General features: G+C 36.2%; 5 protein-coding genes across 6 annotated transcripts; 2 read left to right on the forward strand and 3 right to left on the reverse strand.

Moving 5' to 3' along the window:
• Positions 1-1,035: 1,035 nt before the first annotated feature.
• LOC147406583 (putative 4-hydroxy-4-methyl-2-oxoglutarate aldolase 2) lies at positions 1,036-6,925 on the reverse strand. Of its 2 annotated transcripts, none has more exons than XM_086434681.1 (2): positions 6,774-6,925; positions 1,036-1,894 (listed from the first exon to the last, which is right to left on the reverse strand). In XM_086434681.1, the coding sequence occupies exon 2, from the start codon at positions 1,878-1,880 to the stop codon at positions 1,380-1,382; it is 501 nt and encodes a 166-aa protein (XP_086290807.1). In that variant the 5' UTR covers positions 1,881-1,894; positions 6,774-6,925; the 3' UTR covers positions 1,036-1,379. The 2 variants fall into 2 exon arrangements, with proteins under 2 accessions (XP_086290807.1, XP_086290808.1); XM_086434682.1 differs by having other exon boundaries at positions 1,036-1,917; positions 6,774-6,888.
• A 10,128-nt stretch (positions 6,926-17,053) lies between these two features.
• Positions 17,054-23,976, forward strand: LOC147406584 (pathogen-related protein-like). The gene is made up of 3 exons (XM_086434685.1): positions 17,054-17,197; positions 23,113-23,236; positions 23,669-23,976. The coding sequence occupies exons 1-3, from the start codon at positions 17,054-17,056 to the stop codon at positions 23,974-23,976; spliced, it is 576 nt and encodes a 191-aa protein (XP_086290811.1).
• Positions 23,977-24,845: 869 nt separating this feature from the next.
• TRM11 (tRNA modification 11 protein) lies at positions 24,846-32,531 on the reverse strand. The gene is made up of 6 exons (XM_086434684.1): positions 32,212-32,531; positions 29,765-29,976; positions 28,006-28,323; positions 27,695-27,769; positions 26,549-26,623; positions 24,846-25,646 (listed from the first exon to the last, which is right to left on the reverse strand). Exons 1-6 carry the CDS (start codon positions 32,402-32,404, stop codon positions 25,092-25,094), a joined length of 1,428 nt encoding a protein of 475 aa, XP_086290810.1. The 5' UTR covers positions 32,405-32,531; the 3' UTR covers positions 24,846-25,091.
• A 3,125-nt stretch (positions 32,532-35,656) lies between these two features.
• LOC147406586 (uncharacterized protein C57A10.07) lies at positions 35,657-41,314 on the reverse strand. The gene is made up of 3 exons (XM_086434690.1): positions 40,292-41,314; positions 36,947-37,071; positions 35,657-36,089 (listed from the first exon to the last, which is right to left on the reverse strand). Exons 1-3 carry the CDS (start codon positions 40,890-40,892, stop codon positions 35,760-35,762), a joined length of 1,056 nt encoding a protein of 351 aa, XP_086290816.1. The 5' UTR covers positions 40,893-41,314; the 3' UTR covers positions 35,657-35,759.
• Positions 41,315-43,094: 1,780 nt separating this feature from the next.
• Positions 43,095-60,269, forward strand: LOC147406587 (O-fucosyltransferase family protein). The gene is made up of 11 exons (XM_086434689.1): positions 43,095-43,360; positions 48,055-48,133; positions 48,436-48,503; positions 56,261-56,349; positions 56,446-56,623; positions 57,151-57,279; positions 57,451-57,587; positions 58,120-58,333; positions 58,450-58,628; positions 59,356-59,451; positions 59,602-60,269. Exons 1-11 carry the CDS (start codon positions 43,157-43,159, stop codon positions 59,738-59,740), a joined length of 1,512 nt encoding a protein of 503 aa, XP_086290815.1. The 5' UTR covers positions 43,095-43,156; the 3' UTR covers positions 59,741-60,269.
• Positions 60,270-60,948: the final 679 nt, after the last annotated feature.

A 60,948-nucleotide genomic window follows, 5' to 3' on the forward strand; every position in this document is an offset into this window, starting at 1 on the left:
AAATCTGATTTCTCACAACTGAAATGTTGAAATTGCTCTAATCATTCAAACTCAATATTTTTCATCCCAAAAAATTGAATTTCCAACATCCTAGTCAAGTTTTAGAGACTCCATTCCGATGACAAAGATTTAAGAAGAAAAAACCATTTTCAAAGGTTTTTTCAAGTATTTTGAAGTTGTATGTAAAAAACCCACTAAGAACTAGAGTTTTTTACATACATTTACTTCGTTTTTTGATCAAAATCGACCAAAAATAGTTCTTTTGATTTGAAATCATCTAACAAGTCGTTATGTTAAGTTTTAAGTCTATTTTTCCATGTATTAAGTTGAAAAAACTCGACAAAACAAAATCGGGTAAATTTTATGGCACTAAGGTTAATAATTTTTTTTTAAGTTCAATATTTTTATTGTTGAAAAAATCTGATTTTATTTCTTCAAGTTTTTCCAACTAAAACACATGAAAAGATCTACTTAAAACTTGACATAACGACTTATGTAGATGATTTCAAACCAAAAGAAATCATCCTTGATCGATTTTGATACAAAAAAAAAGTAAAAGAATTGAAAACCCTTAATTTCGTTATACATTTTTGAAAAAAAATACGTTTAAAAGTTGAAAATAAGAAGTATATGATTTCCATTCGTCATTCACAATAAAAAATTGTCGAAAATTATTGGAATTCCGATGGAAAACCTAGGTATGTGAAGAAGAAAAAAGGGTAGTTTTGATATTTCAAAAATATTATAAGGTCAGATGAGGGTGAGGGATTGATAAAAAAAGAGGGATTTACTAAATGGATTATTTATCTCACCCCTCAAGATTAAAGACTACTAAAAAAAGAGGAAAAAAAAAGTTAGCAGGATCATTAAGTAATTTTCCCCCCAAAAAAATTCTCAATTTGAAAGTCCTAAAACAGTAAGAGGAAGACCTAAACTTACTTTCAATAACAAAAAAACTTGAAACTTGAAACTTGATTTCATACACGGTGGAATGTCAATCAAGTTAACCACATTAAACTGTACATCCACGTGACATGATATTAAAAGGATTGCTTACGAGTAAATAGGGAATAACATTCATAGTTGGAAGTCCTCAACACCAGACAGGTTCACTGCTTTATACTTCAAGTGCAGTCCTGAATACTGGTATTTTTCCTTTTTTATGTTTAGGGTTACAGTGATCATCTCCAAATCAGAATAGATGTGCATCAACATCAGTCAATTACTTAATAGCAAAAGCAAATAACTTCATTCAGGATACAGGCCAGAATGACAAGTAGGGCAAAGTGGCACAGAAGACGGGATTTTAAAGAAGCATCAAACCATGAGATTACTTTGTATTAAAAGCCATGCAAATGATCCTACCAAGGGATGCTCTCTCAGACTGCTAGTTCTGTTCGAGAAATGAGGATTCCATCTGTGTCTGCATAAAGCCATTCGCCATCAGAAATTCGTGTTCCAGATATTGTAATGGGCACGTGTTTTTCTCCAATGCCCTTTTTATTAGCTTTCATTGGATGGGAAGCCAAAGCTCTCACACCAATATCACACCCATTGATCTCTTCAACGTCACGTATACAGCCATTGACCACTATACCGGCCCATCCGTTGTGCTGAGCTTGCTGGACTGGATTACCACCCAAAATCGCACACCGTAAGCTCCCACCCCCATCAACAACCAGAACTCTGCCATCACCTTTCTCCTCAAGAAATTCACGAACCAGGACATTGTCCTCAAAGACCTTAAGAGTTACTACTGGTCCAGAGAAAACTTGGCGCCTACCATAAATCTGGAAAACTGGTTGGAGTGCCCGGAGTTCACCACTAGCAATCAGTTGTGGGTGCCCATCACAAACTTCAGCAGTTGTGGCCATCGACATTTTATTTCAAGCACCTTTGAGGGATGAACAACAAAAACTGCATTTAGATTAGTGCACATGGCATGGTTACTTCTATTCAAAAAGAAAAGTGAAAACTGCCTGATGGAAAAAATGTCAAGAATTCAACTATAAGCATATTTGAACAGTCTACTTATACCATATAGTTTGACCCAGAACATGTCAGTTTTATGTTTATATATTTCCGTACTTAAATATATTCATAGGAATCCCTTTCAGACTTGGTTATTTATGAAAAGGAGGTCGTGGATTCAAAACTTACTAAGAGAACTTTTTACATGCCATCTTGCATGTACAATAATGTGCCTGTTATGGTCCTACAAATCCTCGTTGAGATGATGACAATCATACGATAGTAGCCTTCGATTGAGCTAATGTATTATTTTTGTTAAGTATAAACAATTCATACATACAATTGGGGAAAAAAACATAGGGGTAGTAAATGAGATTGAGAAGACCTACCAAAGCAAGAAAAGGAAAATAGAAATAAAAACTATGAGTCAGAACAAGAAATATGCTTCCCAATGGATTAAAGACCATCTGAAAACTGATCTCCTTAAACGTAAGGGTCTTGTCTTGATGGACTTTTGTTGTTTATGTAAAGCTTGTGAGGAGTCTGTGGACCACATCCTTATGCATTGTGTGGTGGCTCATAGTGTGTGGTCCTATTTTCTTGCTTTCTTCAAGGTTTCTTGGTGTCATCCCCACTCAAGTACAACATCTTTTCTGGCAGGTTGAAGATTTTGTGGAATTTCTTGCCTTTTGCAATTTGTTGGTGCTTGTGGAAAGAAAGGAATGGGCACATGTTTGATGGGAAGGAAAATTCTTTGCAGGAATTAATTTTTAATATCTTTGGTTTGTTGTTTTTTTTTTTTTTTTGGTGTAAATGGTTCAAGGATTTTAGAGGGTTGTTTTTTGAAGATTTTCTTTTTAAGTGGGGTAATGTTTGTAGCGGGAGATTGTAGTTCTGTTTCTTTGCTTTGAGGACACCTTGTCCTCTTATTAATAAAATTTCATCTTGGGGAAGAACTTTCACTTGGTCGAATAATCAGGAGGTTCCATCACTCTCCAGGTTGAACAAATTCTTGATATCTAGTTCCTAGGAGGAATATTTGAACTTTATGGTGTAACCATCAATTTCTAAACCAGTTTCAGACCACAATCCTATCTTTCTTGAAGCTAGATTGGTTGTCAGTCATCCTATTCCATTCAAATTCAAGAATATGTGGCTCCTTCATACTAATTTTAGTGTTAATTAACTATCAAAAAAATTTAAAAGTTAATCCATGAGTGGACTGTGTTTTCCTTCTCTGGAAAGCCCGGCATCAATTTAGATGCAAGTTGAAGTCTCTAAAGTAGAAGCTGAATGTATGGAATAAGAAAAAATTTTGGGAGGGCTGATTTTTATCGGATGAAATTGCCTCCTTGGATAAAAGAAAGCTAGAAGAGCTAACATAAAAGTAGACTTTTCCAAAAACTGGTAGTTATTGAAGACATCATTTGGAAACAAAAATCAACGGTCAAGTTGTTAAAGGAAGGGAACACAAAATTCTTGCATTGGAAAACATAAAGTCATAAGAGAAATAATTGTATCTAAAATTAAGGATCAATGTTTCAAAATTGGAAGGGGTGATATAAGGAGTTTAGAGGTGTCTTCTTTGAAGCTTTTATGGGTAGATGGGACAAGGTTTGTAACATTTAAGTCAAGGTTGGGTTGCTAGTAGTTTGTATTTTTTTTTTTTTTCAACCTTCCATCTATCTTATTTCTGTATTTGGTTGGTCTCCTCGACTTCTTTCAAATGAATTGCTTTTATCCATAAAAAAATCCTCTGGGATTTTATCTCTTTTGCTAATGCTACATGTTTGGGGCATCTGGAATGAGAAAAAAACAAGAGGGTTTTCGACATTAAAGAGCGGAATGCATCATTTCTATTATGAGCATTTTGTTTTACTCGTGTCGGCTGTTTCAATTTTGGAGGTTCTTTTTGACATTCAAACTTGATCAAGTTCCTTTTGAGTCACCCTAGAATGATAAAAGGGAGTGGACCAGTAACAAGGAAACATGGTTTTTAGTTAGCTTGTTCCGTTTAGCTCTAGCACCCCAAGGCTTGTCTTCTTTCCCAGTTGGCCCTCAAAAGTGACATTTTTTCATTTGGTTGGTTGCCTCCAGTAAAATCCTAACTCTTGATTAGAAAAGGGGTTGTTATGCCAAACTTTTGCTTTCTGTGTAGAGTGAGTGGTGAATTGGTTGATCATATTTTGTTACATAGTCCTTTTGTCGCAAAGATTTGGGATCATTTTCTGTGTTTGTTCCAAATCAATTGGGTGTCCCCAAATTTTGTCTGGTCTCTGTTCCAAGTTTGGAGTCATAATATGTTCTTGGGTATCCTCTTTGGGCCCTCATGCTATCTACTTGACCACTAGGAGAGAGAAATCAAAGAGTTTTCCAAGGGGTGGACAGTAATTTTCATGAGTTGATCTTGCGAATCTTAGGGTTGTTGTTCTACTGGAGTAAGCTAGATCCAGATTTTAAAGGGGTATTTTTTGAGGAGTTTGTTTTTAGATGGGAGTCAATGTAACATTGTAAAGTCTTCTTCTCTTCTGTTCTTTGGCTGGTTATCTCAACCGCCCTTCTCTTTATCAATAAAAAATTTTACCTATAATTTTTCTTTTTTAAATCTTCGTTTCTACTTTCTATAAATTTTCCCATCTTTGATTGTTTTTGTTGAAGAAATATTGCAAATGTCTTTAGGATATATTATTATGAACAAACTATCACAAATATGCAATAGATTATCAACTTATGATAATATAGCTTCGGATATACTTGCAAGATGAACAGATTATGATTGAATTTACCACTATTCATACCCATGGCCATATCCCAGAAAATTTAAAAGGAAAAATAGATCCCAGATTTCATTTCTAGACATATTTGTAACTAGAAATCAAAGCATATCTATTATTTATAAAGGGTATATATCAAATTAATATTAGAAAATTAACATCCTAGGCTGAACCTACAATTGTGGAAAAAGAAGAAGCAAACTCTTGATTCACCACTAAAAGGACCCAGTTTTACAAAAATAGAAAAGCTAGGCCTTTCACCAAACACAATCCCTTGCATTCAATGCTGCTAAATATACTATTTCTATGCATTCAAATATGTAGTGCAAAAATGTTGATTACCTATGCCAGACATTCAGATAATTAAGAAAAGGAAAATTACTGAAATCATTTTCATAAACTGTATCAGGTTTCATTTTGGAGGAACCAAATATAGTGGAAACAGAGGTAAAGTGCCCTTTAATTGGTCAAGGAAAGGGTTAAGGTTGGCAGTAAGGGTGAGCAAAGTCCACTTCAACCGATCAAAACCCTAACTCTAGGCTCCAATGATAGTGATGAGAAAGTGAGAGTGAGAGAAAGAAAATCCCCATTTCAGTCTCCATTAGAAGGGTGTGGGGATAGATTGTAGAGTCTTAAACCTTTAAAAGGATAAAAGCAATGAGAATAAAAAATGACTGAGAGAGTCCACGTTACTTTCCATTAGCTTCACAAGATCAATCATAAATGATATACAAGTTACCATCATGATCGCAAAGTTAATCAAACCTCTGAAAGGATGAAAGCAACTACAAAAACAATTGAGAGAGTTCATGCCACTTTCCATTAGCTTCACAAGATTAACGACAAATGATATATAAGCTACCATCATGAAATTCAACGGGGATAGAGGATTAAATAAATTAATTAATTAAATAGGCCAATACAACCAAAAGTATTAGTTGCACAAGAGTTGTAACGTCTATGGTTCAACAAATCAGAACTAAAATAAACTTAGTATCTATGTTTGCTTGGATTTTAATGAACACAAAGCCTAAACAACATTGAATGATCCAAACATACACATTATATACAGGGTACATGAGCCTGAAGCAGAACTATGTACTACATCCTAGACTCCTTAAGCCAATGAAGTAGTAGACAACTAATGGACCCATCAAGGTTTGAGATGTCGTTTCGAAGGAAAAATTTTGCTTAAGAAAAAAAACTGATACTGTATCAGTTGAAACACTCAATGTTTCGTATTGGTCTTGACTGACAGCGATAACGTATTGGCCGACACATTCCTATATTTTTGAACCATGAATGGACCCCAAGCTTGCCTGCAAAATGGTAAAGTTATCAAGGGTAGTGCTCTCTAAATCATCAATTGAATGAAGACCCTAATGTTATCGCCATTAACTAAAAGATTTTTAATTTCCTGTTGAGCTTTCTCATTCTACTTCTCTTATCCACCATTACAGATCTCTATGATCATAAGCCTGCAAGTTTTCATTCCTCCTATGATCTTTTGATAGATCTGAGCTTCTAAAGCTTTTTGGTGAGGAAGTCAAACTATACTTCCTTTGTTTTTTTTTTTTTGTTTTTTGTTTTTGTTTTCTTTTGGAGGGGGGTCTTAAATGTGGGATTGTTTGGGTGCTGTTGGGATGTCTAATTTGAAGAGTTATTTCTGAAGTTTTTTTTGTTGGATCTATGACCTTTTGTGTTCTTTAATCTGTGAATTGGTGAGAAAAAACTCATTTTTTTTAAAAAGTAATTGAGTTCCTTTTTTTTTTTTCAGTAAGAGATTTTATTGGGCAAAAACCCATTTCCTGAATCTAGTAATTTCTCAGCAAATCCATCCTTACAAGCTTCATAATCCCCTCAGTATTACTTGAATATGGATCATAAAAATCAGTCTTTTGAAGTTGAACCACTCACACTACAATCTCAATTAAAAAAAAAAACTAGAAAAGCTAGAGAGATCTAATTAAATCCAAAAAAAGAGAAACATTTGAGACAAAGAGATCTGAGAGAGAGAGAATATTGTACCTGTGAGTACCGTTGTCCGGCCTCTCCTGCCCAGGTCGCCTCTCGTCTGCTGTGTTTGAAGGTCGTCGGGATCGCACTCTCTCATCTTTATGATTCTGTCTGCCACTACTCTTTAGTATTCTAGAGATGCCCCTCAATATTTTTCTCAAACAATACATCCCTTGACCTAGATCTTTTATAATAGACTAACCGAAAATGACCTAAAGGCCTTCATCTCATCCATCTCTGCACACTGCCAAGTGCCAACTGATTGTTTCTCTCATAGATCCATTGTTTAAAAAAACAAAAAAACAAAAAAACAAAAAAACATTGATCTATTTCCACTTGCCGAGAACTAAACGTAGCAATGGGTCGGGTATTGTTAGTGTTAGTGTCTTGTTGAGATAAGGGTATTCTAAAAATTTATCCAACCCAAACCCGATCCATTTAATAATCGTGTCAAAAATTTAAAATCAAACTTGACACTTTTATTAAATAGTCAGGATTCCTTGACTCATAAGAATGATTCATGAAAAAAACACATGATCCCAATGCTTTAAAAGTAAAATCAAATGGTTGAGATTTATCCTTGAGATAAGTATTTCTGAGATTTGTATTATCAAGATACTCATAAAGCTTAACCATTGGATTTTGTATTTAAAGGGTTAAGATCATGTGTTTTTTCATGAGTTGTTCTTAGGAATCAACGAATCCCAATATTTAATCAAATAGATAATCTAACTATCCATGTAAGGCATTCACTTAAAATTCTAATTTTAAGTGAAAAAATAAGTTTAATTTTCACCATAAAAAATAAATACCATTACTAAAATTAGAGTGACAAAATCATAAACTATTGTCTTCCCACATAAATTAAGTATTGCAACACATAAGCTAAGTTGCATCGTCAAACATGTGCCACAGCAAATTAAAGGGATTGGAATGAAGAAAAAGAGAAGGAAAAATTACTTAATAGACCTTGGTGGAGGAATTTTTTTTTTTTTTAAAATAGTCCCTAAGTTTTGGTTGATCTCTTAATAATCTATTTAGTAAATTTTTCTTTTCTTGATAGTCTCTGGATCTCATCTCCCGTGTATATAGTCTTTGAAATATCCAAATTATCATTTTCTCATCTTTTTCGTTTAGTTAAGTTTTCAAATGATGATTACAATCATTTCCGACGATCTTTGATCATGAATGAAGAATTCTCTTAATTTTGAACATTTATACTTTTCTTTTCGATGATTTATAAAAAAAATGAAGAACGAAATTGAGATTTTAAAATTTTTGATGATTATGTTGTAATTTTTTAATTTGTAGCTATGATTTATGAATTTTGGGTATTTCGAGGAGATTTACCCAGTATCAAACTCAAACAAAAGAAAAAGAAAAATCTCGATCACATTTACAATATCGAGTTCATCACTTTTTATTGTCTATTTCAACATTTTTATTGTCGAACTCACGTCTTAGTGTTGAATTCGCCATTTTTTATTGTCTAGTTCAACATTTAATTATTGTTAAGTTCGACGGATTTTTTTTAATGAAAATATTGTCAAATTAGACAATAATTAAATGTTGAATTAGAGAATAAAAAGTGGTGAACTCGACACTGTAATGTGAACCAGATTTTTTTCGTTTTTTTAACTTTGATACTTGGTAAATATCCTCAAAATACCTAAAATGCATATATCATAATTGCAAATCAAAAGTTACGATGTAATTATTAAAATATTAAGATATTCAACTTTGTTCTTTATTTTTTTAATGAAATATTGAACCAAACAAAAAAAAAAATGTTTAAATGTTCAAAATTAAGAGAATATCATTCTTCATTCGTCATTCACAATCAAAGATCGTCGGAAATGAGCAAAATTATCATTGGAAAACCTAACTAAGAGAAGATGAGAAAATGGTAGTTTGGGTATTTCATAGATATTATAAACGTGAGATGAGGTCGAGAGACCATTAAGAAAATAAAACATTTACTAAATGAACTATTAGGAGACTGCCCAAAACTTAGGGACTATTTAGAAAAAAATCCCTCCACCGAGTCCATCAAGTAATTTTTTCAAGAGAAAACGCGTGCATAGCCTGTACACAAACTAGGTATCTTCACATGTAAGAAAATAATAATAATATTAAAAGCATCTTTCTATACAAAAATTAGAAGACCAAAGTTCTTAGATTTATGCCACAAGTTAACAAAGTCGGAAACTTTCCTTATTCACATAGTTAGAAAGATGTTTCTTTTTCCCAAACTAAAACCTTAACGCTTAATTATTTTAAAATATCTTTTCTATTTATAATATTTGGAAAAATATATTATGAAAAAATTCTATAAAATTCAAGCAAAATCGATAATTTTAAAAATCCTTAAATCTTTGTTCATATTTGAGATATCTTCTATGTTTTATGATTTAAAACGATACGTTAATTACACAATAATTAATCATATCAAAATGGATTAAGTGAGTCAACTCCTCTAACCTAGGCATGACTTATTTAATAATCATATTAGATGGATTGACACTATTATGACCTAAACCCAATTAGACTTGATCCAAACTATAGGTAACAATCTTAACACAGTCCTGTGAACACGACTTGAAAACAACACAAAATTAGTGGATTTAAGTTAAGCCTACTTGGATTTGAGTCATAACAATGTCGACTTGTCTGACACGATTATCAGATGGGTTGTGTCTAGGTTAGAGATGTCAACCTGCTTAACCTGTTTTGACATGCTTAATTATTGTGCATTTCGTTTAAAATCATGAAACATAGGAGGTATCTCAAATATCAACAATTATTTAAGGATTTTTAAAATTACCCACTTTTTTATTATAATTTCATAGAACATTTTTATAATACAATTTTATTTTTCAAATTTTATAAAATATAAATGGTATTTTAAGATATTTTTCAAATGATTAAGGGTTAAACTTTTAGTTTGGGAAAAAAAAATACTTTTATTATTATTAAGTTAGTAAGAACCATTTCCTGATTGTATTATCTTTTGGCATCTAAAAGCGTGATCCAATGCAATAAAGATGTAGAGGACAAGATTCTAAGAACAATGAATTTTTTTTTTTTTTTTATAGTGGAGATGAAACTTATTTTTTTCACTTAAGATTAGAATTTTACTGGACGGGTTATATGGTTTGTGATAGGTTACCCATTTAATAAATGTGTTGGGTTTAAGTTTTTTACACAATTATTAAATGGGTTGGGTTTAGGTTAGGTAAATTTTCAGAATGCAATTACCTCAACACAACACGAACCCAACTCGACCCATTATCCAAACCTAGTAATTCCACTTCGTGTTCACTATTCATGTCTGAGAAACCTTTATTTTTTTACCCAAAAATCCTACACATTGTTTTGTTGTTTGAATTTTTAAGCAATAGATTTGAATCATTGTAGGCATGATACAATTATTAATTCAATTTAGAATTTGCCTTAGAATCATTTTGTGTGTTGGAGTTTAGCCTGATTTAGCCCCAAACGAAAAGTTATGCTAAGTTGATAAAGATCAATGTAAAAAAAAAAAAATGGTAAAATCCAAAAAATTAAGCTCTTAATTATCTTCTACCATAATTTTCTCTCCACTTAATCCTTCCATTGATTTTTTTTTAACATACATGCGGCATCATGTCATTAATTCATCAGCTTAATCATTTTCAATTCCTTGGGAGTACAGTCATGTATTGTCCAAACCTATGTTATCCAATTCATTGCTATTTGTCCCAACCACGAATCAATACGGAGCTAACCAATTCACGGTATGAATCGTACTAGATTTGTAAAATCAAGTGAACCACAAACCTATCGAATTTTGCTTGGGTTCGACAAACCAAAACATTTGATTCAGCAAACCAAAGCGTTAAGTTCGGCAAACCCAACAGTTTGGTTTGGTGAACCAAATAATATTTTAGTTGTTATATTTTTTTCATGTTCATATTTATAATTTTGATTATTTTATTGATTTATTTTTATTTAACTTAGAATTTTTTAATATTATAATTATACTTATAATTTGTATACTTGAATTATATATGCACAAGCGAACCAAGTTAACGAACTGATCTAGGAAATCAAAGCAAATCAAGAAACGAATTATCTTTACCTACCTCTACGAATCGGGTTCATTCTAGAGTGGCAAACCCTGAACATGAATTCTAACCAACAAACTAGGTAATATAGGTCCAAACTATTGACATTAAACATGTTTTGTTAACGTGCCTGATGAGGAGATCATCCTCACCAAAAATCAGTCTATTATGAAACTTCTAACCCCATCAAAAATGGTTTACAAAAATCGGACGATCCACAATTCTTCAACTTGTAAAATAAGGTTAGAAGTTTTGGAATGAGCTAAATTTTTGTGAGGATGATCTCTTCATCATAAAGATCATCCTCACAAAAAATCAGCCCATTCCAAAACTTCTAACTCCTATTTTGAACAATGTTTGGCTCTCTTTAGGGCCTCCAAACGCCACCTTATATATACACACACACACACGCACACTTCCTTCTTTAAAATACTATTATCAGGTTTAATTAAAGAAGTCTAACTTACAAACTAACAAAAATATGACATCTAGATCTAAATTTTCAAGTTCATAAAGAAAGTATTATTTCAAAACATGTTTTAGATTATAATTATTCAAATAGTAAAGTATTAAAATAAAAAAAGAAATGTGAAAATCAATCAATCCAAGCATGGCCTTTTTCCATGTGCAATCCCGTGAAGCCTTTATTCTAGAGTTGAAATGCAAGATCTGGCAACCTAACCTCCATGTGATGAAGCAGATGTTGCAATGAGGGTCATATAGAAGTACTCTAAGCGTGTAAAATAGTTGAGTAATTAGAAATCCTTTGAATGAATTCTCCGAAGAAAAATGTAACCTTAGGAAAAGTGTTCTAATCTCTTGAAGATTAACACCAATATCTAAGAATTTTGTTTTTTCTAATTTCTTATTATGTTTTATTTTTAATCTCACAATGTAATTTCAATTGATCTATACATAAATCTTGATTTCAATGGTCTTGATTCGTGGTTTCACAAAAACCAATTCGAAGATTTTAAGTATAGAGATCATGGATTTAAAATTTTGAAAACGAGATTTATGTTAATTTTTTGGAGTGCGGTTTCTAAGAAGTGAGAGCGCCGGTTTCATCATATGAAAACGTCCAAAATCATGAATTCACCCTAAATCCGTCAAACCTCAGTTTGAGAGTGGGAATGTTGGCCTAATTACAAGGTTTGGGTTACTAAGTAACTACCTCAATCCCATAATCATAGTTTATGAAAAATGACACAATTAATTTTCTAAAAATTACAAAAATAACCTTCTATATACTATCTTCAAAATTACCTTATTTTAAATTTTAAATTACAATCTCATAACCCTTTAATCATGTTAGTTACTTTTTTTTTTTTTTTTGATAAAAAGGGTATCCGGACCAGTTTGAGCACACCAGACTAATCCCTACGCCCCGCACCCAAGCTTTACCTCACGTGAAATAGTGCGTGACCACCAAGATTTTTTATGGGTAGTGGGATTCGAACTTGAGACCAAAGAAGGAGCAGACTCCTTGACCCCAAGTCGGTGCCATTCAGCCACCCCCTTGGTTACTTTCCTAATATTACCAAAATACTTTTTATTATTCTATCTTCAAAAATACCTTACTTAATATTCTAAATTATAACAAAGCTCTTACAATATATTAAGTTAAAAATAAAAATCCTATAATCATGTTAGTTTTCTAAAATTAAAAAAATAAATTCATTATGCTATTGTGAAAATCACTTTAGTTTATATTCTAAATTACAGTCCCACGTTTTGTTTGAGTGTGAATTTATTTATTTATTTATTTTTTTTTTTGCTGTTGTTGAAATTTTTACTGTTGCTATATATGTGAATATGTTAAACAGACTTTATGGTCTTTTGGATTAGGGTTGTCAATGGGCAAGGCTCTGGTCAAGGTCGACCCGTCAAGGACCAAGTATGGGAAGTATTGCTAGGCCGGTTTAACTAAGTTAGGTTGGGTTAGACCCGTTAACATTAGGTTGAAGGAGCGATCCCCATTAGACAATCTTAAATTAGCCCCTCTGTTGTTTAGTTCAAATACAAAATGTTTGGGCTCCCTAAACAAGAAATCGAAAAGTACAAGTAAGTGAATCCCCTAAAACTATATTTAATATGATGAGGTCGGAGGAGTCAACTCAGTTAAATGTTTTTAGCAAATTGATCCACAATATCCATTATACCATTTAGGCACTATGGAAATTTTATAGATTTTTCATGAAATGGATGCCATAAAACTATTATTTTATCATTGAATTATATTTTAAATTTAGGAGTTCTAGGGCCATACATTTTCAAAATCTTGGTTCAAGACCAATTTATTTGAAAATTAAATTATAATTTTTTTTTTCAATCTAATTTCTTCTATAAAATCGAGAGGACTGTGGTGTTGGATTTCCAAGCACTCCATCAATCATACGGCTGAGACTAGATCAAGCCCAAAAAACATGATCGGATGCCCAGGTTTGTAGCGGAATAAATTCTAAGAAAAAAAAAAAAAAAATTCAGCATAATGGACAATTTAAACTTTACTTGGAGTAATAATATCTTGGATAAATGCTCACTAAGCTGCAATGTTATGGATTCTGTTGGCCAAATTAACACCATAGCAGCCCTCCACATTTCATGCCATTGATCATCTTTAAAAAATAAAAATAAAATTGGCATTACCAACAGTTTTTGATCGTGGAGGTGAAAATGTTCATATATTTTGGGGAGTGCAAGCCACAAAAATGCGATGGGGATCTTTCCTTTTAACTAGATCTGCATGATTGGGCTGGAGACAATTATCATTATGGCTTTTTCTCAAGTGCAATCAAGCACCAGCAAATATCACTTAAGAAAATTCATTTTAATATCATTTGTCAAATTGATTTTCTGAATAAAATATTTTCTCTAAAATCACTTGCCCCAAGATCAATTTTTAACTATTTATTTAAATTTTCAACAAGGAATATTGAACAGGTAAGGAACAAATGCAAAATGACACGTGGCGTAGGCACGGGCATCCATTAGTATATATATATATATATAGCTGACCAACTTAGGATGACACAATGTTGTCAAACTTTTTGTTCTATGTGGCTTCAAAGTTTCATATTAAGCTGATTTTTTGTGAGGATGATCTCTTTGGTGAGGAGATCATCCTCACAAAAAATCAGCCCATTCCGAATTTTTTTCTCATATAAGACAAAACACATTGTCTAGTTAGTTGTATATATATATCGGAGACGGTTCAGCAGCCCTAAAGTTTGCCAAGTTTGGTGCCAAACATTTTTCAAAATATAGGTTAGAAGCTTTGGAATGAGCTGATTTTTTGTGGGGATGATCTCTATGACGAGGAGATCATCCTCACCAAAAATCAGCCTATTCCAAAACTTCTAACCCTATCAAAAGTGATTTACAAAAATTGGACGGTCCACGATTCTTCAACTTATAAACTAGGGTTAGAAGTTTCAAAATGAGCTGATTTTTTGTGAGGATAATCTCTTCACCATAGAGATCATCCTCACAAAAAATCAGCCTATTTCAAAACTTCTGACCCCATCAAAGTGATTTACAAAAAATGTTTGGCACCAAACTTGGCAAACTTTAGGACTGCCGAACCGCTCCCACATATATATAGGGTCTCGTTCAGCAACAAACATTTTGACAAACATTTTGGCAAAACATTTTTCAAAACATGGGTTAGAGGTTTTGGAATGAGTTGATTTTTGGTGAGGACGATCTCTACGGTGAGGAGATCATCCTCACCAAAAATCAGCCCATTCCAAAACTTCTAGCCCCAGTTTACAAGTTGAAAAATCGTGGACCGTCCATTTTTTGTAAACCATTTTTGATGGGGTTAGAAGTCTTGGAATGAGCTGATTTTTAGTGATGATGATCTCCTCACCGTAGAGATCATCCTCACCAAAAATCAGCCCATTCCAAAACCTCTAACTCATGTTTTGAAAAATGTTTTGCCAAAATGTTTGTCAAAATGTCTGTTGCTGAACATTTCCCATATATATATATACATATGGGGAGCATTCGGCTCACAATCTTAGGTTCACAAAATGCTCAAGTATTTTTTGTCCTATGTGGTTTAAAAGTTTTGGATTTGATTGATTTTTTATGAGGATAATCTCTATGGTGAGGACATCATCCTCACCAAAAATCAGTTGAATCTGAAACTTCTAAGTCCATCAAAAGTGATTTTAAAATTGTGAATTGTTCGAATTTACAAAAAAATTGTAAACCATTTTTAATAGACTTAAAAGTTTCAGATTCGGCTGATTTTTTTTTTGTGAAGATGATCTCCTCACTTTAGAGACCATCCTCAGAAAAAATCAGTCTAATCCAAAAATTCTAAGCCACATAAGACAGAAGTTTTGACAGCGTTTTGTGAATCTAAAATTGTGAGCCGAACGCCACCCTACATAGAACTACAGCCTTAGATTGCCAAAGTATTTTTTGCTTGGCAATCCATACGAAGAAAAGAGAGAGTGGAGTGAAATGAATTAGGACAATTTCAGAATTTGAAAGGAAAAAAAAAAAAAAACCGGGAATTATTTTTAGGTGGGGGTGGCGACAATCTGCGTTGATCTGTTAGTTTTCGGCCTCTAGGTAAAAATCTGTCTTGAGTTCATAATTAGATGAAGTGAGTTGATTGAAACGAGTTTTATTACTGAGTCAACTTGGAGATTAATCGACTGGAAGTGGAATCGACTTGGGAGTGTTTATAGTAAATTCCATAGTTAAATATATGAGTCATGCTGGGGTGACACAAAGGAGACACAAAAGTGACAAAAACTCGAGGTGTCGTGCACATTATCATAGATGATTCTTCGCGAGATACAAATACAATGCATCTACAATTATGTGTACGTCACCACATCATTTTTGTCATCTTGAGTCTCTGTTTGTGTCATTCCAGCATTTTCTTTTATATATATATATAATTTTATTATGCATAGTCATTTAAGGCTGCTCGTCGATGACTCGTCAATTCACACCTAATAGAGTTCTAACTTTGACTAATACATGTTGGCTATGTTCATTGTTAGATGTTACCCCACTTTTGATTATTTAGACATACACCCTTTGGTCGATATTAGAGATACCTGTCTTTTCAAAAGGCTAACATAAATGACCTTAATGTTCTCTTCTTCTAAATTTAGCTTATTTTTTCTTCCCAAGCCATTCATAGCTAATCTAGATTTTCCCGTCAAAAGGCTGAAGAAATTATGGACAGAAAAATCAATTTTCTACATGACATTGAAGAGACAATTGAATACGTTAGAAAATAGAAATAACTTACCTTAGAGTTTAACTTGAAGATTGTAGGTTGAAGGATATAGAATCTTAAGTGCTGATAATTTTTTGGGTCTCCCACTTCTAGAGATTTGTGTTGTAGTTAATGTTGAACCCCAATTATTTTCTCTGATGATCTTCTTAGTTTTATAGTCGTCTATGGTGCATCACTACTTGGGTAACTTAATATATTTTCATATGTCACTCTATGCGTGACTAACTACTAGAAATTCCATGGGAGTATAATAGTGAGTTGTCACCTTTACCTTACCTTAGTGGTAGTAGAAGAAGGATGTTGAGATAAACTGTCTCAAAAGAGAGAAGATTGTGAAACCCAACGGTGTCAAGTCTTGTACCTTGGAGAAAGGGAACCATCTATCATGGTGATTGACTGGTTCGGCTGCCACCTTGGGTCGGCTTCTCTTTAGTACAGATCGGGAAGTAATTGCTCAATCTCTAGGATTACTTTGTTAATCCCAAGGAATGTTAAATTTGGTTTCTACGGGCGAATGTAGATAGTTCTTCTTGAGAAAGGTGGATTTTTGGGTAGAAAAATCAATAATTTTCTACAACACATTAATGATGTTGGATTGAAGATGAGGTTGAATAAGTAAAAAAAAAAAAAGTTTACCCCAAAAGTTAACAACTTGAAAATAGCAGATTTTCGAGGCAAAAAATTAGCTGGTTTCGACTTGAAGTTGAAGACAAGAGCTTTAGATCATTTTTTGCTAGTCTCTCAGACAAAACCTAAGGCAATGGGGGCACATCCGCATATCATCAATTTGAAAATACGATGGGCTATCTCTAATATTGACCAAAACATAGAGGGCCATCTCTAAATCACCCCAACTTTGATTTGTATATCTATATAAATGTATATGTAAAGCGTGCAAAATTGAGTACTACATTGGAAAGATGAGTTCCCTTAATGTTGAGGGAGATAAGTACCGATCTTACATTTATGGGGAGGGAGAGAAGAACACCAAATGGAGATATGCTGCTCTTCCCAATTATGATGCAGTAAACAAGCTCTTTGAAGAAAGCAGAACTAAGGTACTAATTTTGTGTGCGTGCGTGCGTGTGTGTGTGTGTTACTTCATATTTATTCAAATTAGAATTAAGAATGAGAATTTGTGTCCTTAGTAAATATGGCTCATGTGTAACGGCCATGTACTCTGACACCTAGAGTTTAGGTGTAGCTCCCCTCGGAGTCACCCGGGAGCACCCATGTAATACTATGTAAAGCTTATTATGAAGTCATGTCAGCCCCCGTACCAAGGCATATCTGTTAGTTTAGGGTACGTGTCAGTCCTGTGCCAGGGCACACTTGTTAGCTTAGTGGCATTTTCGTAATAAGGGAGTATGACCGGCCTCCACTTTTGATGTTTCCTTCTAGAAACCTAGGAAAGGAAAAGTATCTACCTTGTAGGAAAGGTGTCAGTGCTATCCCAATCCCTGGCCTACACCCACGTTGTTGAAGCCCTTGAAGCCCAGTTCCGTGGAAGTCTCGCATGTCATAGGATCATCATTTGCTTGTAACGCATCTATTACTTTTGTAATGCGTTGCACTGTGAAATTCAATATTATATCAACAAAGTTGCCTCCGGGTTTTGCCTCGTGTTGCCTCATTTACTTGTTTGCTAGCTACGTGTGTGTGGTGTACGATCATTTTACAGGCTTGCAAGTGGATTTAACCCCCTTGCGCCACACGACCTCACTTCGAAAGAATAGGACCGTGACAGTTGGTATCAGAGCTACAGTTGTTTGAACACAGTTGGTTACCCCCCTAGCTCTTTCCCCGAGATTCCATTAGTTCACGCGAACAATGACACGAGGAGCTGCTAGTACCGCTGATCAACCCGCTCCCAACACACCAGCACCACGTACAAACAAGGAACGTATTGAAGTATTAGAGGAGAAGATAGCCATGTTCTCCGGTATAGTTGATGGTATTGCGTAAATAGATGATCGACATAATACACTGGAGGAAAGAACCGAGACATTTAGAGCCAGAATGACTGACCTCGAGGAAGATACCCGAGGATCCATAGCCACGTTACAGGAACAGATTACGGAGCTCACTACTAAAGTAAGCCTCCTGGTAAGAGTCGTTGGTAACGAGCGGCCTACCGATAATGATGCTTCTCCCTCGCGTTTGCGAGTCCCTGAGCCACACGCCTTCAGTGGTGCCCGCGATGCGAAAGAGCTCGAGAATTTTCTGTTTGATATGGAACAGTACTTCCATGCAGCTCGTCCGGATTCAGAAGAGGTAAAAGTAACAACTGCTTCTATGTATCTTGCAAGTGATGCTAAGCTATGGTGGTGAACAAAGTACACCGAGATGGAGAGTGGCCAATGCTCCATCGATACATGGGAAGACCTCAAGAAGGAACTGAAGAATCAGTTCTTACCCGAGAATGTGGAGTTCATTGCCCGTAGAAAGTTGAGGCAACTCCAACAGACAGGTACCGTACATGACTATGTCAAGCAATTTTTCGCCTTGATGCTTGAAATCCTTGACATGTCAGAGAAAGACAAGCTGTTCTCGTTTATAGAAGGGCTTAAGCCTTGGGTTCAGACAGAACTACAGAGGCAACGTGTGCAAGATCTCACGACTGCAATCACCGCAGCTGAGTGGTTGACAGACTATTCTCCCGTGGATGGGAATAGAAAGAAGGTATCCAATCAGTCGAAAGGGTATTCTTCGCAGAGTGAATGCACCAATGGGTCTTCTAAAGGTAAAAATGGAGGATCTAGACACAGTCCAAGCAGGAGATCCCACCGGGATTCCTCCCCTTCGAAGAACACAGGTACCTAGTCCAACAATCACCCCAACAAGATTCAGTGTTACTTGTGTGGTGGTCCTCATAAGACGTTCAATTGCCCGCAAAGAAGCAAGTTGAACGCATTGTTAGTTTCCCAGAGTGACCCTAGTTACGAGAGTTCAAGTGAGAAGGATGAGGATGAATCTTCTCACATGGGAGCTATGCATCTATTGAATGCAATGAAACAGACCTTTGAGACTCAAAAGTTCCGTCAGCGTAAGGGTCTCATGTATGTTGATATGGAGATTAGTGGTAAGACCACCCAGGCAATGGTTGATACGGGAGCTACACATAGCTTCATTGCCCCTACAGAGGCAAAACGCCTCAATATCCAGCTCGAAAAGGATTCAAGCCGTATGAAAGCTGTTAACTCCGAGGCCACTCCTATACAAGGGTCGGCCAAGTCCGTGGCTGTCAAGATAGGTCCATGGAAGGGTAAGCTAGATCTTCTCGCAGTTCCACTCGATGAGTTCCGAGCTATCATTGGGATGGACTTCCTGCGACAGAACATGGCTGTTCCGATGCCATTTGCCAACACTTTGGGCTTGCTAGGTGAAAGTCCAAGCTTCATTCCTCTCTCTACAGGTAAAGAAGATGGAAAGATGATCTCAGCCCTTCAGCCAAAGAAAGGGTTGAAGAAAGGTGAGCAAACGTTTCTTACTACCTTACGAGTTGAACCTGATGATCAGGACCATAGTTCAACTCCCCCATTGGTAAAACAGGTTTTGACAGAATTTGATGATGTTATGCTGGAAGAGCTTCCGAAGACCCTACAGCCACATAGGCCGATTGATCATCAAATTGAACTAATACCTGGTGTCAAGCCTCCTGCAAAGGGGCCATACAGGATGAGTCCTCCGGAACTAGCTGAGCTACGCAAGCAACTTGATGGACTTCTGGAGTCTGGATTTATCAAACCTTCGAAGGTACCTTATGGGGCGCCTGTTTTATTCCAGAAGAAGCATGATAGGTTATTGCGACTTTGTGTAGACTACTGAGCGCTGAACAAGGTTACCGTCAAGAATAAGTATCCGATTCCACTGATTGCCGATTTGTTTGATCAACTTGGGGCAACCAAGTACTTTTTCAAGTTGGATTTGAGATTAGGGTAGAGATGAGCCGAAAACTACCTGTTCAACCAGGTATGGTGCTTATGAGTTCTTAGTCATGCCCTTTGGCCTTACGAACGCACCTGCGACATTCTGCACCTTGATGAACGACCTTTTCAGACCATACCTCGACAAGTTTGTTGTGGTATATCTTAATGATATCGTAGTATACAGTTTTACCCTTGAAGAGCACGTTCAATATTTACGCAAGGTATTCCAAGTGCTTCGCGACAATCAGTTATACGTTAAGGTAGAGAAGTGTTCATTCACTCAAGAGCAGATTATGTTTATTGGCCACGTAGTGGGTAATGGACAGATCCGGATGGACATGGAGAAAGTGCGAACTATTGATGAATGGAAAACCCCTTCTACTGTCACAGAACTCAGGTTATTCATCAGTCTTGTGAACTATTATCGACGTTTCGTCCAAGGTTATCCCAAAAAAGCCGCACCTCTCACCGACCTGTTGAAGAAAGATTACACTTGGTCCTGGTCGGACAAGTGTCATGAGGCGTTTGAAGACCTCAAGCTTGCTGTTATGCAAGACCCAGTCTTAGCTCTACCCGACATCACAAAGTCGTTTGAAGTTCAGACAGATGCATCTGACTTTGCTATTGGAGGAGTGTTGTTACAAGATGGGCATCCGCTTGCTTATGAAAGTCGGAAGCTCAATGATGCTAAGAGACGCTATACTGCACAGGAGAAAGAGTTGTTAGCTGTCTTCCACTGTTTGAAAGTTTGAAGACATTATTTGTTGGGATCACAAGTTCATGTGAAGATCAATAATGTGGCAGTGAGCCATTTTCTAACTTAGAAGAAGTTGACACCGAAACAGGCTCGTTGGCAAGAATTCCTCACAGAGTTTGACTTGGCCTTGGATTACAAGCCAGGAAAGAACAACAGCGTGGCCGATGCCTTGAGTTGCAAAGCAGAGCTAGCAGCACTTCAGCGACAAGTTTCTCAAGTCACCAGCACTTTACAGTAGAGAATTTATGATGGTTTGAACAGTAATCCCCAAACAAAGGCCATATTGGATATGGTACAAAAAGGGAAATCACGTCGTTTTTGGATTCGTGATGAGTTGTTATATACCACTAAGAGCCGCATGTTTGTTCCACGTGCGGACGGGCTAAGACGAGAACTAATGAAGGAGTGTCATGACACTCCATAGGCTGGCCATCCGGGCTGGCGCTGCACATTAGCTCTCTTGGAGCGAGGATACTATTGGCCGAACATCCCTGATGATGTGTTAGATTATGTGAGGACCTGCCTCATTTGCTAATAAGACAAGATCGAACACGACAAACCAATCGGGCTACTGGAACCGCTTCCAGTCCCCCAAAGACCTTGAGAAAATGTTTCTATGGACTTTGTCTCAGGTTTGCTAAAGGTTACAGAGTATGGGTCCATCCTTGTGGTTGTGGACCGTTTCTCCAAATATGCTACATTTATACCGACCTCAACATATTGCTTAGCAGAAGAAACAACGCACTTATCCTCAAACATGTCATCAAGTATTGGGGTGTGCCCAAGAATATCGTCAGCGATAGAGATTCAAGATTTATAGGGAGATTCTGGACCGAATTGTTCAGATTACTTGGGTCTCAGTTTGACTTTTCGACCAGCGGACATCCTCAAACAGATGGGCAGACTGAAAAATTTAATGCCATGTTGGAGGAATATCTCAGGCATTTTGTCACTGCCAACCAAAAGGATTGGGCGAATCTACTTGATGTCGCACAGTTATGTTTCAATCTTCAGAATAACTCTTCCTCCAACAAGAGTCCTTTTGAACTTATTACTGGCCAACAACCTTTAACTCCTCTTACTATTGTTTCAGGATATCAGGGACAGTGTCCAAGGGCGTACAAGTTTGCTAAGTTTTGGCAGGACAACAATGAAATTGTCAGATCTTACCTTGAAAAAGCGTCAAAGCGGATGAAGAAATGGGCTGATGAACATCGTCGACCAGATCGTTTCAAAGTTGGTGACTTAGTTCTACTCAAGACAGATCAGTTGAGAAGGTTCAATCGAGTACAGCAAGCACACAGGGGACTACTACAGCGTTATGAAGGTCCAATGCTCATCCTCTCTCGAGTCGACAAGGTCTCCTACAAGCTGAAGTTACTGCACTGGTTACGCAACATCCACCCTATCTTCCATGCCAGCTGTCTCAAGCCATTTCATGCAGATCCAGCATGCAGTATTCCAACACGTTCACCTTCTCGTTCAACAATCCAGTCGGAACGTGTTGTCGACAAAGTTCTCACCTAGCGTCAAGTCAGCAGTAGTTCAAGCAAGCTGCAGCACATAGAGTACTTCGTCACATGGAAAAACTTGCCAGAATGCGAAGCCACCTGGGAAAGAGCAGAGAATCTACAACCATTCAAGCAGAAGATTGAAGAGTTTGTCAAGGACAATACGACGAAGACGTCTGCAGAATAGGTGGGGGAGACTGTAACGACCATGTACTTTGACACCTAGAGTTTAGGTGTAGCTCACCCCAGAGCCACCCGGGAGCACCCATGTAATACTATGTAAAGCTCGTTATGAAGTCATGTCAGCCCCCGTACCAGGGCATATCTGTTAGCTTAGGGTACGCGTCAGCCCCGTGCCAGGGCACACTTGTTAGCTTAGTGGCATTTTCGTAATAAGGGAGTATGACCGGCCTCCACTTTTGATGTTTCCTTCTAAAAACCTAGGAAAGGAAAAGTATCTACCTTGTAGGAAGGGTGTCAGTACTATCCCAATCCCCGGCCTACACCCACGTTGTTGAAGCCCTTGAAGCCCAGCTCCGTGGAAGTCCCGCGTGTCATAGGATCATCATTTGCTTGTAACGCATCTATTGCTTTTGTAACGCGTTGTACTGTATAATTCAATATTATATCAACAAAGTTGCCTCCGGGCTTTGTCTCGTGTTGCCTCATTTACTTGTTTGCTTGCTACGTGTGTGTAGTGTACGATCATTTTACAAACTTGCAAGTGGATTTGACCCCCTTGCGCCGCACAACCTCGCTTCGAAAGAATAGGGCTGTGACACCCTGGCTCCCTTGAAGAACAGGTACAAAACCTTGTGAAGACTTGGGAGATGGAGATGTTCCACAAGACATGCTTCGATGACTACAAAACAGTGGATCCAAACAAGTATAGGTTCTGCCTCAACAGTAAATTACTAAACTCTTCAATTAGTAAAAGTAGATACGAACACACTTTAAATGATAGAAGATGTGGCTATTAATAGCCGACTACAAATCCTTGGGATTAGGCTTTGATGATGATCAATTTATATTATCTAAAGAAAAAAAATGATTGATCATTGAGATGGTTCTCTTATGGAGATATGGTTTTCAACTCTGGTTTCTCCAGTTGGCATCCACTCGGACTGAGATGACTTGGGCGAGTCAACCTGTCTCGGATCCTTGAAATTTGAATGGAGAAAAACCCATTAAAGTAGCTATGCGGAGAAAATTCAAAAATCCTAATAAGACCCTTAAATGGATGTTAAGAGTGAACTCATCAACATCAGTGTTCAAAACAAGCAAAATATGTTTGAACCATGCTTTATAAATAGTAAACTAAAGAAGTATATTTCACAGGAAGGGAAGGAATATCTCTAGAGGAGAAGAGAAAGCTTGGAGGAGGCTATAACTCACTACTGCAAACCTCATTGCCCGAGACGTATCAATGCTACAATCCAGCAGTTGAAACAGCAGACTCATCTCACAGGGCCTTTACCACAACGTTCCCTCGTGGTTTTGCTGTGGAGATTCTCCATGTTTATTCTGGACCACCACAGATTGTATACAAATTCAGACATTGGGGCTTCAAGGAGGGTCCTTTCAAAGGCCATGCTCCAACTGGAGAGATGGTTGAATTCTTTGGAATCGGCATCTTTGAGGTATAACTCTTTCCTGATCATGGTATTATTAAAACTCAGCCGAGTCAACTTGAATTGAGTTGTCTCTAAAACTTATTTCTCTTCATTATTGAATTTGTTCTTCTTTGAAAAATTTGAATGAAGGAATGACTCCACAGATTAAACTGGTTCAAGCTGCCCATTCTTGAAGAATACCGGGTAGTTAAATGTTGAGAAGCAGTGAACATTCCGATCTTGACTGAAGGATACATTATCTGTTTCGAAACTATATATATTGTCTCAAAATGTTTGGGCTCTTGACCAAAAACATTATTTCAAAATGAGATCTTAAATTAATCTAAATGTATGTTACCTGGTTCTTCATTTCGAATTAGGGTTCGTGGTTTGCTATTCTAAAACAAATCCAGTTCGTAGATGTAGACTAAGATAATTTGTTTCTCGGTTTGCTTGTTGTGCATATACATAATTCAAGCATGCAAGCTACAAGTAAAACTAGAACATTAAAAAGATTCCAAGAGAAAAAACAGCGAAGAAAGTTATAGATTTGTTTCTCTTATAGATACACGAAGAACAAGGAAGCTGAAGAGGTGCCATATAATTTGCCGAACCTAATGTCAAAATTCAGAAAGCCAGAATTGCCGATCCTAACCATTGGTATCCTAACCCTATAATTACCAAGATTTTCAAAATAAGTTTATACAAATTCACACCAATTAATGTGGACATCTTTATTTCCACAGAAGGTTTTAATGATATTCAATCAAAATGTTAATTCTAATCACCTACAAAGCAGATTCTGCTCAAGTCTCTTTAACATTTCTATCAGAATTATGTTTCTTCATTAAACCAACAAAAGTTGTATTAATAAGTAAAGTAAAGGAGTCACAAAGATAGGATTACCAGTATCCCCTATCCACTCTTAAATATATTTTGATTCCATCAGCTAACAACCTCGTCACCTTCAAAAACTGTTAAAAATCTCCATAATGGTGTAAGTTGTGCCTAGACATACAATTACAACACTAACAAAAAAAATACCCTTCAATTACGGCGTGCATTACTATAAATTATATTGGCTAAAATCCAAAATTCCTGAGCTTAGCACCTAAAACAACTAAAATTTGTAGCCTTTAAGTATCAAATCACACATACTTCCCTCTATACTTAGGCTTTGACTCTTTACAAAACATAGCTTCGCTTGATGCACCATTCAGAGAATCGGCTGGGCTGAAAACAGCAGAATGAAGGTTGCCCTCTTCCAACCACTTGAGATGGTTTTTTTTGAACTCTAAATTCATCTTCTTAGCCGACTCTGCAATCTCCTCGGTGTACGATCCCGTCTTCACCATGGTTAGTAGATACCGGCTGTACCTAAAACTAAGGATTTGCTCACAAGTAGCAACCAAAGTGAAACATGGGTGCTCAGGAAATTGGGCAGCAGTGGACCCATATTCTCTTAATACGGGATAAAAAAACACAAGTCTCCCTCCCATTGCAAGCATCCTAGCAGCAAGTTCAAGCAAATCATGCATGCACTCAGCTAAGCTATAAGGAGCGGTTGATGGTATGTGATCTGCCCTCTTGTCCTCAGGAACAGTGTAAGGGCCAACAGTACCCTTCAGTAATTTGCGTCCCCCAGATTTGCGGCCCCCGGCACGAACTCCATAAGGAGGATCACAGATAATAGCGTCAAACACCTAAAAAAACAGTATCACAAACACCAGACAAAGCAAGAGTAACATTAATAATAACCAAAAATAAAAAAGTATCACACTAACAACAATAATACACTTACCATGCACTTGTAATGTTTATGAATCAAGAGTCAAGACATCAACGTGTAACATTGAATTCCACCTAGGGATCCTACCACTCTTAATTCACAAATTATCTCTGGTATCTACTGCTTGGCCAATTCATAACCCTATCCAGCCAGATTTTGGATCTCACAGAAAGAATCTGGCAATCTTTTTATTTTATTTTATGGATAAGCTGGACTTGAACCCACGACCTAAAAGTTGCTTTGCACTGTGTCAAACCAATTGAGCTATGGGTCAAAGCTCATTTTTTTACGAGTAAGCTGGACAACCTCAAAGTTGTATCAAAGTGTCAAACCAACTCGGCTATGGGTCAAGCCCAGAATCTGCCAATCTTATCATGAGAACTTTAGGATCCAACCTGATTGTTTTGTACTCTTATTTCTAGTTCATCATTGTTTAATTTCAGAGTACCAAAGTCTCGGCTTGAAAGGATCCAGGAACTTATGGGGATATCTAACACATGGCTTGGTTTGGCAAATGCGTTAACACATACCTCTGTGGAAAGAAAATTATAGCGCATTATAGCACTCTAAAACAGGGATGTTATGACAAGAAGAATGTATGTTCAATTGCATCTATAGCATTTCACAATTGAAAACTGACGACATTACCATACATTAGCAGGTGTTCAGACACCATTTAGGTAATTGAATCTATAGAGTTCCAACAATGAGAACTGATGGCATTACCATACATACAGATGTTCCAGACACCATTTAAGTCAGAACAAATAGAAACCAACAAACTGTCAAATAAACAATCAGAGGAAAACAGGCTACCTCTTTTAGCCCAGGACGCCAGGAAGGAAGGTTATTATCCGCCCTCAACAGAGAAATTGGCATTGGCAACCCATACTGCAAAACAAACCAAGAATGAATAAGCCGACTAATAATTTTAGAGCAGACTGAAATTTGATGGGAAAATATTTACTTAGTTTTTTTGGATAGGCAAAAGATTTATTAAAAAAGAAGAAGAAAGAATTTACAAGGTGTTCGAGTAGGAACACCTAAAAACAGCAAAGAAAAGAAAACTAATCCGAGGTAAGGCTACAAACCCGATCCCATCTAACCAACAAATCTTCGAAAAAGATCCCTCTAAAATCCTTGAATACTTTTCCCCAAAAGAAAATGATAGAAAGATAGGAGAAAATTAAATCTTGGAAGTCTAGTTCATCTTCGAAGATGCGACTATTCCATTCCTTCCATAGGCCCCAACAAACAGCAAAGGGAGTTGATAGATACTTGGTTCAAGTACCCATAGTTAACTGATAGTTTCAAGAGTTAAATCTAATGAATCAAATCAACAAATATAATCCAGCTAAACTTTGATCGATTGCATACATAAACCCAGCCAATTAATATACAAAATTTAAATAGCTAATAAGGATTGTGCATGCTCAACAAACTAAGACAGAGACCGATAGTATGGTTTGTGAGACTTCCCCTCTTTCACTAATTCGAACCCATCAATAAATTTGAACTATCGGGATTACAACTCCTCCAGTAACCATGGTAAAACGATCCCTAGCTCTGTTTCCTTGATGCCCAAGGTTTCCTTATTAACATCAAATATTAATGGAATTTAATGCTTGTTTCCTTGTTCAGCATGAATTGAAAACTAATCTTGGTTTTAAAAATAGGTCTAATTCGGCACTGAGACCACAAATCTAGCAAGCATAATCACAATTGTGGAAAGCCAAAAATAAATTTTCAAAGTTTATTCAAACAGAAACATACACCAATTCTTCAATGATTCATCTCATTCTAAGCAACTTTATCATAAATTTCACAGTAATTTCAAGATACATTTATGATTTAACTGTAATCTCAAGAAACACTTCTCTATACCATATAAGGTGAACAAACTACAAAGAATGTTTATATCGCATAGTCCAACATCTTTCTTGGTCAAAGGCAAAGATTTACCTGCTTAAAATTGCTCCAAACATTACAGTCAGGGCCGCGACCATCTCGTACTACTCTTATGTCAATGTCTGCACCCTGAACAATTTATATCAGCCTACTCAAAGTAAAATATCTGAAGAAATAGTTCATTCCTAAGAGAGAAAGGTCATTTATGGGCTTAGACCCATAGCTCAGTTGGTTTGACGCATTGCAAACCAACTTTGAGGTCATGGGTTCAAGTCCAGCTTACCCATCAAAAAAGAAAAAGAAAAGTCAAGTCATTTATCCCGGAAAGAAACCACAGATTGACAAAGTACCAAAGATTAACGAACCATTGTCATTGCCCCGAAGTGTGCAGCAGCAACAAGAATGCTCCCCGTGCCAACAAATGGATCGTATACAAGTTTTCCTGGCTTAGCCAAGGCTAGATTAGCCATAAGAAAAGCCATTTCAGCATCCATAGCTGTGGGGCCTAAGTACTTGCGGCTTTTTAATTGATAGGTTGGCAAGAGCTTCCTATCTGCAGCCCCAACTTCTCGACCAAAAAAGATTCTCTTTTGGACAACTGGTGGAAGCCCATTGTTTGATCCATAGTCATCAGTTTCCATAAGCCAGAATTTGTGATCTGGATTCTTTAAATTAACTCGACCCTGAAATTACACTGGCTTTTAGAAGCTGCACAAGGAAAACGCATTGTACAGAACTGCAAAAGAATCAAAATCTGCATGCAGACAATGCCAGAAAAATATATCAAAATAGTTCCATTTCCCCAAGACTCGACACAAAATTTAACTAACAATTTCCTTTGTATATATTTTGGTGAAAATTCACTGTTCATTTTGCAAAATAAATGGTTGAATTGTAAATTGCAGCTGAAATAATCAAATTCCAGGCACAAAATTGCAAGATTTTGGTGGAAATATTCTCATGAACAGTAAAATTCAATCGAAACACTCACTTTTAGAAAATTACTGATAAAATTTATGAAAATAAATATAAAAAATAAAATTACTTATTGAACAAACTTGTAAATTACTCATAATATTTATTCATTAGAAGAAACAAAATATTATTAGCTAGATATATGTACATCATCACAGTTAAATTAATTAATAATTCCAAAAAATTCAAAATTTTGAGTTTATCCATTCTTAAATACTTATTAATCATGCGAATATTATAAATTATAATTAAATTGGCAATGAAGGATTATAGAAATATGGTTTCAAGATTTATTGTAATAATTACACAATTTTATATATTTTTTCATTTTTTTAAACTTCTATGCTAAAAACATCTTGTGTTATGCGACCACATATGCTATTGTGCAATCACATATTCTGAGAGCACAACATAGCATATGTTATTTGACAACACAGCTCTCACGAGGCTGCATCACCATTCTTCTATTAAAAGTGTTCCACTAGAAAGGCTTTCTTCATATCAATATAACCATGATGCAATCATATAATCATCAAGCGAAAGAAGATCAAATCTAGCATTACAAACTATAACCCATTTGCTAAAGCCAGTTATTAGAAAATTAAAGAAAAATCTTAGAATTTCTTGTTCACGTTCAGATATCTTCATCACGTTCACGAGAAGTCAACGAGGCTTAAAATATCGTCTCAAGGATATGTTTCAGTCAAGAGAAAACAGAGGCAGTTTCAACCAAACATTTCAAGACAATCAGAAACATTCAATGTTTTGAAGTCAAAAGTTCTGTTCTGGTCTTGGTTGAAACAGGAATGGTCAGCCAAAATATTCTGAAACATAAAAAAGCTTTCAACCACAATTCATAATGCCTTTCCTAACTCTTTTGGGTTGGCAACACAAATCCTCTTCTCCTTTCCAGTTGATCTGGGGTTTTAGCTTCATGCCAGCCATATATTAAAAAAATTAAACCAAATACAACAACTTCTAGGTCATGTTAAGATATCCTCATCATTTACAATGCCTTTCCCAACTATTGGGGGCTGGCAACATGAATGCTATTGTTCCATTCAAAACGATCTAAAGTTGTAGATTGTGGTAAGGCATACACATTCAGATATACATTACATCCTTCCAATTTTAACACTAGAGACAAACCTTGAATGGTACATAAGTGAGACTTTGAATCAGTTCATTTTGTTCTTGAAAGCTGATCACTTTGCCAAAGCTATCTACAATGATCCTGAACGTACTTTCTGATGTCAAAAATGGCGACTTCTGCTCATCTGGATAACCTTTGATAGCCTCTTCCAATTCTTCATAGGTACCACCTTCTCCCCAAAGTTCATAGATTCCCTTCACAAGTATACCTGCAAATTTGCAAGTAAATAAAGGTGTCTAGATTATTACCATTGTAATTTATTCAAACAATATTATGTTTTCCTTGTGTAGAGAGGTGAAAATAGAGATATTGTATATGCAGAGGATTTACTCTTTTAATCATTTGCATATTTCATTTTTCTTCCCAATTTTAAGTTTTCTCTCAAAAGATTTTTATATGCCTTTGTATGTGTGAAGCAGCAAGTAATCTTCATGTAAATTGTAATAAGTTTTCTTGTCCATGAAGATCTTATAATTGCAATATTCTCAATAACTTAAGATAGGGAAGTAGCAGGGACTCTACGACTCTACTACCCATTTGAGCAAATGTAAATGTTTTGATGACCAACTTACAAATAAGTTCTAGGCCATTTTTAAAATACCCATTTCCATCTGTGAAGAGGTTTTGAAGTGAAGCTCTATATATCCTTCCAATGTGTTGAATAAATAAGTAATCAATTCCTTCCACTTCCATGGATCACACACATATTGAGGATGAAATTAAACCACATGGAACATGATCGTTCGGATTTTGGAAAATGACATACTCCACGTCAAAGCCTAGATCCTTGTATTCCCTGAATCCTATGATGATGAAATCTATGATTGAGTGGAGTGAACGTATCTGACAGACGTTATGACGGCCTCAGGGCCATGAGCATTGAAGCAAAGATTTTTTAGAGATTTGTTAGGTTGCACTGAGGCAATCCCGGGCCTAAGCTGGAGATTTTTAGAGATTTGTTTGGACTCGTGGATGTGGAGAACATGTAATGGGGACTATTACCTTCATGTACCTTGGCCTTCCCCTTGGAGTTAGTTCTGCTCTAAGGATAACGGGATTTAGTAATTCAGAGATATCTGGCCTCTTGAAATCTCAATATTCATCCAAAAGAGGGAATGTGGTATTGATTGAAGGCACCTTCTCCTATCTAGTTACCATCTATACCGACGTGCATCGTGAAGAGATAAGAAGTGTTAGACTAGAAATTTCTTGCAAAACAATAAGTAAGATGTTCATAAATATAATTCAGTAGAGTTGAAGAAATGGAGAATATTGGGGATCAGGAACCTCAAATTAATGAATTCCCCTCTTTGGGGGAAAAAGTTTTGGAGGTTTGACACAGTAGACTTCAATATATGGAAGAGAATTATTTTATCAAGTATGGGAGTAGGAATCTTGATTGGTATATTAATGATTACACTTTTATGGCTAAGAGACATCCTTAATGTATACTTTGAAATTGTTAAGATTATATGTAGGAAAGGTGGTAGAGTTCGTTTTTCGAAGGATTGTGGTGTGGTGGTGTTTCAATCAAGTAGAAAATCATAGTCCACTAATTTGCACATAAAAAAGAAAACTCATAGAAATATTTTATGATTTAGAATGGGAAGCATTTATCTTGGAATTTTGGATTTACGAGAAACTTGAATAATTGGAAGGCTGATCCCATTGGCAGTCTTTTGACTTGCACTAGTGGTCACCCCTCCCCACCCCCTCAAATGGAAGACAAGTGAATGGGGTATCAGAATTGTGATGGCTTATAGGTTCTTTCTATTTTTCTTCAAATTCTTCTACTAGCCCTGCTTTTCCAACTACTTTGGTTGAGAATCTAAAATCCCATATTCTTTAGATAAAAGTATCATTGTCGACAGGGGCGGAACTAGCAAGGAGCCAGTGGGGGCAATTGCCCCTACTCAATTATTTTTTTTGCCCTTATATTTATACCTTAATTTGAGATACCCCTGTATTTTCAACTAATGACATGCCCATTTGCCCCCACTCCCTCACCTCCCTCCAATTTTTGCCTCCCACCCCTCAATTTTTTAAAGATGAAATCGCCCCTTGACTTGGGCCTTCTCTCATAGACTAATTGGAAATGGCCTAAATACCCTTTTCTTCACCTCTGACCAAAAAAATCTTTAAATTTTCTCCCTCAAACCATTCAATTTCAAGTTCTTCAACCTTACTATTAACTATAGTTCGCCCCCAGTACAAGAAAATCCTGGTTCCGTCCCTGATTCGACGATCATTTGATTAGTCGTGGAAGGATAATTGTTGATTTGTGTAATATCGATTACAACCCAATCAGAGGATACTAAAACCCTAGTATCTAGCTTTTTATAGATCAAAAATTAAAATATCTCCGAACAATTTTTTTTCAAATAAAAATGCCATAGAGAAGCAAAAAAATTAAAGAAAAAATTGAAGAACGAAGCAGTTTTACTTCGATTAGCGATGTTTCTAGCGATTTCCTCTGAAGGGAGATTGACGAAATGGAAAGGAGAATCAGGATGGTGGTGTTCTGGAAGCTTCCATTCCAAAGAACCTTTATCGTATCCGAAGAGCTCCGCAAGAGCTTCAACTTCGGGTTTCCTGTAATCCAACAATCTGTGGAAGAAAACACACAGATACCACATCCTCTCAGCAGCTCAGAAGAAGAAGACAAGGCAGAGAGGAAAGCTGGAAGAAGCCTATGCTACTTTCAACTACAAGGGTTCCAAAAATACAAAAAACCCCAAAACCCTGATGAAGTAACTGAATCAAGGAACATGAAATGGGAGTCCACATTCCTTTTTTAGGGCTGTCAATGGGCCGGGCTGGGACGGGCCGGGCCATAACTTGGAGATCCAAAAGGTGTCAATGGGAACCCACTTACCCAATGTACCTGAGACTGATTAATCGATTTTGGGTCTACCATGATAGACATCGTGACATGAGTCAAATGATAAAAAATAAAATCGATTTTAATATGGTTCATTTGCAAATTAATTAAAAATAATTCCAAGAACAAAGGATGATGAAAATAAATGATAAAAACTCACGCGCATCTATCAAAATGCGTAATTATATTAAACAATGGTGAAAAAAATCAGATTTTAAAGAATAATATCCCCACAAATGGATTAAAACACGACCGTTTGATGAATCTCTGAAGAAAAATTGGTTGATTATGTGAATTCGATTGAACTTTGATAGATTTTTTTTATATGGATGTTTCGATAGGGTTTGATATACTTCGAATTAGTAGGAGGAAAAAGTTTCGTTTGTTCGATGGGTGTATGTAGTAAAACATGATAAAACCCATGAGGGTATTTACGTACTTACACATTATTTACAAAGAAAAATCGATTGGTTATGTGGATTCTATTGAACTTTGATAGGGTTTTTTGATATGGATGTTTCGGTAGGGTTTGATATACTTTGAATCAATAGGAGGGAAAAGTTTTGTTTGTTCGATGGGTGTATGCAGTAAAATATGATAAAACCCATAAGGGTATTTACGTACTTACACACTATTTACATTTAACATTTAAGTGGGTGTGGCAAGCAAAAAATTGAGTGTAAATAGCAAGCCCCATTTTTACTAACAAATAAAAAAAAATGTACTTTTCAAATAATTTTCTTTCCATATATTTGAAAATCATCCACTTGAATTTGAAATTAATGTTTTAGTTAGACTACAATGATTATGGATGAGTAAAATCATAATTATAAAATATATTTTACTCTCATTTAAGTTTTACAATTTCCATATATATATATATATATATAGGGTCAGTCTATTTGCACCTACCATTTGACGTAAGTGCACCACTTCAATTAAAAAATTAAATACCAAATGTGTCTCCCGATTTCTAATAATTGCACTAACCACATTTTAAAAGAAACCTTAACCTTCTTGTGTGTGCCTCGCAAGCCACTCGCATTTTGATTTTTCTTGAACAAGTCCTCATCTTACAACTTCTAAGATTAAGATTTTTGAAGATTAGGAAGGTTTTTACCATTTGATTTGTTTTTATATTTTAAAAATTGATTTTTTTTTCTTTTTTACATTAACATGCACTTGTTGACACAGCCCAAAAATCAATTAGTTTTTTTTTTATAACAATTTTATCTACGTCGATGGGCCAATCTTGAGTGGATAGTCCAATGTCAAAATGGCTAAAGTTATGTCAACATGGCTAAAGCTATGTCAACATTGGATTATCAACATAGACAAAAATCCCTTTTGCACTTGGTTGGGATGATTACGCATGATCTACCTCGAGATACATGAAATAAAATTACAAATGATTTTATATGGATTTTGATAAAAAGGGAGATACAAATCTTAGTAATATCCTTTGATTAACATTTAAGTACAAAAATAATGGTGACGTGTGTGTAGTTTTATTCTCTTTGGACTTCACGTTTGATCTACTGAGAAGATTGCTTTGATAGTGACTTTGGTGTATTTGATATTTTGCCTGATTTTTGTGTAGATTTTTTTTCTCTGAATTTCGCGCTCTTGATCGGTTGAGAATGATTTATTGACTTCCGAAGAAGAACTTTAGGATTGACCTTCTCTTTAATCAGATTCCGAGTCTCTTGTGAGAAATTTTATTTTGTCTCTGGAATAGAGTTTGAAAGCTTATTCTTTTTTAGAGAGAGAACTTTTGTCTTCTGAGAAAAAATGATTATAATCCCTCTTCAAATGAGGTAGGGTATAATATTTATAAAATAATTTAACTTTCTAACTATCCCTGACTTAAAGAATTATGATCGATTCGCCTAAAAGCTAAATTCATCCAAATCTAATTTTAAAGATTTTATGAATTGTTAGTAGATCAAACTCATTTACTTGGGTATAGGGCCCAATACTTAATATGTGGATCATTTGACTTTGTTTAGATCATAGGCTTAATCTATGAGATCCTAAACTCAAATCAAATGAGACCTATCTCAATCAATGGGCACTAATTTAGATGTGTACGCCCAAGTTTAATTTTAAGGATTTTCTGATAATTTAAAGAGTTGCAAGATCTCTTCAAAGTTTTGATGCGTACAACTCCCCCAAAAACACAAGAGGGAGAGGACTTATGTGGAGAATTTGGAAAAGTAATAAAAATGGTAATTATTAAAATTGAAGCTCAATAAGTCCCTAACGAAAAATTAGTGAATAAATGAAAAATCCATTTTGTTTTTTTTTCTTTGACAATCCGGATTTTTGGCTGAATGATGCTAAAATCTCTTTTCAAGAGCGTAGATCTTCTAATTTTCTCCAGCTGGAAAGATGTATCATACTTGTTAATAATCAACTAATTATTATAATTTGTTAAATTACAGAAAATTAGAAGATCAATCCGTCCTCTTAAAAAGAGAACTTATCCAACTAAAATTTTGATTATCATCAAAGCCAAACCAAAAAACTTGGTCTCTGGTTCTTATTCTGTTTAAATGGGTCCCCCATATTCCCTATTTTTTTTCACTCATTCATCTCAAAATCCTTATCTATGTTACATTAATTTATACAGTTATTCCATAAAGCATGGTATATCTTACTACTGTTATAAAAAATTTCCTGTTAATTTGATTATAATTATTTCGATCACATAATATTTTAGAATCAATTCTCCAGCTAAAATTTTGATGCTAAACATTTTGCAATCATACTACTATAAATCCAACAAAACTCAATTCTATTAGACAAAATATCAAACATCAAATCTAATAACTAGTAAAATTATTTTAATTACTAAATTAGGCCCATAATGCATACATGACTGAAATCCAATGCCTTATCATCATCAAACTATGCATAGACCCTCAATTCCTCTAATTATCCTCCTTCACATAAACAACAACAACTAAGTTTCATTTTTGTTTCCTTATATTCAGAAAAGTGAAAATTTGTTTTTTTTTTTTTTTTTTTTTTTTGGGGGAGGGTTTCACATCTTTGTGAAAATTTTGAGGTCACAGGTTCCTCCGTACTTACAGACAACATATATGCGATCAAATATCCATTTGAGGCCAAGGAAGGGCACCTGGGTAAGGAGATACACCACAATATCTGAACAAGCCTTCCAATTCTGGGCACCCATTAGGGTAAGGGATTGATCGATGGAATGGATCACGTCCAAGTTTTTTACGGCGAAGAGAACCCAAACACCCATACGGGTCTTCTTGGAACTGAGCCCTAACCAAAGCTTCACCTTTCATTGCAGCTGCTTTTGAAGTAGATGAAGCTGGGGTCCCAGAGTATAAGAACCTTGCCTCAGGAAACCTGATGGCAGAGCGATGAAGATGAGCAAACCTTTCCTCCTTGAAGTCGTAACTTACAACCTGATTTCCAAACATATGAGAATTATAATTAGGAAACATGAAAAGGGTTATTGAAAATGACAGGTTCCAGTAGCTGGTTTCGTGAAAAAAAGTGCTAGCCTGTAGGGGTTTCGACTGTGGTTATAGCTCTTAGAGGAAAGTTTTTGTTGTCGTACTCTAGTTTATGTGGGGAGGAATTGGTCATGTTATGAGACACTATATATTTTGTTTGGGGAAGAAAAAAAATCTAGGTAAGGTATTCAAGAAGGACCCGCAAGTTAAAGGTTCTAAAAGAGAGAGAGAGAGTCCGGAAAGAATATGGATTGAGGTAATGAGAGCGGACACTAACACAGCTGCAATAACAGAAGACATAACTTTAAACATAATTAGTAGAGGAGCAGCACTCGTTCAACCAAAACCAAATTTTAGGGACATGGTTTTGATTATGACTTTATGAGGATGATTAATGGCTCTTAATCCTAGCCAATCTGACAAAATTTAGCACATTTAGTTCAAAGAAAGAAACTTAGACCACTTCTATAGCTATTTGATGACTGATAAGGATGTAGGTCAATTGGCTGACCCACTGCACTGCAACCATGAGGATGCATGGGCCAATCTACCCTACCATTTTACGTTTCTTTTCAAAAAAAAAAAAAAAAAAAACAAAAAATACAAAACAAAAACAAAAAACAACCAGATTGTGTGTGTGTGTGTGAGATTTCAAATCATTTTAAGTAGTTAAGTGGAGGTTTTCTATGATAAACCAAAGAATGCTTCCACTACCCTTCGCTGACTTGAAGGCTACTTTTCTAGATGGAAGCAGAAGGAAAAACCAAGTGAGAAAAGGGTTCAGTCAAAGAGAAGAGTTGACTCACAGTTATGTTATAAGGATACACGCCAGTAAGTTCCCGGAACCGACACACGCTGAAAAGAAGGTTCTCAAAGCTGTCCCTTGCATGCTCTTCTGTGAGTGCTCTCTCTCTCACATCCTCTTGTTTGCCTGTACAAGAAAATGGCTCATAAAAAATAGTCCAACTGAACCAAAATGCACAACCCTTATATGTAATGTGAAGATAATTTCTAAGGAAACAAAGGGAAGACAATAGAAACCTCCTTTATGTGGGCAGATATGTTAAGAAGTTACTGCAATCTTAAACCTAAAAATTTCAAAAGAGTCTTTTTTTTTTCAAAATATTTAAAGAACTATATAAGCTTTTGAAGCTTTATTTAAAACCATGTTGCATGGATGCAGGAACAAGTAACAGATTCTGACATACAAAACATAGGATTTGGCAGAACCCAAAAAATAATAATTTGAGGACTTGGCACTATATATTAGATAAATTAGAACAGAGTAACGCTATATATAATGCTTAGTGACAATAGAGTGTATAAAAATACTATTATGTCACAATGAAAATTGCAAGTGGAAAGGGTAGACCTCAATAATCTATGACAACTGTTAACCAATAGCTTGCAATAAGGAAAGAGAAAATTGGAAGCTTCCGGTACATGTCCGACATCAGTACTTCACCCTTTTAGAAGAGCCCATGCACCAAAGAGTTCCAGAGATTCAAATTTCTGGTGCCATGCCATACAAATCAAGTGTGTATGTATAACTTCAAATAGGAAATATAGACATGGGTGTGCGTGAGTGTGCACGTGCGCGTGCGGGAGGGGTGTGTGTGTGCGTGCAGTGTGTAAGAAATATAAGAAACTAGGTCAAGGAAACCAACCTAAAACAAAGCAAGCAAAATCAAAGATAAAGAAAAGGGAAAGAATAGCAAAGGAAAGAATACAACGCCCCCCCCCCCCCACACACACACACACACTTTCTACACTTACACCATTTCCCATCTAAACATGAAATCTTTGAAGAATAAAACCCAACTCCTTTTAGATTTTACATCAAAAGAAGAGGAAGCCTCAAATGTTGATATGGAGGGCATGCTTAGTCCCCTGAAAAGTGAAACCCAACAATTCCTCTCCTTCTAGAAGCCCCAACACACAATAGAAAAAAGGCAGAGACAGCCAACTCTCGAACAAAGATTAAACCAAATTAAGAAAGCACCAGAACATGTGAAAGTGGGACGTGAAAGTGGGACATGAAAATGGGACCAACCTTCATGAGACAAACTGCACTAGATGAGCAAGTGATTGAAAAACTGATTGCTAGCTTTAATAATGAACAAAAATTCATTGAGGTAATAATGCAATTGACCAAATGAAGAATGCTATCTTGGAAAGGGACTTTTAGACCCCGATAGCTACTGCTAGGAACTTGCTAGATGAAATATGAACTAGAGATGAGAAAAACCATATGCTTGTGAATACCCCACCTTGTCTACTGCCTACACCCCACAATCCTTATCATCGAGACAAGTGGAAAGGAGGGAGATCCAGTTAGTGAAACTACAAACAGAATCCACTTTCTAATCATAAAAAGCTCTTTTGAAACCAAAGTCAAACCACCTCTTCTTTGATCATATAGCACAAAGATTTTGAAACAACTATTTGAAAAATGATGTACCACAACATTGATTCTACCATAATTGAACCTTGCTCCAATTCCCAACTTTGAAAGCTATCTCATTGTGAAATCTTGGAAGAACTGTGAGGACACGTTTCCAAACTCAACACCCAAAGGAGGAATAAACTTTTCCACCCAAAATAATTTTCTCCATATTCAGTCTTAACAACTTTTCTCCACAAGCAATTGTGATCCAAGCCAAATCTCAACCACCATTTACCCAAGAGAGCTGAATTCATGATCCTTCAGGCTACGAAAAGCTAATCCCCCTTTTTTTTCCTTAAGGGCACAAATGAGTTTCCAAACTACAAGGTGGAATTTTCTCCTTTCCTTCATTATCATTCCACAAAAATTCACAGAACAATTTATCCAGAGCAATTTCACACTTCTAGGCACTATAAATAATAATAAGAGTAGCGGAATACTCATTCATTCCCCCCCCCCCCCCCCCCCTCCACCCCTCCAATTAGAAAGGTACCACTTTTCCTTTTGAAATCCTAACAACCTTCCCACCCTATCAATTATCGAGACCATATGGCTTTGCCAGTGTAAGAGCAACTCCAAGGGGAAATGCCATTTTGATATTCCATAATGGAGGCTGTGAGCATTATGGGTCACCATTTTGGATGTTTAAGGTGTTGCACTTCAACTGTGTCTTCCAAAATGGTGACCTGTAGATATTTTAATATGTTTTTTAATTCAATCCAAGATGAAAATCCTACCAACTGTAAAAAATTTGGAGCCAAAAAAATAAAATGGAATAGCTCTAAATGTCTTCCATTTTGGAGTTTGAAAACTTAAAATTCCAAAATGGAAGAGGCTTTTGAAGACTGTGTTGGAGACCCCTCTAGTGGATTATACACTCCAAAATGGCAGTTGAGGGAAATGGAAGGGGTTTTGGAAGATACGTTGGAGTTGCTCTAAGCCCCCAAAGATAATCTAATATAGGAAGATGGGAATGACCCCACTTGACAACCAAATGACCTTCCAAGAAAATCAAAGCTAGGGACCATCACAACACCAAAGACCTTACTCTTCTGAAGATTTATTGCCAACCCATACACAGCCTCAAAGCAATAGAGGAAACCACTAAGGAACCAGAAACATAGGTTGGACCACAAAAAATGAGATAAGTTTTTCCAGCTCAAGGGAGTACAAATTTTCCCCATTTAGCCAAGAAAAAGAAGGGGGGGGGGGGGTGGTTTACAAATTCTCAAGTGTACAAGTTAGAAAAAAAAACAAATAGAATTATCATTTGCTTTTTCCCTTGATATATGGAAACAATATACCCTCTGATGGCCATAAGACTCGATGATTTTCACAAAGATGTCGAATTCATCTAGCTCTTGGTACAAATTAAAGTAACGTTCATTGAATTTTTACAAAAAACCAAGTCTTTAGTTTGTCAGACTCAGAACATGATTTTACGCTTCGTAAGAACGCCCCATTCCCACAAAATGGCATCCTTTTACACTCATCTGCCATTGACATGCACAACATCCAATTCTACAACATTTTATTGTTTCACCAAAAAAAACTTTTATAAGAAAAGTAAGCAACAGCAAAGTCAACAACCAGCAAGAAACTACTTCAAATAATCAAAATGCATTATTTCTATCCAAAATGAGATAATTCACACAAATAAAACACAAACAATTGAAATTCAGAGGTCAAAACATGATTAACGCACCAAACCAGCCTTTTGATTCGGCGACGGCCCAGTAACTCTGTGCCTCACTTCTAGGACCAGCATCTTTCCTAGTCTCTCCACCACTAAACAAAAGCAATGCTGCCCCATCTTTAGCTGCAATTTCAACACCCTCCTTTATATGAGTCACAAAAGTAGCTGCTTGTCCCGGGTGTTTCTGATACGACTCCAAAAACCATGACCCCTCCTGATCAACTTTCCCACAACTATTACTCGTATAAACCGAATGCCCGGCAACCATTACAAGATTTCGAAGATTCGCAAATGGATACGAACTCGAACCCGGACTCAGATCAAATTTCCTTTGAGAACTAAGAATTTGAAACCGGGTTTCGTATAAAGAGAGAATGATTAGTATGGTTACTCCAAATGACAATGAGACAAAGAAAACTATAAGTGGGTGAAGCTTGGAAAAGTAGTGGAAGCGATTCGCAATGGATTTAAGCATTTTTATCGAATTTGAAACTGTAGGTTTCGGTTTCCGGGTTCTTCTGAAGCTTCCGGATTCCAAATCGAAATCCCCTCTTGGGTAAGCTTGGAAGGATTTGGGGCTTCCTTGCCCTAATAACGAATGGTTACTCATGATAGCATCGAAATCTCCCTAAAAACAACGGAAAACTTGAATTCAAAGATAACCCATTTTATATATAGGGAGGAAAATCAATGGGATTGGGATCAAGATCACGAATTTCTGTTTCAGAGATATTCATTTCTTCTGAAACAGAGAGAGACGAAGAAAATCAAGCGCACCCAGATGGAAATTCAGAGAGAAAATCAATGAAATTGAGCGATTTGTGTTTATTTAGGATCTGAGAGAGTGAGACACACTTGTATATGAACAGAATTGAAGAATCTTCTTACTCAGAAAGGCAATTGGAGGACAAAGCATATCAGAAGATGAAAATCGTAATTGGGAATGTTGAGGAGAGAAAAACTAACCTAGCTCTGATTGGACTTGGAATTTCTCTGCTGGTGCTGGAGCTTCCGTGTGCCATGGTTTTTAAACCTGGTTTTTCGGAAGTAAACGGAAGGAGATCGAGTTGACTAGGACGAGTCATTTCCGATGTGCGAGTCACAAAAAAATTCTAATGGACTCGAATTAGGGCTGCAACTGGGGCGGGTGGGTTGAACCGGGATGGAGATCAACCTGCACCCACCCCGAACTTAGCAAACACCAACCCGAGCCCGTTCCAACCCAGTCTCGGACTTGAAATGCTCAACTCAACCCAACCAAGTTAGATTGATAGGTTAATTTATTCCCAGTTAATACTAGATAGTTTAGCAATGATAAAGACTCATAATAATATAAGTGGTATGTAAAAGAACTTAAACTTTACCGTTATTTCTCCTAAAATCGTGTTTCAAAATTTACATATATAAAATTATAAGTAAATTAAAAAAAAAAAAAAAATGAAGAAAATGATTATTAACTAAAGTTATCATCTTAATTCATTTATAGTTAGTCGTAATTTCCAACATAACAAATATTTACATTATATGACATTGCTTATTTTATGAAAATAATCATACATTAGTTTTGATATATTGACTATTGAGAAAACAAATTCATACTAACTAAATGCAAAAGAAACTATGATTAAAAAAAATATATATATATTTTTAAATTATAGTCATATTAGGTTCAGGTAAATTGGGTTGCCTGAACCCAACACGGTTTGAGTCAAACATTTTTTTGTTGTTGTCCGAAGTTGAGACCGTATCTAAGTTAACTATGCCTAGACTTGACTCAAGGTCGAGTCCAACCCATCGAGTTCGGATTTGAGATAACTTGAGGTGGCCTAATAGGTCAAGTTTGGGCACAAAAAATTTGATCGAAACAAATTGGGTTGGATTTGTACGTAGACATTGGGTTGCACGATTTGTTCGAATTCAAACTTAATAATGTGATAATTAAAAATTGTTTTACATACCTTTGTTTATTTCTTATTCACATTTAAACTTTAGTCAGTCATCATCATCTTTTTCTTTACATTTGCTTATGATTTCATGTCGACCAACTTTGAAATATATTTTTAAAACAAATAATTGTGAATTTTATATTTCTTTACATGACACATCTTTATATAAAACATTATAATTACTAAATTATATGATATCAATGAAGAATGAACCTACCTAACTTGGTTGAGCATTTCATGCTTGAGGTTGGGTCAAACACAAGTATGGGTTGACTTATAATCTGTTCAAGTTGTAGTCATTCTAGTATTGCTTGCAGATCACATAGTATTGATTGCATGACATCACTTGGAAAACCCTCCTTACTCCCCTTTGATACTATTGCTTTTTAAGGAAAAATAAAGTGTCATGTTACCTTAACATCTACAACACTTTTTAAAATATTAATTCTGTTGACAAAACAAACAAGACACTTTAGGATCATTTTTCAAATTTACTCTCATTTTCAATTCAAGTGATAGATGAAGAAACACATCCCATTACATCGATTGAGAATGTTCGTAATGATTGAGAGCATCAAAGAAAAAAGAAAAAGAAAAAAAATACAATTGGTAGTAAATTTTTATTTATTTAAAAAAAAAAAGAGGTAATTTGGGATGCAAATGTGATTGGTGATAGCAAGTAGTTCCTCTCTAAATATATATTAGTAAATAATTAAAAACTTTAACCTATCTAAGCAATATAACTCGTACGAGTCAACTCGGAAATTTGGGAGACGAGACAAGATGGAATAACGAGTTTTAAAACCGTGTCAAGTCAACTGTTTCAAAACGCTGAATATGAATGTTACATATCTGAACTACTCACCCAAACCCAGACCCAGAGAGGCCTATTTTTGAGTTCAACCGTGATATCGAGAGATCTGATGAGATGGTAAACAGCAGGGGTGGCTCTTCATCCCACTCGAGAACCTCTGCAACAACTAAATTTCTACCCAAACCATCTCCTTTTTCCATCACTATGTACATATCCCTTCTCTTTGCTTTCTCCATTATCATTTTCTTCTTCTCCACAAGACAGATTCTTGAAGATGAACCCAAACCTTTCCTCTCTGAAAAGTCCCAACCTCAACAGGTATGTTTTTTTTTTTCATGATCTTTTAGACTATTTTTTGCTAGTAAAATTAGACAGATTGAATTTTTGGACATTTGATGAAGTGGGTTTTGTTTTTCATCATTTATTTGTTAATGGGTTTTCTTATTTGGTCTTAAAATTGCTGATTTTTTTTTCTTTAATTTGGAATTATCATTGTGGAACCTACTGCCCTGACGTATTAATGGGATCTGGATCATTGTCCTACAACGTCGTTGATGGGTATTAAAGTTGAGATTTTGTATCAACTTTTTGATATTTACGTTTATCTCTGAGAAACAATAAAATGTGGAACTTTGAGATTTAAATTTCTAACAAGGGATATTGCTCTAGAGATTTAATTTTACAATTGAAATAGTTCATTGGTGCTGTTAGATAGTACTATTAATAAAGTATCCAAAAAGCTCAAGATCATTCATTTAGGACATAAATCGAACAAGTGAAAGAATGAAGATTGAGATAAATGAAAGCTGATATGGACACACTTTCAGTAACAGAAGATGTGATTCTGCACCGAGTAGAATGGAGCAATAGGATTTTGTTTAGCCACCCCAAAATTATTGGGAATTTGGGATAAGGATTTGACGATTACGATGGCTATAATACAAACAAGGAACAAGCCCATAAAGGAAATCCTGTTTTTGGTTGAATTCTACTCTAGCAGTTGAGTCTTCTTTAGCAATTTTTTAAAATTTCCTTCAATTACTTGTTTCAGTCCATGTTTAGAAGGATTTCCTAACTGGGCCTAAGTTTTTATTTTGAAGTTCTATGTTGTTAGTTTCTAATTTGGTTTTCTAGTTTTTGAACTATAGTGTTTTTGTATAAATGAATAGATACAAAAACTAATAAGTTTCACTACAAACAGTTTCCCATCTGAACAAGAAATCCTCAAAAAAAACAACCCTCTAAACTTCCTAACCCATTTACACCAAAAAAAACCAAGCTAAGAACACTTTAAAATTTGATCTTGGGACGAACTTTCTTTCCCTTCAAAGATTCTTCCGTTCTTCTCTTTCCAAAGGCCCCAACAACAAATAGCATAGGAAACGATCTTCCACAGAATTTTTCACCTGCCAGAAAAACTTGATGGACTCCACCATGATAAAAGGGAAAGAACTAATTGAGGTTGGCACCTAACTGTTTTAAACAAGGAAAGGAAATGGGACCAAAGAATGGATGCAGACTCGCAATGAATGAGCAAGTGATCCACACATTCCCCCCCTCACCTTACACAAACAACAATAGTCAACAAGATTCAGGCCCCTCAATCGAAGAAACTCAACCGTAGGAAGTCTATCCAAGGTTGTCAACCACATGAAAAAAGATACTTTGGTAGAGATAAGAGAAGACCAAACCTTAAATTATAGTGTTGTTCGCTGATTTTAATGTATGCGAGGCTGAGAGAACTCACAATACCCAATGTTGAATCAACAAAATGTCACTGCTAAGGTGGTCAACACTGAAGGCTGCTAGCCACTAAGGGGGTTTTAACTTTAATCCTGCACCTTGAGACCCTCTCACAATCAACCCACCCTTATATGATCTTGGGCACATGTGTGGTATCTTCCACAAAAGCTCCAATTCTAAGTCAGACTCAAAGTATTATATTTGAACTATTGGAATCATAAAAGGAATATAGTTAAATTATCTCTCCCCTTTTACAAGGGTTTCATTATCCCTCTATCCAAGAAGTTTCCTTTCTATTGACAATGCGTTCATAATGGTCTCCTTGATTTCTGGCTATTGTGATCATCATCTCTTCGTGATACTTGCTGTTAGTTACATGCCAGTGCAAGGATCCCATTCATTGGCCTCCTTCCTTGTGCTATTCTCAAAGTAAGGGTTTTTTTTTTCCGATGTTCAGAGCTGCCTGAAGCTCAGGGTGGATGTCTCATGAAGTGCTTCAAGATTCATGCATGCTTCTGCCTATGGTTAATGCCCTTGACACACATCTTGAGGCGGCATATATGCGGTTGGGATGCAATCATGTTTTTTATTCATACAATTACCCCCTCTTAGGGTGTCAAATGGTATTTGGGACCATGAGATCTACATACGCACGCGTGTTGCTTTTATTTTTCTTTGCATTTTCCAAGGTGATGACTATCTCATCAGTACATTTGCATTTCATGATGTATTTTTATCTTGAACCATCACCATGATGAGAATTGTTTTGTAGTTTAGTAAACTTGTAAATTTGATGCCCTTCCTCTCTCTTGCTAGCTTAGCTGCTACCTCTTCTCCAAATTCAGATAAGGGTTCATAATGTCTAAGCTCCTCCCACAGACTCTCCAAAGAGCTAAAATACTCCTCCATAGTCGTATCTCCTTGCTTACACTCAGTAAGGGTCTGTGTAAGTTGATAAATGCGTGTGTCATGCTCAACAAGAGCAAATATAGCACCCAACCTGTTCCATAGCTTAGAGGCAGAGTCATAAAACATAAAAGTCCTAGAAATAGAGGGATCCATTGAGTTAAACAACCACCCAAGGAGAATAACATTATTTGCATCCCATTTCTCAGCATTTGAAGACTCTGTTTTTAGCCTCGAGGTTGAATCAATAATAAGCCCCATTTTCATATGACCTTGAACATACATAGTAATTGCACGAGCCCATTGCAAGTAATTAGGAGTGAGCTTAATGGTAGTAATGCTAGGTGGAAGATTATCGGAATTCATTGGCACATAGACTTCCGATTGATCCATGATGAAGGAAAAATACACAAATGACTCATGCGTCATAAAGAACTCTTAAATCATATCAACAACAATTCTTAAGATGAAAAAAAGATTAAAAAAATGATTTGAGACAGTTTTGACACCTAGGTCATAAGAAAAAACATCAAACAGTCCCCAAAATGTCCATAACTCCATCATCGCCTGTTGGAATGCAACAAAACAACTTCCATAAGAATCTCAAGCCAAAAATGATCATTCCTTTCAAATCTTACAGTAAACAACGCAACTAAGAGATCATGGTGGCCAAAAAACCGAAAATCTGGGTTTTCTCGTGAAACCTTTAGGGCAATGGAAATAGTGGAAGAAAGGGCCTAAAATTAAGATAAATCAAATCCTATTGAAAAATACCCATCATGCTGACGTCAGCAACTGCTGGAGCTACAACAACTACGACTCTCTCTTTTGCCGTCTCCGAAGCTCTGATACGAAGTGTGACTTAAGGGAAAAGAGAGATTGAGAGAGAGAATGAGAAAGATAGAGGAAGAGGAGGATGAAGAATGTTGTAAAAGACTTAGAGGGAAAACAACCTCTTTGCCATTATATAAATGAGACTAAGAAAGTTACAATAATACCCTTACAAATAATAGAAAGCATTAAATCCTATGTTAACAACATAACCTTCATGATTTCAATATGATTTAGGTTGTTTTCAATATGTTTGTTTTCTGTGTTATAGTTTTTCATTTCTGTTGTACTTGGGTTGGTCACTCTCGACCCACTCACTTTTTTCTCAATGAAATGTGTTCTTAATTATCAAAAAAAGAACGAGGGAAAATTCTTTGAAAGTTTTTTTTAATCATTTGGATGGGCTCTTTGGACAAATTTTTAACTACGGATCATTTGATCAACCACAAAAAGGTTAATTGTTTATTTCGATTCCATGTGTAAAGCTAGCTGTGAGCTTTCAACCATTGCCTACATTATACATTGGTTAGAGTAGTTTGGGGTTTGTTTTTTCTTTTAGCTCTTGATTTGGTAAGGTGATTCAGAGATGACACTATATGCTCTCTCACTTGGTAATCCTGTTGTCTCATATGAACCCTCTCAAATACCTCTTCAAGAAACCTGCCTTAGCGGGAAGGACTACATGTTGGCTTTTGCTATTATCTGAATTGGACATCATGCATGTCACGTAAAAGTCCATCAGAGGGCTGAATTGGCTGATCATCCTGTAGTAGAGAGAGTGATGCCCGCCTATGAGTTTCCTGATGATTGGACTTCATGGAGGTCTTTGAGGAATGTTTTCCGGTGTTCTCATGTTTAAGTGGTCAATGCTATCAAGAGATTGTAGAGGGAATTTTTTAAAATGATTTTTGTATTTAGGTGGGGCTCTTTATCATTAACTGGGGAAGGGTGGTGGGTGGGGTAGTTTATTTATTTTTAAATGTAATCTTCTTCACTCACATTGATGGTGTATTTTATTTTTTTGATTGCTAATAAATTATCTGTAACAAAAAAATTAAAAAATGAAGTAGGAAAACCTTGAAATCAGTATCCAACCTTCCAGTTTCATTTCCTTGATGAATAACTTTGGTGTATTAAATTTGATTAAATCCATTTGTCTTATGTTTTCATTCTCCCCCTTCACATGCCTAGAGATAGTCTTTCTCAACAATCTCCTGTCTGTTTTTGGGTTATCCGGTTACTTCTTGGCTAATCTGTCTCCCTAGATTGTAATTTCTACCCTAAACTAGAATGTGTTACTTATTCATAATTTATGGTATGACCTTATTTAAAAAAGGAAGTCATTCCTCGATGTAAAGAAACAACTGTTTTACACCTATGACCCATTGCCAATAACCAGCAACTCATCCCTCTCCCCCCATGTGTCTGCAATCTTCATCTGCTTAAATAAACCTCACCGACTCTCGAAGCTGATAATTGACTCAATGTTTGAACATATTCCTTATGAGATTGTTGTGTTTTCAATTTTGCAGATTCCAGGTGAACAACTGTGGGATGCTCCTTTCAGCCATGGTTTTCACTCATGTGTCAAGCCAACCCCTAGATATAAAGGTTATTATTATTAGTGTTATTGTTATTGTTTTGATAAGCAAGAAAGTGAAGGCAGGTATTGAACTTATAAACGTTTAGTTTTTGAATCTCATGTATTATATGCTTCTAGTCTATGTGGACCTGAATCATGTTTTACATTCAAAATTCAATGCTGCCTTTTTAGGAACCCTGCTGTTCCTTCCATCAAGTTGGATCATGCACTTTCTTCTGGATTAAATGTTTTAAGCTTCATATTTGGTCTTATGGAGTGGACTAAGTTTTTTTTTTAAAAACCCATACTAAGCTGGATTTTATATTAACAGCACCTCAAGAATGGGACCGCTACATAACTGTCAGAAGTAATGGAGGACTGAATCAAATGCGTACTGGTGTAAGTTAATTACCTATATATTTTCCACAATGCATTTTAAGTTACTATTTATTCTTATACGTGTTTCTTGGCACGCAATCATATCCTTCAGTTACCACCTTTTACACTGATCTACATGGAAATGAGTCTAGGATTATTCTTTCATGAAGATTATCTTTACAAAAAATCAGGTAGTTCTAAATTTTGAACCATATCGAAAGTGGATTAGAGGTTGAAACAATCTGGACCAAATTCAACCAAAAAATAATGTGAACCAAAAGTTGCTTGGATTTGATGTTTAAGAATAAGTTGATTTTCCTTGAGGATAATCATCCAAAAAAAAAAGATCAGCAACGTGGCTTCTACAAACTTGTATAAAGGTTCATCTATGGAATGTAATTATATATTATTGCGAATACCAAGTATTTCTGTAAGGGGCATGTCTGTCATTTCATGTTTTTCATATAATATAAAGGTTTAAAGGAGACTGAACCTAACCCAGGTTGACTCCTCGGTCAGATATGGGATACACAGGGATCAAACCTGCCATGAGCCTTGCAACTCTATCTCTTCTTCTTCTCTCTTCTCAAACCCTAACCTAGATCAGTTTACATGGTATCAGAGCCACTCTGGTGATTGGATTCTGGTTCTTCCTCATTTTTCTTCTTCCGCATTTTTTTAATCCCTTTTCTTGATCTGATTTATATCCATAATCACAGTTGTGGTTAAAATCCTCTATTTGGAGGATCTTTGTCATTGTGTTTGGAGAATATCCCATTAGCCGAAGTGCTACAGGGTGCCGGCGATTTCATTTGGAGAGTCTCTGGTTGTCTGCGATTTTAGAAGAGAAGGTAAATTTAGGCAATTTGAGGCATGGTTCGTGTTTCTTCTTTAAATTACCATCAACAATCCAAATGATTATACCATTCCCAATGGAATTTTCTTTTTGATAAGTATAAATTTCATTAAATATACAAAAGCTAGTACAATGACCAATCGAGATGACCAACCAACACAAAGAACTCAACTATCGCACATAGAGTCCCATCTACAAATGAACTCCTCAAAGAAAACCCCTTTAAATTTTGGGTAAAGCTTACACCAAAAAAATAACAAGTCCAAAACATTCAACACAATATCTCGAGTAGGAAGCAACCCCTTTGAATATCCTCCGGTTTCTTTCCAACCAAAGCCCCTAGGTAGTTGTGAAAGGAAGCAATCTCCAAAGGATTCTCTTTCTCCCTAAAAACAAAGAAGAATCCCAACCTTGAAACAAATATAACATCGACTTGGGATTGACTCAACAAACTTTGAAAAGCTCAAAGAAATAAGACCAAATGAGATGAGAGAACTCACAATGAATCAAAATATGGTCAATCGATTCTCCATTTGAGTTGCAAAGAAAACAAAAATTTTGGGTCACAAAACCTCGTTTAATAAGAAAATCAAGCGTAGGTAACTTGTCGAGAGATGCTACCCATGTAAAAAAAAATGCACTTTTGAGGGAGCTTTTAAATCCCAAATGAACTTGAAAGGGAAATGCCAAGTGGAATCAATAGGAATGGACATACCTAAGGCGAAAGAACTAATAGTGAAATTAAAACCTTTAGTACGAGTCCACTCCCTCCCATCATCTTTCATCTTCACCCAATTTGCATGATCAAGCTGAGTTGTTAAGTCTTGTAGATCATGCATTTTCCAATCATTGAAATCCCTTTTGAAGCCCAAGTCCCATGCAAGTTTGTTTCCCTCAAGGTTCAAGAAAGTAGCACAGGACATCCCTTTTTTAGTGAGAGATTGCAAAGACAAGGAAAACGAAGACGAAGAGTTTAGTCGTCGCACTACCAAACCTCCTATAATCTGAATCACCCTTACCTACTCTAAACTGCACCCACTTCTTGAAATCCGACCTAACTTTCATTATCCCTTTTCACACATTGCACCCATACAACAATTTGACCTCTTCACTTTTCCAGTCATTCCAACTTTCCAATAATCTTCCTCCAAAGGCTATTAGTTTCGACCCCGAACCTCCACAACCACTTTTTGTAACAAATCCCTGATTCCTAGACCCCCATTCTTCTTTGAGTCACACACCACTCTCCAATTTATTAAGTGAAATTTCTTGTCTCCATTCTTATCGTGCTGCAAAAAACCCTTGACCAATTTTTCCAATCTTTCTACCACACTTTTGGGATAGTATATAGAGATAGGTCATAGACTGGAATACTTGCCAACGTATTCTTTGATTAGAGTGAGTTTCCCTCCCTTAGAGATGTACTTGCTTTCCAAGAAATCAACCTCTTCTCCATATGCTCAACCACCGAATCCCAAATTGACTTACACCTATACTCTGCTCCTAGAGGCAAACCCAAATAAGAAGTTGGTAATTTGACAACCAAACATGGCTGCCCACCTAGACAACCCCCCCCCCCCCCTTCCAAAAAAAAAAAAACGTACTCTTTCTCAAGTTGATCCTTAACCCTGAAACCGCCTCAAAACAACAAAGGACACCCCTTAAATACCTCACCTAATCATCTGACGCATCCAGAAAGACCACAGTATCAACGGCGAATTGGAAAACTGACATGTTAGAATCTTCCGCACCAACCAAGAAACCCGATAATTCACCAAAATTGGACACCATTCTCAAAAAATGACCCAAAACTTTCACAACCAACACAAACAACAATGGGGATGAAGGATCTCCTTGCCTCAACCCTTGTGAACTCCTAAAAAAACTACCAGGACTTCATTCACAAGAATTGAAAAAGAAGTCAAGGTCACACATTTCATCACCATGCAATCCAAATATCTCCAAAACCCATTCGATGCATCAAATACTTCAAGAAAGCCCAATTTACACGATCATATGCTTTGTGCATGTCAATTTTACAGACTAAACTTGGCTTATCAAATCTTTTCTTGGAATTGATGGCGCTCATTTGCTACTAAGACACCATCAAGAATTTGGTGCCCCTTCACAAAAGTCCCTTGCTCTGGCCCAATCAAACCATTAGCCATAACCTTCAATCTATTTGCTAACTCCTTTGCTATTATCTTGTAAGTCGACCCTGTCACGCCCCAAAATCCCAACACGAATCCTTATGATTCATCGGTTAGAATCTCGAGGTGTGAGGTAATCAATCACACAATCTGACAGAACATTCATAAATAATAATACTTATGAAAAGAAAATATACGCAGCAGAATAAACATTTAACTAACATCTATACGAGAGTCTAGAGTAAGCAGAAGAAATCGACAAACACTGATATAAGTCAAGATCTTTAATCTCATAATTCATCAGGTTACAAAAATTTCTAAACTAACATGTTTTTTATCTACAACCAAAAACCGCTAGGATCCTCTACTAGTCCTCAAAGACATGGCGGCGGCAAGACATCAATCTGATCCTCCTCAAGGACCTCCTCAAAAGACTCCTCAAAGAACGGTTCTTCAAAAGTTGAATAATTTGAAAGGGGAAGGATAGGGTGAGTAACAGGGGAATGTTACTCAGCTGGATGAACGCCGTTCTAACAACGAGTCATACATGCACGAGTAATCAGTTGAACAATTAAATAATGTAAGTTTTTCATAATGTAACATACGATAAATGTCTAAGCATATTCAATAAACAGTTAAATAATTTCAACCTATCATTTCTATCATTTAAAGTAACCTATGCATCTTTCAAATAAAAACATCTATCAAACATCACAAAATAAGAAAAGATACATAATAAGAACACGGCGGTGTAATCGATAAGAGAGCAGAGGAACACGCCGATATAACCGCCTCGGCTATGGCAATACGATATTCCAAACTTAACCTCCGATGTGGAATCCCATCGTTATAATCTGATTTTGTGGCCGGTCTAGCATACCACGGTTGGATGACCATTTATCCGGCTCAGACTGGCCGTTGACCAAGAACCCAATACTGAGTTCAACTAACGGTGAGGTCGACCGTTTGACGACTACAGACTAATAGTGATCACTAACTTGCCCAGGAGACCCCTCGCGTCGAAGCCTATCAAGAGGCAATGCATGTGAACCCCGCCTAGCTCTACACTATACAGAGACCGCCTTTACACACAACGTTCCCCAGAAAATAAGTAGGAGAAATTCCCGGATTTCATAAGCTGTAATATGCTCTAAGGTATCCCATACTACCGAAGAGCATATGACATCTAGTGTTATCCTAGATTGACTTGCCGCTTCCGGATACACAGCAACGCGTCACTCTTTATGGGTTTTCTACAAACCTTTACTGGTAAACAAAATAATTTATTTTGTATATAATATATCATTTCTTTTAATCGAAAATACAAACAAAATCTGGTAGTGCCCTCCAGTGACAGTTATCTGTCATATCCATCCATCAACCATCTCATCCCTCTATCTATCTATCACGTTTTACGTGGCATGACCACTACGTAGAACTGGAGGCACTGTCCCATTAATCAGTCGAGAACATACGTTCTCTCTATCCATCCATCAATTAAATCGATCAATCTATCATCTAATTTCCTACATATCTATTAAAGTAATTTTACTTTTAAAGTAATTCGAAATGCATAAAGCATCAACCAATTCCATTCGATGGTTTTGGTTGAGTCGAGAGACTCGAAAACAAAGATAAAACCATAAGACATAAAAGCTGAAAATCTATGCAAATTTAACTAAGTGTTGAAAAATAATTTTTCAAAGTCGAAATTGAAAACGAACTATTTATTTATTTATTAAAGAACTTAAAGTAATACTTAATTGTTTTTAATGAAATAAATGTAGGAAATGGGTATACATACTATATGGAAGCAACACAAAACAAATTAGAACCAAACTCAACATTCGGATACTTTTCTGAATTGCTGATTTTTCGTCGAAACTCGACCAAAATCGATCCAAATATCATATTAACTATAAAATGATTATATTACATCAAATGAACTAAAACCAATCATAAATAAGCATGCAAACATGATTCAAATCGTTCAAATATGTATAAACTTAATGAAACGATCGATTTATCAACAATCACATGGATTTTCTATGAAATTATTGCATAACTAGAAGGTAGAAGGGAAGGCAACCTACATCAAGCTATTTTCAACGGTTGAATGGACTTTAAAATCGCCTCCGGCCAATCTCCAAAATTTTCTTCCGGGGAAAATCGGATTTCTTTGCGTCCACGCGTAACCCTCGGCGAGAGGAACAACTTTCCTTCTTGCGCCTAAGCTCGGATCGTTCTTGTTTAGTGTAGATCTGAGTTTCAAATATTGAAGGAAAAGGGTTGAGATTTGTTTGGAGAGGAGAATAAGAAAAATCTGATTTTTCTAATAGAATTTAGATATTTATATCACGTAAGTTGGGACATACTTGGCATTTTGGGAATTGTTTTTCCCGAATGCCGAATTGGACAAACTTATACTCTATTTTGGGTGATTTTTCGACACGAATCTAATAGTATGATCGGTTTCCTCAAATTACGTCTCTAAGGTGTCGTTTACCTATTGGAAAAATATCAAATGCGAAACTCGAGGATTTGATAACTTTTAAATCAATGCACGGATCTAAAATTCTTTCCTCGAGATACATTTTAGGATTTCAGGTCATTATAGACCCCACCAAACTTATAGGTCTGAGGTCTACCAAGTCCTCTGCTCCTGCCTTCTTAGGAATCAAGGCAATGAAAGAATTGTTGAGGCCATAATCCAAATTCTTTTTTTCTTGAAGGTCCTTAAATACCTTCATGAGATCATCCTTTATCATTTTCCAACATTTTAAGGAAAAAAAACATTGTAAGACCGTCAAGACTTGGGGCTTTATCCCTACTTAACGACTTTAAAGCTCCAAAAACCTCTTCCTCGAATCACCTTTCTAACCAATCTCTTTGGTCGGAAGAAATGGAACCCAACTCTAATAGCTCGGGTGTGGGTCAGAACTCTTGATCTTCCTCAAACAATTTTTTATAGAATTCCACGACCCCCTTTCTAATCCTCTCCTCACCCTCCACGAAAACCCCATCTATCTTTAGATTTCTAATGTGATTGTGACTCCTATGAAAATTCGCTACCTTATGGAAATTTTTTGTGTTGTTGTCTCCTTCCTTCAACCACTTTACTAGCGATTTTTGCTTCCAACTCATTTCTTCCATCAAAGCTACCTTTTGAAACGCTGCCCTTAATTTTGTTTTCCTAACTTCTCATTCCTCATAACCCCTAAACTCTCCTCTTTGTGATCTAGCCGCCCCAATATCCAGAATGGATTTCTTTTTAACCTCAACTCTCCCCAACACCTCCACATTCCATTCTTTTAACTTCTCTCTGAGCACGTTGAACTTACTTTTGAAGACAAATCCTGTACTCCCACTGAATGGAAACTGCTTCCACTACCCATCAACCAAATCACAAAAACCTTCGTGAACCAACCACATGTTCTTGAAGTGAAAAGGTCTTGGTCTAGACAAGGTGTAATTAGTCTGAATCACAATTGGGCAATGATCTGAGATTGGGTTGGGTAACGAAAATTGTGAAAGACTACTAAAATGTTCCCCCCAGTGGCTCGCCACCAAGAATCTACCCAACCTCGAGATGCAGCTTCTTGATTATTGGATCAAGTTCTTCCTTCCAAAGGTGGATCCTCCAAAGCATATTGATTGATAAAATGCCCAAAGTCCCGCATGCTCTTGGAAATATGATTGGTCCCTTTTTTTCCACACACAAGTCTAATAGTGTTGAAATCACCTCCTAATCCCCATGGCTTATCCCAGTACCCAGCCACATCTCTCAACTCATTCCAAAACCGTGGCCTCTCCAGCTCCTTGTTTGGGCCATAGACACCTGTAAAAACCTAGTTGAAGTCCTCATCTACTACTTTGCACAACACAGAGACCAAGAAAGCTCTGACTAGAGAGTCCTACTCCCAATGAAAATTACTAAACTGCCTTGAACAATAGTAGTTTTATATAAGAGGAAGTGGTCAAAGTGACTAACATTATGCACATGGTCATAAAATGTGCGTGCTCGTTGTGAAGGCATGGAGCGAGGCGCTTCAATGGCTTAAAGTGTGAACTTTAAACCTCAAGGTGCAGGGTGTAAGTCTCATGAGCATACCTTTCTAATTCTATACCCAACACAACAAATAAGTACAAGGATAAATAAAGAGAGCTGCTATTGCCACACCAACTTTTACTAATGCCATATCAATTCCTATGTAAATCACCAAAGAATTGCACACAGTTGGTGTGGCAATAGTAACTCTCTAAATAAAAGGAAATTGACAACAAATGAAAGAAAAAAAAAAGCTAAATTTGATCTACTGCATATTTGGAAAGAGATGTTGCTTATTTTATTTGATCTTGAAAAGTGTATTATTATTTATTGAAGTGTTAGAAGGGAAACAAAACAAAACAAAACAAAACAAAAAAACGAAGAACAAACAGAATGATTAAACAATTTAAGCTCCAAAAAACCTGCAACCACCAACATATGCATGTAAGATTACACCCTTGTAACACGATACTTAAAAATGGTGTGGAAGGTGTTAAGATCCACCTTACTTGAAGCCTTAGTGGATGAGATGTTTGCCTCATGAGCTTCTATTATTTTTCTTAATAAGGAACACAAGATTTGATGAAGTCTCTCCCTCGGGTGGGCTTCAAGGCCTAAGCCTCTTACATATTCTAAAACACCGCAATGGATTGGTTTTCCTACTCTTCTACCATTTTAGCTTCCTGGTTTTGCTAATTGACATAATCACCTTTTCTTGTTATAGATTTGTGATATGGTTGCTGTGGCACGCATAATGAATGCAACATTAGTTATTCCTCAACTGGATAAAAAATCATTTTGGCGAGACTCAAGGTTTGTTTCAGTTCTAGATTCAACATTTCAAAGAGCTCTCCATCCTATTAATGTCTGTTTCTACTTATACTTACCATTGTTGTGGGCCCTATATAGTACATTCTCAGACATATTTGATGAACTTCATTTCATCACGACCTTGCAAGAAGATGTGCATATAATCAAGGAGCTTCCCAAGGAATTGGAATCTATTCCTAGGGCACGGAAGCACTTCACGTCATGGGCTAGTATGGGCTACTACCAAGAGATGACACAATTGTGGAAGGAGTATCAGGTTAGTTAGTTTTTGTACTAAATGTGGTGCAGGGCAACTACTATATGTATTTATCTAATTTAGAAATGGAGATGCTATTGGCACCCCAACTTTTACTTATTACACCCCAATTTCTTAAATTATTTATCACACCCTAGTTAAAGATTAAAACACACCAGTCAAACTTTACAATGGTTTGGCTCAAATTATAATCTCAACACTACAAAACTTTATAATGTTCGTTCAAACAGTTCCAGTAGCTTGTTTACAATTATGATTAGTCTCATATAAAAACCTAAACCCAAAAGTTGAAATCTAGCAAAAAAAACGAGACACCCCAACTTTTATTTATTCTTGACATTTCACTTAATTTTTTTAATTTTAATTGGGTATAATAAGTAAAGTTGGGATGCCAATAGCAGCTCTCCTTAAAAACTAGGATGTTTATTTCATTTTTTATATTATGGTCAATGTTCTTTGGGTCTCGCACATAATAAGTTAAATTTCCTAATCAAAGATTGGTTCTGATTTAAGTCATTTTGTGGCAGGTGATACATGTTGCGAAATCTGATTCCCGGCTAGCAAACAATGACCTCCCTCTCGATATCCAGAGATTGCGATGCCGTGCTCTATATCATGCTCTCCGATTCTCCCCTCCTATTGAGAACCTGGGGAAGGTCTGATATTTTTTTGCGTTGATTTGTAATTCTTTCAAGAACTTTATATTTGATTAGGAAACCTCGTATAATGATCTGTCTATGCTTTGGGTGCAAATGCATTTAAGAGGTCTCTCCTATGGGGTATCCTGATAAATTAGGTTCTGAGCATGCATGACGGTGACACCACAGACGCTGGTGGAGCGGCTGAGATCACGAGGGGGGAGATATATCGCTCTTCATCTGCGATATGAGAAAGACATGCTGTCTTTTACTGGTTGTACTTATGGTCTGACTGACGCGGAAGCTGAAGAACTGAGGATAATGAGGTAGAACTTTGCCTCAAATGTGGCTCACATAGGTTGGCTTGTCCTCACAAATAAATCTTCTATGTGAAATATTGATACGAGTGTGTTACAGGGTTCACTGATATGGTAGCAAACCACAAACTGGTACAAACCAAACCAGTTCGAGGTTTGGTTCGTCAAAAACAGCGAATCTAACAAACTCCCTTGTTTTGGTGAATTTTAGAGATGCTCACATGGTTTGGTTAATATTAGAGAGAACCCTTATTTTGGAAATCCCAAGTTTTGGTCAATATAAAAGATACCTATTTGTTTTTATACCGATGATATGCTCCCTTGACCCGAGTCTTTATCTATGAGATTTACATAAATGAATTAAATATACGCTATGAACTACCTCTATGAACCGTTTATTCAAAAGTGCCAAACCGTGAGAATTTGAACTGAGCTAACCAATAGGACATGACCAAATGAACCTAACATCAGGTCTATGTGCATTTTCCAATCAGGTGAATTTCTCTCTTTAATTGCTCCCTATTTATCTGTTTGTTTCTAGGGAGAACACAAACCACTGGAAGATGAAGAAGATCAATTCAACGGAACAGAGGATCGGAGGTTTTTGTCCACTAACTCCTAAAGAGGTGGGGATCTTTCTTCGAGCTCTTGGTTATCCTACTTCCACTTTGATCTACATTGCTGCTGGGGAAATCTATGGTGGTAGCACTCACATTTCAGAACTCAGATCCCAATTTCCAAATCTGCTTTTTAAGGTCTGTCAATGATTGTCTATTTCATTTATTATGCATTGGAGAAATCAATTACCACCTTGACCACTATCTTGGTGCAATCATCAAGAAGTTACCTGATTGATTGATTGATGACACAGGAGACAGTGGCAACTCCGGAAGAATTGGAAGTATTTGGAAATCATGCATCAGCGGCACTGGATTATATTGTGTCTATTGAGAGCGATGTGTTTGTTCCATCACATTCAGGTAACATGGCAAGAGCCGTTGAGGGACACCGCAGATTCTTAGGCCACCGCAAGACCATCACTCCAAATAGGTATGTCCATTCCTTTTTTAGTGATGCCATAAATTCAATTGGGAAACAGAGAACTATTCCGAGAATGATTCCCTTTTTTTCTATAACTAAAGTTTGCCTGTGCCTATGGGGCGGGCGTCCTCCATGGAGGTTAAAGGGGGTAAAAGAGGAAAAATAATAAAGTTCGAGAGGTATTATTAAAAAGGGGGGAGAAGAGGAAAGACAATATAGTTGGAGGGGTAATATTGGAAAAGGGTAGAAGAAGAAAGAGAATTAAGTTAGGAGTATTTTTGGAAAGAAGAAGAGAAAAGGTAAAAAGATTAAACATGTCCTCAAGATACATTGTTTATGGGCTATAAATCTTGAGACAAAGAGTGGGACCCACCTTGTGTTTTATTACTATATAGATTTTTCTTAATTGATGAAAAGAAAAATAAATAAAATCCTCTATACATACAGGTGTCAACCCCTATGACAATTGGTGACATTTGCCTCTCGAAGCACATGTGCAGAAGTCATCTATTCATGGATGGTTTTTCCTCCCATGACTTGCACCTTAAATATCAAAACAAGAGCTTTCTCATTCCTAGAGGGATTAACACAATGCGGAAGTTATTATTATTATTATTTTTTGGATGACTTGTTTCTGTTGTAACTTGTAAGATTGTTATAAGAATTGAGGGTTTTATAATTACCTTCTGAAACCAAATAATTCCCTTTTTTAATCTTCCACTTCACTTATATGCAGGAAAGAACTTGTTGAAGTTTTTGATAGGATGGAAATAGGAGAGCTGAAAGAAGGCCCATTATTATCATCTATTGTCACAAAGATGCACAAAAACAGGTACCTCGACTGTCTATGTTTGTAAACATTACTATTGAAATAAATTGAACCTGTTAAATTGAGTTAGAGGACCGACGGAAAACTTAAGGGGTGATATTAATATTGAGTGAGTATTAGGTTCATATAACTGTGTACTAATTGAAATTATAGGCTCGGAGGTCCACGGAAAAGAGGAGGTTCCCTGCCAGGGATTAAAGGTCGAGGTCGGTTCAGAACTGAGGAATCCTTCTATGAAAATCCTTCGCCTGAGTGCATATGTAGTAGCAAAAAGCATGTTCAGTTGAATTAAAGGTGCATCACAGCGTTTCTACATAAATTTTGGAGTTAGTTGAAATAAAGGAATCTCTTGTATTTAGATTTGACATTCAAGAAACATATCGAGGACCAACTCTGCAGATGACGGGTTCAAAACTGAGGAGTCTTATATAAATCCATTCCTTGAGTGCATCTGTAGTAACAAAAAGGCATGTTCAGATACATAATGGTGCACATCCTGGCGTTTCTACTTGAATTTTGGAGTTTTTTGAAATAAAGGAATCCCTTTGTGTTTAGATTCCACATTCAGGACACTTTAGATGACAAGATGAAGCCTGACTCATCCTAGTTTGTTAATCAAACTTGGAAAATTAGGTGGATCATCAAAACATCGGATTGAGAAAACTCCTATTTTCTGTCACTAATGTAATATTTGGTTCACCTTGAGTTTGTGATCTTTTTTTCGTTGGTAATATTGTTGGGTACCTTTTTTTTTGGGTAAGGTGTAGTTTTGTGGTTGAATAGTACTACCATATGTAACGAAAAATTTAAATATAACTTCATGTAGTCATAAAGAAAAAATTGTTCATTGATCACTTCTCTCTGTGTTATATCGATCTCATCATTTGATAATCATAATTAGTTTTTGAAATGGATAACAATTTATTACCAGCCATAGGTGCTTCCAAAATTGTAGGAGCCAGTTTGCTAAATTAAATTGGTTAAAAGTCTGAATGTTTTTATCACGACCTGATACAAAATCCTCCTTCCCTTACTGACCTTCACATTAATAACTGACACCATTTCCTATCCTAACCCAAAAATAAAACTAGAAAAATGCTGAAATGACACGGCATTACTGCTATTCTTACAATTCTGACGTGGGATGTGTACATAACCATAGATGTGTTTCCTCGCGATACGAGTAAAATATCATTTACAGTTATGTATGCATCTCCACGTCAGAATTGTGAGAATCATAGTAAAACATGTCACCCCAGCACAACTCAAAAAAATAAAGTGTCCATTGGGCTGAGTGAATGGCATGATTATAGGAGCCCAAGGTGTTATAAACACCAACTAAACAATAGGAACTGTCACCTAATTGGATCTCAAGTCAAAAATAATGGTGGTTCCTATATTGTCACTATGTACATGGATAGACATGATATAAAACACAGTTCTTCCAAAAGAGAAGACGTGTAAGCTTGTCTGTGCAACTTTATTAACCATTAAGGAAAT

This window comes from Akebia trifoliata, chromosome 3 (genome assembly GCF_017979445.1).
Source record: "Akebia trifoliata isolate Shusen 1 chromosome 3, ASM1797944v1, whole genome shotgun sequence".
Lineage (NCBI taxonomy): Eukaryota > Viridiplantae > Streptophyta > Magnoliopsida > Ranunculales > Lardizabalaceae > Akebia > Akebia trifoliata.

Excerpts from the sequence above, each read along its gene's own strand:
- LOC147406583 (XM_086434681.1), bottom strand. The coding sequence starts at position 1,880 with ATGTCGATGGCCACAACTGCTGAAGTTTGTGATGGGCACCCACAACTG.
- LOC147406584 (XM_086434685.1), top strand. The coding sequence starts at position 17,054 with ATGAGTTCCCTTAATGTTGAGGGAGATAAGTACCGATCTTACATTTAT. Across the intron at positions 17,198-23,112 it reads AAAGCAGAACTAAGGTACTA|CCTGGCTCCCTTGAAGAACA; the intron begins ATTTTGTGTGCG and ends GGGCTGTGACAC. Across the intron at positions 23,237-23,668 it reads GTATAGGTTCTGCCTCAACA|GAAGGGAAGGAATATCTCTA; the intron begins GTAAATTACTAA and ends TATATTTCACAG.
- TRM11 (XM_086434684.1), bottom strand. The coding sequence starts at position 32,404 with ATGTGGTATCTGTGTGTTTTCTTCCACAGATTGTTGGATTACAGGAAA. Across the intron at positions 28,324-29,764 it reads TCACTTATGTACCATTCAAG|GGTCGAGTTAATTTAAAGAA; the intron begins GTTTGTCTCTAG and ends GTGTAATTTCAG. Across the intron at positions 25,647-26,548 it reads GGCGTCCTGGGCTAAAAGAG|GTGTTTGACGCTATTATCTG; the intron begins GTAGCCTGTTTT and ends CTGTTTTTTTAG.
- LOC147406586 (XM_086434690.1), bottom strand. The coding sequence starts at position 40,892 with ATGAGTAACCATTCGTTATTAGGGCAAGGAAGCCCCAAATCCTTCCAA. Across the intron at positions 37,072-40,291 it reads CGAATCAAAAGGCTGGTTTG|GCAAACAAGAGGATGTGAGA; the intron begins GTGCGTTAATCA and ends TTTCTTGTACAG. Across the intron at positions 36,090-36,946 it reads TGTATCCTTATAACATAACT|GTTGTAAGTTACGACTTCAA; the intron begins GTGAGTCAACTC and ends TTTGGAAATCAG.
- LOC147406587 (XM_086434689.1), top strand. The coding sequence starts at position 43,157 with ATGGTAAACAGCAGGGGTGGCTCTTCATCCCACTCGAGAACCTCTGCA. Across the intron at positions 43,361-48,054 it reads AAAAGTCCCAACCTCAACAG|ATTCCAGGTGAACAACTGTG; the intron begins GTATGTTTTTTT and ends TCAATTTTGCAG. Across the intron at positions 57,588-58,119 it reads GAAGAACTGAGGATAATGAG|GGAGAACACAAACCACTGGA; the intron begins GTAGAACTTTGC and ends GTTTGTTTCTAG.